A 53,561-nucleotide genomic window follows, 5' to 3' on the forward strand; every position below is an offset into this window, starting at 1 on the left:
CACGCTGCTCTGCGGTCGCATTTTCAGTGTCAGAAAGTATTTCTCAAACCTTCGTTCTGCTTAACGCTGCGTCCGTCACCAAAACGCTTCTGCCGTCGTGTCCGAAATAAAACCGGCAAAAAATCCAAACTTCCCACTCCAGAGATAATCTATGAATCAATCATTGCCCTCCCGCTGAATTCGCCCTGATTGCCGTGCCTAAACCCGTTCTCATCAAAGGCGCGGAGAGAAGATGCAGATCACATCAAAAGGGTTTATCTAGCGAGCTGATGCGGCCAAGATACAGGGAAAGCTCCAAGCAGCCACAAAACAAAGTCTTCTGCGGCTTCACGGCTTAGAGCCAAGCAACAGGGGGGGGGGGGGGGGGGGGGGGAACCGTTTATCGCAGAAAAAGTTTCACTTTTCAAGGTAAATGTGTTTTTATGAACTTCTGTTGACAGTAACAACCTACTTTTAAAGTCAAAGACAGAAAAAGTATTTCTTTTCACAATGATTTATCTGATTTCATCCTCTGTTTCAGAGGGCAGCGTGAAACTCCATCCAAGGTTTCATGGACTCAGCTGTGGCCAACTACTGAGCTTATACTGCCCCCCAGTGGACGTCTGTATATTAGACAGCTGCTCTAAATATTAAAGTTTGGATGATAAAATGAAAGCATGCAAGACATTTTAATAAAAAACACAGGTTCATGTCGTGCCTTCACACCTGCTGACGGCGTTCCTGTGTGCTGCTGAAGCTCCAGCGGCGGAGCCTCGGCGGAGCTCAATGACTGACGGTGTTTGAAAATGCCCGGACAACGTGTGACTGTGGATGATGGGGAGTCGGCCTTCACTCTGAGACGGGAGAGCAGTGCTCTCTGTGGAGCGGAGCTCTCAGAAAACACAGAAAGAAAAAAAACACGTCTTTGCAGTTTGTTCTCATTCCGATGGCTGAAGAAACAAACCCGAGAAGCACTTTTGTTTCACTAAAATGACCAGAAATGTTTTCATTTTGCTCCAAAAGCCGCAGCAGACAAGAATTATAAATCACAGACTTCATTTTTTCAAAGAGTTGCTGCTTAATTTTACTTGACTCTTTTTTGTTGTCGTTAATAAAATAACCCACACAAAAATGTGCACACATACAACAAAACACAACATTTTTACAATTTTACCAATTTGACTTCATTGTTCAGGTTCAATTTGTTTAAGAAAAGTTATAAACGGCAACAGTGCACTATTATTTTATAACCGTTTGTATATGTGTGCACAGTTTTGGCTTGAAGGTGTTGAAGACACACAAAGTTGATAACATTAGTGCATGAAATAAAAACATCGTAGCTAAATTTTCTAACACAAAATGTAAAAATCGAGAAAAACAAGCAATAATGAAGCATTGTCAAAATAAGGATGCAACAGTAAGTCAACAAGCTTGCTATGAAAATGTGTAAGATTAAAAAATGAAAGCAGGAATAAAAAACAGGACGGAAGTTAACTTCAGTTTTGTTTCTTCCATGCCTTATATGTGTTGCACTACTTGTTCGCCATTAGTTTGCGTACTTTTCTCCACTGTGGAGCTAGCAGCTTGTCGCTAACATGTTAGCATGATAATAGCAGCTTTTAGGAACATTTCAAACTTGTTTTATCTTCTATGAGCTGCTTGCATTCATACTCACAAACTATAAACAGTTTAATAAGAATATTAATCAACACACTTAGAGGACGCCCTGTGTTCTATAATTTTCCATTTAAAATCCTCTTTCTCTACATTTCAAATGTTTAGACAAAAAATGTTAACCTATACAAATGAGAAGTAATGTTTTTCTGATGATTTTTTACTGCCTAACCCTATAAGCTTCTTTCTAATTAGAACCTGCACTAAAAAAAATAAAGTTGTTTGTTAAAAAGGGGAAGATATTTGGCACAGAAACAAATCCCAACAGGTAAAAACACGTTCTATATACCACCTAAATAAAAAAACTGATTTAAAATGAAAGGTGATTTAAAATTTAAACATCTACACTTACGTAAAAGTCTGACATCTTCTCCGCTGACTCTTTTAAAACAATGTGGCTGAATTAGAACTAAAAAATACTTTTTTAAGAATTTTTTTTAAATGGAAAGTAAATCGAGACTTTTAAAGATAATTTTATAAAGGTCTTGTTACACAGCAATGCTTTGGATTGTAGAAAGGTTAGAAGAATATAAGTTGTTTTCCACATTTTTACTAAAAACTGCACAAAATAACTTTTTTTTGGAGAAAATAAAATTTGGCCAGGATGCTTCAGTCATTTCAAGTTGAATAAAAATTGTGAAATAATAAAAATTGTGAATCACTATTTTCAGAATTTTGACTTTACGTGGTCTAATGTTTCAGAACAAAGTTCAATCTAAATTTACAAAATAAAATAAAAACAATATTGGTGCACTTCAGTTTCTGTACATACACTGAAGTGAAAGTGAAGGTCATGACTTCACATTTCTTTAATGTCTGGAAAAAGTCCACATAAAACAGCAAATGTTTTTTTTAACTAGTTTGTTCAATTTATTTTTAACAAAAACCCTTTATGGAAACAAGATTTTAAAGGAAAATTGCATAAAAGATTTTTAAATTCTCGACTTGTTCGAGTCTCATGAAGCAAATCTAAACCAAAAAAACGATCTTTATGCTCCTGTTTGTGTTTTCTCCTCCTGTTTCTTTCAGATTGACTAAAAATAACTAGTAAACTAAAACTGAAAATGCTGTTTTAAATATGATGTTAAACTGTAACATGTCAAATGAACTCTTGCAATGCTTCTTCCCCTCCGGACAGAATGACAAAAGCCGCTCCACTTCACTGCAGAGCACTGCCCTTTTTATTTTTCTAAAGTTTTTACTCATGGAAAGATATAGACACCTCTTTAGAAATGAATAAAGCACATATTTTTACTTCATAGCTGCAGTTTAAAAAGGCTGACTTCCATCTTGAAAATTTCTGAATTGTTTTTTTTTTGGAGGATTATCAAACACAGAATGCTGATAAAGACTTTGCTAAACACAAATTGGTACAAGGATGAAAAACTTGAGAAGGCCTGTGCTAACCTCAGTTCGTGCCTCTTCCCTCTGGGAGTCTTTTCTTGGCAAACAGCGCTGTTTATTTTCCTAAAACGAGCCCTCACTTCAGCTGGTTTGTCTAATTAAAATGTTGAGAAAGCTTTGGGGAGCAGCCTTTTTATTTAACAGCTAATTGTGCCGACGCCAGGGACAGGGATGTTTTATGCATACACTTAGCAAGATCTTAGGGAAATAACATGAGTGTTTACACACACCAACGCACGTGCACGCTCACGTGCACAGGAGACGCTGCTGCTGCTGAGATGAATGTTAAACAGTCGCGAGTTTCAAGTTAATCAGTGAGAATTCTGCGGGGGAATCTCCAGTTTCTTTGAACACGGCAGGATGCATGTCTGATTAACGCGGCGCTCCCGCCGGACTCATGTTTACCGACAGGTGTTTCGAATCCGCGCGCCGAGGTCCCGCTGCTCGTTTGTGAGCACGAGGACGCCGGTTCTGAGCTGTAACAGCTGTTTTGCTACAGCTGAACCGCTGTAAATATTACAGGAATAAAACAGCAATGACGTCTCCGCTCATATGATGAAAGGTCGGTTTGTCCTTAAATAAGATCTATTTAGAGATTTTGATGTCTGATAACTCAACTTTTGTTTTTATTCTAAAGTGGAACGCCAACTTTAGTTTGATGATCTCAAACTCCTCCCAGACCTGCTGATTCACCGAGCTCCCGCAGTTCAAGCAAAGCGTTCTCGGCTAAACTCATCAACAAAACGCTTCCCGTCTGCTGATGCTGATCGTCCCTTATGCGAAGGATTCTCTGCAGAAGCTGATTTTATCTCCACCTCTGGTTTCAACGTTACTGCAGAAAGGATCTCTTTCAGTTCCGTTATTAATAAAAACAAAAGCCTCTATAGACAGACAGCGCTGTGTGAACTTTTTGAAACTTTTGCTTCCCTTCACTCACAACTATTTGTCCTCCCATGTCTTTAAAGTGAGTAAAAAGCTTTAGCTGCAACAGCTACTGCATGCTTTTATGTTTGGTTTGTAATGACTTTAATTGGCCACCAGGTGTCCTCGTTTTGTTTGACATTGACCATCGACTGTATCTGACAACTGGACCTAGTGAGCGTGACATCACCCATAGAAAATTGTTTACTAGCTCCAACCAAATGAGGTCAATTCAGTCGCCATTTTTCACAACACAAACGCTGCCATATTGGAACCAGACAACCTCGGTAAGCCGTCATTGGTCGGAGTCGTCTGAGTCAACCACTGTTTTGGCAACCACTCTGGATAAATCATGCATGAGCTTGTTGGAAGTCCACACCCCTACTACGTGAAATCTGTCAACCCAATGTTTCCAACTTTTGATGTGAGACCACATACTTTTATTGAAGCATCTGATTGGTCAGTTAATACATTGAATAGCTTTCACTACAGAAAAAATACACATGCGTTAAAAAAGGTATCAGCAAGAATAGTTATCCTGACAAATAGAATGAACTTCTCTATAGAAGTCAATGGGATTTTGGGAACACAGGCGAGTGACTTAGTCCAGTACTAATATACAGGCAGTGGTCATTGCCTCAAAGCTTTGAAGTGTTTTTGATCAAATATGAGTCTCACTCTTTTTAAAGGAAAACAGTCCTTAATCAGTATTCTGTATTAGACAGTTCAACAAAACACCTCGTCTTCTTCTTCTTAACGTCCAGCTGCACCACTCCTTGCATAACACAGACTCTTTAAATTTCTCCTAAAGTTCTCGTCCCTGTTATGCAACAAAGTAGATTGAAGGGCAGAGGTTTGTCAAAAAAATTGTTTAAACATTTTTTTAAGTTTAGGAAAGATTGAAATCTCAAAGGCTTTTTGACAACAACCAATCATTTTCATTAATTATTTTAATAAAAAACATGTTGGTTGGCATGGAAGTTTAGTATTGATATATAGGACAAAGATGATACAATATAAAAGGAAAAAGTTCTAGTATTTAGTTGCTAGCATATGCACAGCTGGTAATAGAATTTGGTTGGAATATCGCAAGACGCTACCGTCAGTTAACAGCAGGAGATGGTCTGAACAAAGCAGAGAGGTTTGGGCAGAACCTCAGAGGACCGTCACCGATGCCAGTGGGAAATAAATGTATCACTTTTTCCTGCAAGCTTTTTGCATAGAACGTCCTTCTGGGAACAGGACAGATAAGATTCACTTTACCTGAGTGTGAATACTTTTATCGTCTGTCGTTCCTAACGAGGTGTTGGAGGACCCGGCTCACGCCATTCATTGGTTTGAGGATAGTTTGGAGGAACGGTGTGAATTCGGTGCAGTCTGGGAAAAAAAGGGATAGGGTTATTCAGAGGAGGCTTCACCAGAATTACCTTTTCACACATCAGACTGAAGCTGACAGGTTGTGAAAGCAAAGGTATTTTAACATCCAATTTCAACAGTTTTGTGGTGCCATCATGCAAGTCTCCAGGCGAAAATAGACTGATTTAGTCAGGGAAGGGCGGGACATCTTTCTCTGTCCAATCCCTTTTGGAAAAAAGACAGAAAACAAAAAAACGGTATTCTGCAAAAGCAGACCAGACAATAAAATGACATTTTCCAAATAACAAGTTTTCTGTGTTTGAGATAAAACTGCAGTTTTGCGGCTGACATTGTGCACAGAGGCCTTATAACCGGGTTAAGATGTCGTATCAACAGCAATCGGCTGTTCAGCTTCAAGCTGAAGTAATCTGCTTTACATCAAGCTCAAAGTGCTTTTATATAATTAAAAAGCAAAACATTTTAAAAACAAAGATGGACTAAAAAATAATACATGATGATTTTGACAGTCAAATTTTACAAACTAATGAACTTATTGATGAAAGCTAGTGTGTGCGTAGTTGCTGTAACTCTAAATAAAGCAGCTTTAAAAAGTTAGAGGATGATAAAAAAAAAGTGTAACAAGAATAAGGGCCTATTTAAAGTCTGAGTTTGAAGGCTTTCCAGTGGTCTTTTAATTGTGACGATGCCGTTTTTAGCCAAAAATTGAAAAAACTTGTGTCGTTTTCTAGGACATAGTTTCTGTAAAGCAGCAGGAATTCTTTAGAAATTCACCTTTGAGTTGTGGGCCGAAGGAGCGGAGCAACCTCGCCCCCCCTTTCCCCTCTCCATCACTGAGAACCCAGAGCAGGGAGCTTGTTGCCCACCCAGCTTTTTCCAGATGCATTTTTGCATCTGCTCCTAAATTACAACATTTTGAATTTAGAAAAACTCAGAAATATAATTTTAAGCTTCATTTTCTTTCTATATGTCCTCCATCATCAGAAAAAGGCCACAAGAACAGGTTTCAACACCCAAAACATGGTTTTTATCTTTAAGCAGCTGCAGTTTCTAACTAAGACAAACAATAATAGATTCAAAAATTTCTGAAAAGTGTTTAAGAAAAATGAAAAGTAAATATCTACATGCCTTGATAAATTTATTCAAATCCAAGATCCAGATCCAATCCAGACAAACATTGAAATTCTATAAATTCCAAGGATTCAAAGTTGTTTGACATTATTCTGCCTCTCTATTGGGATTCTGAATCTATGCTGCTCATTTAGTTTGTGAGGTTTGTGACCCGGAGATCAAAGTTGGAATAAATTTGTTTAGTTTTATGGTTTTCACATTTTTCCGTTAAGGGGAAATAGCAGTTCAAAACACCTACTACTCTTCACAAAAACGACTCAAAATGTACAATTCATGAAACAACGTTTGAATAAAAGTTTGATTCCTCTACATGTGTATTTTTTGGATATATACTACTACTGCACTTCAGGCATCAAGTCTGCTGCTCAACTCTTGTCCAAAAATGTGTTAATAAACCTGATGCTCATGATGTGACTTAGTGTTTGGAAGGAGCTGCTGATAACTAGTATTTTCCTGGTTTTCTATGTTATGGATGACATGGATGATGCTGAGAGAGTAGCTTGGGTTTGTTTATAATGCAGAACTCTAAAAAGAGTGTTAGCAAGAACGCCACCATGTCTGGGATCATTCAGTGACCCTCCCAGTTCGGTGAGGGTCACCATCTGTAGCAGGAGCTGCGTCTGAATGACGGCTGCATTCAACAGTACTTCTGTCTCTTTGTGTGGCGACTCACATTGGTCCTCAATGTAAAATACTAAAATAAATAAAAGTAGCAACCAAAGCTGTGTTCCTAATTGGTTGACAAGAAGTGACGCTTCGCCTAAGTTTAGACATTGAGAACCATATGGAGTCCATCAAAAGGTTTGATGCGTGTCAGAATTTCTGACGCACTGTACCCAAAACACACTGAGAATCCCGCCAACCCTGACGCTCAAAATGGATCATTTGATTGGATGTAAGACACATCAATGAGTTCATGCTACTTGACTAAAACAGTAAATGTAATTTTGGGGTATCAATGGACGTTTACGTACTTTTAATTTTTCCTTCTCTCTATTTTCTGCTTTTTCATTTCACAGGACTAGAAAGGACAAACGATCCATTTAAAGCAGAGGATAGAAGTTGGTTCTGACCCTCTAAACTCCAACGTTTGAACCCTAGCTCACACAGGCGTGTCCTCACCGTGGCATGAATGCATCTCCATCAGCGACTCCCCATCAAAGGGGAGGCTGCCCCCTCTTTGGTAAGTGATGCCAAATGTCCAACCTGGTCAGGTCCTGCCTGTTCTTTGCAGGCGAACTCGGGGCCGGGACTTGCTGCTCGGGCCCTCGCCTGCACAAACAGAAGAAATTCAAGAGCGAGATTGAATCGGGCTGGCTGATCAGCGGCGGGTTTGTTTACAGACGGGATACGCTGTTCATGTGGGATCTGTCATGAACAATTGTGCGTGTTTAGACCTTTGGAAGGGTGCAGAGGAGTAATCAGCAAACCAAATCTAAAACCAAATTCTGACATCGACTAATAAAGAAAACTCTTAAATCGATGGGTGTTCGTTCAGTCTGTTGGGCTACACAGAGGCAGTTTTTAGTGGTTTGAAGACAAATAAGCAGAATAATGGACCAAACAAGACAAAATGACCCCCGCCGCCCCCCAGGCTGCTGGTCCTTTAACAGGACTGTACATCATACCATCGGATGAGTCCTAATTCCATGTGACGGCTCTGTGTTTATCAAAGAGGCTGTGTCTCAGTGTGTGGGGTGGAGGTTTCTCTGTGGGGGAAAAGGCTCGTGTTTGCTGTGGATTCTTAAGGAAATTGCCGTTGAACGTGCGGAGACCGGAGCCGAGGCCGGCGACAGGGTAGTCTGGCCCTCCCGAACCATTACTGCGCCTGCCGGGGCCACGAGGGGCCAGGCTGTCTGCAAGGGGGGGGCAAAAATGTGGATCTAAAACAGTAAAACCGCATATAATCCACATGACTTTCCCATAATCTCAGTTTTTCACAGTCCAGATTTAGATTAGCTCAAGTGTTTAGACCCGATTAGCTGCGATTTGACATGAGCTGCGTGTTTTGAAAGAACCCTGAAGGTCCAAAGCCGAAGAGGCAGAGCTATAAATCAACATGAAGGCCGTGTTCTGTTCCCCACTTAAGAGAAACCCACAGACTAAACACGGATGACCCCAGCACTGACCTCTAACACACTTTTCAAAACAAAGGAAGAAATTACCCTTTATGTAACCATTTCAATAAGACATGATATTATACTAAAAAAAAAAAAAAAAATGTAATATTCAATTTATCAGGTGGATTATTTCATTTTCAAGTTTGCTCATTTAAGGCTGTTTAACATTAAGATGTTTGTTACAGTTTTAACAAAAAGAAAAAAGAAGAAGACGACTGACAAACAACAGTTATTACTAAACACTGGAGACAAAAGCCACGCCCACTTTTAATGACCCTAAAATTCAGCAGTTTTATAATGTTTTGCACTGTTTTGATGCACATTTAAAATCATGGTTTGGGTGTTTTTAACATTTTCTTGTGGCATTTTTCTGATAATGGAGGACAAGTAGAAAGAAAACTAAGTTTAAAATTGCATTTCTGAGTATAATTTAGTTTGAAACATGAATCAGAAGCAGAGAGAAAAAATGCCACTTAAAAAGAGCTTTTTTTTTTTTACACAAAAAATACGCTGGGCGAACCACAACAAATCAGAATCATGAATTCCTGCTGGTTTAAGTCTAAATGATCTAGAATATTTGCTTAACTTCTTCACTCTTAAAAAGCACAAGTTGGGTTTTGAAGGTTTTGAAGACTTTATGTAAAACTTAAAACAGCAGAAAACAGTAATAATTTAAAAACCAGTAAAAAAGGACAATTGAAAGAACAAGCAGGAATGTTGGGACAAAGACAGACTGACTCTTGACTGAGAAATTAAAAACCAGAATGACTGAATCATCTGAGGGGGTCGAGGGGTTTAAACCTAGTCTAAAAGTTCAGAAGAACCAGAAAAGAACCTCTAATAATCCTCTGGGCAGTGGATAGCCTTCATAGTATTATAGTATCAAAAATCAAAAATTCAATGCGGGATTTACAAAGAAAAAAAACAGCCAGAAGAACGTCAGAAATATGAAATATGTTACTCCAAAAAAAAAAAATCGGAGACAGTTGTGACGTGAGGTTATGTCTCCCTCTGCTGGACAAAAGAAGTATTGTTTAAAATGTGCTTCTTCGTCAGGTTGGGTTCTGTCCTGATTGCATATACTGAGTTGACCTCATCACACTTAATACGTAGGCAGGTGGTAAACCAGGGGGGCTGTATGATTGCTTTAGGGTCATTAGTAAAAGTGTAAATTTTATGTTGATTATTTCTATGATGTATTGTGATTTTAATGCATTCTTCTGTTTTGTGAAGCACCTTGAATTACTTTGTGTATGAATTGTGCTATACAAATAAACTTGCCTTGCCTTGCCTTGCCTTAGTGTCCACAGCAGGAGAGGCGGGGAGCATGCCTGAAGGGGTCAAATAAGGTGTTTATGTTTTTACTCCAAAGTTACAGACTGGTAGACGCCATCTGCTTCGTTCTTTTAGAATGAAGGAAAACTAAACTGGTCAGAGAGTGAAGAACGTCCTGCTGGACGTCCAAACATGAGAAGCCATTCAAAATATCTTTCTGTATTTCAGTTCTTTTCTCATGTAAATATTTACATTGTCAAAATTAAGATTCTTTATCCATTTTGTCTCTTCTGCCAGTTTTGACTGCATTAAAATATCACGGGAAAATAAGGAAGATGACCTATATAGACGAGGGTCATTTGGAGTATAATTTAAGTTATGTTGACTCTTAAGTTAAACTGGTGCAGTGAAATGGAAATTGTGTTTTTGGTTGTTTTGCTATTTTTTTCATGTATCGCAAGTTGTACCATCATGGCATCACTAAGCGCGAGTTTTCCTCACAGCATAATGTCTTAACCCATTCTGATGAAAATTGTGTTCTTTGTGTTTTATCATGTTTCATTTTTCTGATGAGGGAGGACATATATACATGAAATTAAGCCTAAATTGCATTTCTGAGTATTTCTTCACTTGTTTTTTTGTAAATCAAGAGCAGGCGAGAAAAATACATTTGAAAAAGAGCTTATTTGGGATTTTGAAAATATGCTGGGTGGGCCACAAGCTTCCTGCTCCTTGCTATTAGCAACGGGGAGGAAAAGGGGGGGCGGGGTTGCTCTTGTCAACAGTCCTGCCCACAACTCAGTGGGGAATTATGTTGGAGCCAAAAGGTATGTTTGTAACATTTGAGTGTGTTGACCAACTCCAATTTGGTCCAGAATTCAGCTTCCCGCATCATCACCAGAACTCCCTCCTTCCATCACATCACTGCCGTTCTCCAGCAGCTGCACTGGCTTCCAGCAGCTTTCAGGATTAAATTCAAACTTCTTCTCTACATGTTCAAACTCCTCCATAACCTGGCTCGCTCTCATCTTTCTAATCTTCTCCCCATTAACACTCCCTCTTGCTCTCTCCGGTATTCTTCTTCCCTTCAGCTTTCCGTCCCTCCGGCCCGTATGGTCACCATGGGGAGCCATGCCTTCAGCCGCTCGGCTCCCCAACTCTGGAACTCTCTCCCCCCAGACCTCCGTAACATTGGCTCCTTTTCAATTTTTAAATCCAGACTCAAAACGTATTTGTTTAAATTTTCTTTTCCAGATCACAATTTTTCCTATTCTGCTATCTGATTTGATTTATGATTTCAAATTATTTATTGTTTTTAACATTTTGTGATTTTATTGTGTTTTACTTCTGAATCTGTAGTGTCCTTGAGTGTTTCGAAAGGCACTTTTAAAATAGATGCATTATTATTATTTATATTATTTTATTTGTAACCGTTTTTGTTGGACCGGACGGAAAAGAAAAGGAGGGAAGAAGAGAGAGGGATGTTGGAGAGGGGGGGGTAGGAGGGTGATTATAGAAGGGGGGGGGGATCATAAAGCATCATAAAGCAACAAGTTACTGGATGTTTATAATCGTTACTGTCAGGTTTAGATGTTTAACAAATCTAAAACGCCAGTCCACACACAGACGCACACACTCAAATGTTACAAACATACCTTTTGGCTTCAACATTAAACCAACAGGTCAACATGTACACAATACAACTAACATTCACACACATGTGCCTTCAGACCAACACATGTGTAACATTTCAGTCAGTCACACAAACTAACAAAGGTGAGATAAATGAGTGTTTCTGTTCTACTAAGGTGGATGAGGGAATGTAAAAAGAAGGAGGGAGAGTGTCCAGTCATCCCCACACCAAGACCCCCACTGCAGCAGCAGCATCATCAGCAGCAGCAGCATCAGCCAGGACAACAACCGCCCGCCAGGCAATCACACACGCCACACCAGGCCAGGACCGCCACAGTGCTACCCCAGATGAGCATTCACCCACCACCCAAGAGTTATGAACATCCCCCCACCCCAGCCATGAGCCAGGGCCCTCCAAGGGAGACTCGCCCCACGCTCCAGGGAGCCACCCACCCAGCCCATGGTTGGTCCAGGAGAGAGCAAGGCAGGGGCTGGCCACCCCTGTCCAGAAGGAGGACGCCCAAGTGTGGTGGGGGTCCACAAGGAGTGTTGTAAACATGGCCCAACCAGGCTCACCCACAGTTGAATTTTGGAGAAGGTCGGTGCTCAAAGGCTTCTTGGTCTTGCCAGAGGGGACCCCTCTCCCTCAGTGGTGAATTTCTAATGAACTACAGCCATTCTATAGATATATGTCCTAGAAAAAGACACGGACAACTGTTGACAGCCTCAAAATGTTCACATAAATCAGATGCTGTAGACATATTTGTAACCAACTTCACGGCCACATCCTCAGATTTTACATTGTGTCTCTGTTTAAGGAAACTTATTCTAAAAATGTAGCAGTTTATTTTGTTTGTGTGTACATTCCTTAAAAACTACAGCCCATTTTTTGACATAAATGCAAATTATGCACTTACGTGCAAATTCTCTCTTTTTTGTTGTTTTGTTGTAGTATCAGGACTCCGTTTACTACTTTCCATTTATTTTCTAAGACAGCTTTGGAGGAAAAAAAATGGTTTTTAATGTCAACCAGATGTATAGATGGGGGAGATTGTAAATATTACAAAGGTAGTTTATATTTTCCCTTTAAAAATCGACCTGCTTTTCAGTCAATTTATAATTATTAATCAAACTGAAAATAGAAATTAAAAAAACATGAACTTACCTCTAAGTTCTTGTTTACTAATGGTGACCTCATTGGGGATTCTTGAAATAAAGAAAAATAATTCGTTTTAATTAAAAGAAAAAATGCAGGGAATGATTACTTTTGTTTGTTAAGTCATGTCGTGCACGTGCCTAAACTAAACCATCTTGTTCTAACTGATGTCAGCTTAAGTTCCTCCGACAAATTCCCCCACAAAAGTCAATTTTTCCAAGTCTGTCGTGTTCCTCTTTTTCTTCTAAAGTGAATATTTTTGAAATATATTTTTTTAGTCAGATAAAAGAATAAAACCGAAGCAGCTCAATCCCAGAACAGCTCGTCATCGCCGTGATTATCACAGGTCTCTGTTCCCCCAGCGTGCGCCCCCTACAGGCCACACGCGGACCTACAGATTGTGTGGGTGTGGCTAAGGAAATCTGCCTAAGAGGAAGTCAGGACAAAACAAAATGTAAAGAAAAGAGATAAACATGAGAATTAAAATAAAAGAAACAAAAAATTAAATTGTTTAGTACAAATAAAAAAATAGAAGAGATCCATGCAGTATTTAAATTGAAGACCTTCAGAGTAAAGGGACTTTTTATTTCTCAAAACTTTTTTATTTTAGAATTAAAGACAAATAAATTGATTTAATTTTGGTATTGTTGTTGCTCAAATAAAAATCGGATTCATGACTTAATGTCAGTAAAATCCAAAACAACACGTTTGAAAGGAAAAAGCTTGTTTGGATCCAATTAAATTGCGTAAAACGTGTCATCTAGAATGAGTTAGCTATGGTTTTAAAAAGCTGGATGCTCAGGAAAACTAGAATATTTATTGTTTATAGTTTATAGAGTGGGACAGAGTATGGAAATAGCCTAGACTACAATCCTGCATATTTACAGTGTCTTACTATTTTTGGGCACTCCACACTGTTCATTGTATGCACTGTCCCTTAAATAAATGAATACAAATAGTGTTAATTTCTCTTTGTAGATATAGATTTAGTTGAACTATTTCATGGTTTCTGTGGACCATTTTCCCTAAAAAAAAATCTCTATTAAGTACAACAAGACACATCTTTAAAATCTTTTTTAACAGTATCCAGAAAAAGCACTTTGAATAAAGTTTCATAAAAATCAGAAAATTATGAAAAACACAAAAACATTTGGTTTTCAGAGCCAGAAAACTGAGGCTCAAACCTGACTGTTTACCCAACGGATGATGTGCGTGTCTGAACGTGCGTGTGAATGGACTCAGTTACTGTTTATGTACACAAGGCAGCTGTGAATCAATGAACCCTCAATCCTCTGAGGCGGCCCTTCGTTGAATGAAGTGCATTCAGAAACGGGGAGCAAATATTAGCACAGGATAAGGACACAAAAACAACACACAGGGACAGAGACCAGACATAGTAACGAGCAGTGGAGCTCATGCATGCTGCTGCTGTTGGACATTTCATGTGACACCAGGAGATCTTTACACAAAAACAAACTTCATGTAATGGGACGGCATTTTTAATTGTCAAAAACCAGGTATTGATGTGGTGATAAGTGTGTTTTTTTATTATCATTTAATTATGTTTAAAATAACTTAATAGACAATAGCTTAATAAAATAAATAGATCTGTTCAATAGTAGTTTGCAGGGTCACCATTTCAATAATGCTGCATTGCTTTGATGCAGGTTTGACTGTTGAGCCGTTTACGTTCTCACCACACGATGACAGCACTGACTCCTGGGTTTGTTCCATTGACTGTCTGTGACAACCAGACTGTGTGACGTCACCCATAGAAACTGACTTGCTTCCAACTCCAACCAAAAGAAGACATTTGAGTTGCCATTTTTTTTGTGATATATGAACGTTGCCACATTGGAGCCAGGAGACATTACAAAGCAATAATGATTGGTCCATGTCGGTCTGAGTCAGCATTTTTTCACCAATCAGGAGTGAGTTTGTTGGAAGGCTACACCCCCAGCACTTGAAAGGGGGCTACATGAAATCTGTCAATCAAATTTTTTGAAGGTTCGGCGTAAAACCACCTACTTTCATTGAGGCATCTGATTGTTCAGTTTATAACTTGAATAACTTGAACTGCAGAAAGAAAATATCATGAAAGAATTATCAAGAACATGTAAAAAAAGTCATCAGAGCAAGAACGGTTACTCTGACAAACGGAATGACTAAGTAACAGCTGTGTACTTCTCTACAGAAGGATTTTGGCTTCTTCGGGCTGGTGGATACTTCCTGTTTGGAATGCCAGGGGGAGGGGTCACTCAGTCCAGTTCTCTTGTACAGTCAATGGTTTGTTCTAATTCTGTGTTTCTTTTCCAGTTGTTGCCCATGTTGTCATCAAAAAGTACAGTGGTGTTTGTGGTGAAGCACGGAAAGTAAATGAAACAGAGAAAGGTGGATGGGCAGATCGAAACAGCATGGAGTCATAAAAGATTTATGGATCAGTTGGAAATCAGATTTCAAATAAATAGAAATCAAATCATAAAGACTTTTTTGAATAAGGTAAAACCAAAGCCAAATCAATCAAATTAAATAAAAAAACAAATTCATACAGCACTTTCCTGACTAAAGTGGCTCAGAGTGCTTCGCAAAACAACTTTGTGCAGAACTTTTTATACCTGATTGTTATTGGCCCAGGATTTGGGCTACCGTTGATGGAAATGGAGTAGTGGTGTTCCTAAACAGGATGAGAAAAGGAAAGGCAAGTATGAAGGAGCTTGGAATGTAGGGACTTGGACATGAAAAACTGGATAGTTGATGATGGAAAGAATAAAGGTGAATATTCTGTGTTCAAGAGACCAGATGGAAAAAGAGCACAGTTTTTGATATATATATATTTTTTGACTGGAAGCAGGTTCAAACTTTTTTATCATAGTGTATGTGGAAGGAGGAGAAGGAAGGTTAGTTGTTGAATGTTGTCAGTGGTTATGACCCCCAGGTAAGCTAGAAAATATGGGTGAGGTGATCCAGCATATCTCCAGAGGGGAGAAAGTGGTAATTGGAGTCAACTTTAATGGACATGTGGGTGGAGGAAACAGAAGAGTTGAAGAAGTGACGGGTACATTTGGTGTTCAGGACAGAAATACTGAAGGACAGGGCACATTTCTCCAGAGAAAGGAAGAGCATAGGAAGTAGGAACCCATGTTTGATTCGATTTTGTGCAGACACTGTAATCTGAACGAGATCCACAATCTGTAAAATTGTAGCTGGAAGAGTGTGGCCTGATACCATAAGATGGTGGTGTGAGGATGACTATGAGAGCTGGAAAACAGTGGTGAGATATGCAACTGGTGTGACAGAGGAGTGCAAGGTGGAGGTGGGACGTCACCAAGAATCAGCCTTGAGCTTTTTGCTGTTCTGATAGGCAAACCGAGGTTAGAGAGGAATCTGTGGATAATAATGTTCGCAGATGACACTGTGTTCTATACTGAAAGCAGGGGAGGGGTCTAAAAAGAAGAAGAATGAATGGCAGCCAGGATATCTGTGTGAAAATATGAGGGATTCAAGTGGAACGGTGAGGTTACAGGGAGCAGAGGTGAAGAAGGTGGAGGTCACTAAAAGACTAATACAAACGTTAAAATGGAAATATTGGGGTTTTGGATTCAAATATCAACAACTAACACATTTATTCCATTTATTCATTAACTTATAGGCAGTGAATGTTACATATGGCCATAAAAATGCAGATATTTATTTCAATATCTGAATACTAGAAATGACTAATTACTTTTTCATCACACACATTTTAGCTGTTAATCAGTACTTGAATATTTTCTATCCATTTACTTTTTTTTTTAACTCTTACACAATTCATTATTCAGATGATTATTTTTACTTCTAATTTAGCAGCATGATTTGGAACACATTTTGACAAAGGTGGATAAAGGTGGAGAGGATTTCATGTCATCCATGGACACGAGTGAAGATCACATATTGAAGGAAAAAGGTTCAGAGCACTGTCTTGGGTCTAGATGACCCAACTCCCAATGTTAAAGTGCCTAGGATAGCACAAGGGTTACAGATAAAAAGGCAACACAAATTTGATCAAATGTCATTTTACAAAAACATTTGTGATAAGTAAAGTAATTAAAGTAATCTCATGTTATAACATAAAAGCAGCACCTTTTCTACAGCTCTGAAAGTATCCCAAAATGTAGATCAGTGCACAAAACATGCTTTTTCTTTGAAAAAAAATTCAATCTTCAATTAATTTATTTAATTTAATTTAACTAAAAGCTGTCCAGGTCAAAATGTCTATCATCACACAAATGCATATTCAAGGTGAACATAAACAGATTTTCTGGTTTATTAGATTAATGACTCAAAAATGTATTAAAGAAGAAAGAAAATCCAAATGTCATCATTTTCGATGTTTTTTACCCATTAATTGAAATTGTCTTATTATTATTTGGATCTAAATTATTATTAATAATTATGGTTATTATTTATTATTATTTAGATGTAAATTTAGGTTAAGATCACTGTTATTATTATTATTATACAGACATTAATGCATGCTTCGTGCTTACACACGTGACAACTGACCACTCATTCAGCTGTAGGAACCTGAAGTCACCAGCAGAGGGCAATGTACCATAAACAATCCAACCTTAGTCCCCCCCCCTCTCTCCCCCCCCAGTCATGATCCTGAAAACAATGCTGGCAGCTGTCGGGGGGGGGCGGGGGGACGCAGATCTGGCAGCACTCAAACAAAAGCGGCTAATCATCTAACTTCCCGGCTATTGAGCGGATCAATATGTGCTAAAGAGCTCTGAGTTGTGGATTAACGGAAGCCCGCACTGATACGGATGGAAAAAGTTAACAAGATCTGATAGAATTTAAACAATAAATGTGTTTTTTTCCCCTCTGTTTTCATCAGATACTTTTGGGAAAAGGCAGTTAGTTAAATAGCAAAAAGTCACCCAAACTGATTTTCTGCTTCGCTCTTTAACGTGAACGTGGAGGATTTCACGTGAGGTCAAAGCTGACACGATCGAGGAAAGTCAGCGCGCGGGCTTGTGTGTGTGAGTGTTGTGGTGGTGGGGGGTTCTTTTTAGGGGCCAGAGAGGCTCACAGCCATCGTGGGCCCTCCACCAAAATGAAGATCGACGTCACCGCTTCCGCCCAACACCCTCCTCCCCTCTCCCTCCCTCCCTCCCTCCCTCCTCCCTCCCACGGAGTCGTTGGAGCTGCTCGGTCGTCTGCGATCCAACATGGAGTAGTGAGAGATGGGGCTCTAGCGGGGCCACCCCCCTTCAGCAACAGCAGCGACCACGGACGCGCTTTTCTTCTTTTCTACGCACAACTCGGCGCGGAGAAAACACGCGCCTTTGGACTTAAAAAAAAAATAAATATATATAAATACAAGTGGGGCGCGTGCGTGCGTGCACGAGGAGAGTGGAAATCGCCAGCCTAAAACTGTCAGTATAAGCTATCTGCTGATGGGGGAGTTGAAGTCATCATAGGACGGAGGCGATCCACGCGTGGAGGAGCCGAGCAGCGAGGAGGCGGAGAGCGCCGACGCGCACAAAGGCACAGGCGGCGGCGGCGGCTGGAGCGGCGGCGTAGGGAGATTTATGCGGAATCGGAGACGGAGCCGCGGAGAAAGAATGACGAGTAAAAAGTATGCCGCCGCCGCGCTCCGGTACCTGAGGTGAAAAGGAAAAATGATAGAAGAAACGCACCCAAACGAGTGAGTACACCGTTCTCTGTCCATAAGTTGGAGCTGATTGCGTGCGTTTGGGGGGAGGGGGGGGGGGCTTGGTGGAATGTGCTGCCTATAAGTCCGCTTTGCAACTTGATGCTGCTGTGGAGAAATGCACTGACACAGCTAGGAGACCTGGGGGTGTATATAAATATTATTATTTTTTGGTTTTTGGAGCCCCCACCTCGGTGCAGTCGTGAGACAACAGAAGAAGAAAAAAAGAGGAGTGGGAGGAGGAGGGGAATACGCGTGGGTGGATCGGAAACATTTTCTGAAAGGATCTGAGAGCAGGCCCTGTTGCAGCAGCAGTAGGCTCGAATCAGACATGCGCGCAAGTTCCACCTTCCACAAACAGCCGCGCACGCGGCGCGTGAGGGGTCCGCCAGGGCCAGAAGGAATAAGGAGAAGCGCGCGCGCGCGGTTTTTGCGCCTCGGATGTTTGGACACATCTGCGTGTTTGCCTCCAACCGAAGGGGGAAGTCTCACAGGATATGAGATATCCGATATGCCTCATCCGCCATCTCTTTCTCAATCGCCGTCATTTGCATAACCTGTCGCGCTCCATTCATAAAAAACAACACGAAGACTGGAAGCGACCCTTTTTCTTGAATCCTATTTGCGCCAAAGACTGCGCGCAACTACTAGGAGGTCTGGCGCAAAGGCGGGCCTGCGTGTTTCAGGATCCAATTCGCCTTAAAAAGCACGAATTAGTGCGTCTAAAGTGGAGGCAACCGGAGCTGCTGCACGGCGGCCGGAAGCGCCAGCCCTGCAGGAAGGTTGAGGGGCGAATGGCAACAGCAGGGGGCGGAGGGAAGGAGGGAGGGTGGTGTTTGTGCTGCGGTGGCGTGACGCCGGCTCATTCATAAAAGCCCTCGAACCCTCAGCGCGTCTCCATTCATGCCTGCTGGGCCGGTTTGGCGTCTTCCCGCCGGCTGTCCAGCGGGCGCGCACAGCCGACGGCCGGAAGCAGGAGTCCCCCCTGGATGAGGCCCTTTTCTGTTCTTAAATAGAAACACCCTCCCACACTGGATCCTGCTGCTGGTGGTTCCTCACAGCTTCACAGGGAAAGAGAGTATCCACGCAGGCCTCTGAACCAGAAAGTCCCAATGAGAGGTTCCCAAACCGTCATCAGAGGACCACACAGGAGACAGCTAGAGATCAAAGCTTCACGCTTAAACTCCCATGAAAAATGGTGTTTTGGGTGTTTTTAACATGTTCGTTCAGCATGATGGAGGACATTTATAAAGTCATTTTAGTTTCTGATTATTTCGTGATTTAAATTCTAAAATCAAGAAAAGACTTTTTTTTTGAAAAATATCGTATTTGTGACGTAGAAAATGCGCGGGGGTGGGGGGCACACGCTCTCTGCTGTGGCCCATTCTGATGCATCCACTTGTAAACGCGTGTGTCTCTGTTTTCCTTGTCTGAGCTGGAATCTGGATCAAAACGGCGGGATAGCTCCATTATTACTCACCGTTTTTGTTGCACCGGTAATGTTATGTTGAGGGTGTAAACAGAGAGCTCTCAGCAATGGGACAGGGGGCGGAGTTGCTCCATGCCAATGGTCCCGCCCACAAATCAAGCTACATTTACACCGCATTTGGCAATGCACGTTTTAGCAGCCTCTTCCAAGGAATAGTCTAAGTTAATGTAAGTAAACACATTTAAAACTAGGGGTGTGACAATAACCGCATTACCGCTGGGGTGATGAGGTAACCGCGACAGCACGCCCCCTACTATTTCATCACCGCTGTTTAAAAATTCCACACTGCCACAGCTCTATTTTGCAGCATCAGCAAATTTCTAATGACCTCCTGCCGCTCTGCAGAAACTATGTCCTAGAAAATGGCACAAGTTTTTGCATGAACCCCGATCAAACCTCAAACCACAGTAAACATCACAGAAATTGAGAGAATTAAGAGAAAGCCATGTGCAACTTTTAACCTCTAAACAAAGTTTGTGGTTTTATGGATGTGTTAACCTGTCATTGTGACAGATAAGAAACCATCTTTGTCTTTAACTCAGTGTTTTCTGTTAAACAGTTCACCAAAACCCAGAGATCTCCGGGGTTCCATTATCACTAGTTCCTGCGATCACTTTATGATAGCATCTAACCCTTTTGAATGAAGAGTTTCCCCAGTGAAAGTGAATGCATCCTCCAAGTGTCGTACTGCGGTGTTACCGGATGGAAATAGTCATCGTTTGTGTGACGGGGTTTTCTTATCAAAAATAAAACCGGTTGTAGGATTAGTCAAGCAAAGGACATAGGAGACACACCTTTCCAGTGTCACGTTTTTTGTTCAAAAGGTGGCGTGTCACATTCCTCTGTTCTTCTGTCAGCTCATTGAAATGGAATCCCTTTTTTTCTGGTTTGTTTTTGTTCTGAACGTAAAGGTGAACTAAGAGCAATCCAACATTTAACAGTAGGGGCACCTCTTTGTTGAGATTGTTTTTGAGAAGGACGGGTAAGGATGCATTGATCCGCTGGGTCCTGCTGCACGGTCAGCATGTGCACACTCAGTATTGGACAGGAGATCCCGCTGACATTCAGCTAAGGTCGGCATAGCGGCGAAATACAATCTGGGTTGAACCAAAAAAAAAGCTGTATTCACAAAAGCAGCAGAGTGGCGTTTGCATTTTTCTTTGGTTCCAGTGTTCCAAATTTCAGCAGGAAATCACAAAGCAGTTCCAAAAAAGGAAAAAAAAATGTTAAGCTACAGATTTTTTTTCTTTTCGTTTTTTAAAGTTGTTTTTAAAAAGTTCTGATTTTGTTGGGTAAATTTTTGCCTTCCGACCCATTTTTGATCTATTGTAAGAGTGTTCCCAGTGGTCTTTTAATTATGATTATTTGACTTTAATTATCTTTCTAGGAGTTTGCATTCCAGTCCCCTACTGTTTCCGGCCCCCAAAGACTGACTGGGCTATGTGTGCCCAAACCATCAGACGTCCACCGCCATGCTTGACTGTTGGCATCTTTGTGTTGTCCAATACTTTCCTCTCTGAGTTTTGCAAGTCTTGTGGGCTTTGATGAAAGACGGTGTATGGACGCTGATTTAAAAAAAAAAGTTTTATGAAAACAAACGTAACAAAAATGAAGGACAAACTTCTTGGACGATTTTTACTGCCTCTGATGGAGCTTAAGCTCTTCCTAAACTTCTGTCAAATTGTCAGTCAAGAGCAAATGAAATCGGCTTTAGAAAGAAGATTTCTTTTTGTTTATTTATACTCGTTCTCACATCGCCAAAAAACATTTTTCTTTATGCTTTCAAAGGAATGGACAGGAACACTGCTGGTGATAGATAGCAACCTTTTTTCACTTTTAAACCATTCAGAATCATAAGTATATATTTTTTCCCTTCATTATTATTGGTATACATTCTCATTCCTTGAACTCAGTTTATATTTTTTCTGCTTGGCACACTGCTAACTATACAATTTATTGGCAAAAACCAGATTTACAGTATTTTTTAATTTTTTTTTCTGGTTTCCTATTTTACCCTGAGCTGTCCCAGGGTCCAGTTGTTCTTCTGCGTCATTTATTCTGATATTAACTTTCCGAAAAGTTTTGTTTTGCACTTGGTTCCACTGTTTTATGAACAGAATCGTCCCGAAACACAAAGGGCAGGCGTAAACAGAAACACTTAGTTGGACTACACTAGGACTGCACGATATGAGGAAAACTTTCGACGTGCGATACCAGTGTTCAATATCGCGATGACAATTTGATTTACGACACATGAACAAATGGCAAAACAATCATATTCATTTCACCGCAACCATCGTATTCAAATAAAAGTCAACATAACCTAAATAATACTCTAAAAAAACACTTGTCTAATAAAGAAGGGCTCCATTTGATTAGTCAATGACCTGGCGAGGTTCATCCGAATGCATAAACAGCTTTATTAAACACTTCAAGCTGCCATGAGATTATTTTAGCATGCGTGCAAACATATCGCAGTGTACGCCATCTTTGGGCTGATATCGCGATTTATTCTGCAGGCCTTAAGAACACTGATACGCAGTTTGTTCAGGCACATTTGAAGTGAAAGCAAAAAGTATGTTTCAGACCACATTTACAAACTTACTTTGTGTCTACAGATGAACATCACAGACCTTTATACCCCCCCCCCCCCCCCCCCCGTGTACTCCCCCCCTCCACACACATCATGTGGAACAGATGCTTTTCCACAGTGTTTCCTGTGTTTTACAGAGGCTCATCACTGCTCGCTATCCGGAGCCTCCGGGCCAAATAATGGCCCGAGCTGTTTATATCGGGATGACAAACAATGGAAGCAGCTTGTTTGTCGTTTCTTCTTCTTTTTTTCCCCTCCTCCCTACTAATCTCTGCTCATCAGCTGACTCGATGACCAAGATTATAATAGCTGAAGTTTTCATTCACTGGCCTGCGCGGTCGTCCAACCTCAGAAGCTCGTCTCAGGGAATGAACTCCATGAACCTTCTTGGGGGAATTGGTTCAGGTTTCAGCTCAGTGTCCCACCGTGTTTCCTGACTTAATTGACTAAAATCTGCACATTCGGGGCATGAGCATGCATCAGAGGCTTGGTCTGTGCATTCTAACCGTCTATAAAGAAAGGGCACCCCCACCCACAAAGCCTCCTTTTTTTTTTTTAGCGTTCATGTGCGGAAATGGAAAACTGGATCATTTACTTATAAAAAAAGTAAAGTAATGTCTCACTGAGACTGCCTGTAAATCGTTGGAAATTCTGATTTGACAGATAAGATAGCAATTTGGAACATTTTCAGCATCAAGGATACTTTTGCAGCTTATTGACTCACATTTCCCTTTTTTTAATAAATGAAAACTAAACTGAGAACAGTTTGTGACAACTCTGGGACTACTTTGACACATCGTTTGATATGCAGATTTATAAACACATTGAAGGGAAGCCTCAAGACTTTCAACTTAACAACACCCCAATACATATTTTGAGACCTATTTTATGTTTTAAAATGAGAGATTGTCATTAAACTTGGTCATTGAATGTATATAAGAACTGAATAGGCTTTCCATAGAAAGTGGTTTAATTCCAGCTCCGACCAAATGAAGTCAATTCATTTGCCATTTTTTTCATATGTATGTCACATGTTGGAACCAGACAGCGTCAAGAAGTATTGATCAGTTTGAGTTTGTCTGAGTCTATATTTCTATGGCAACCACTCTCACCAATCAGGAGTGAGTTTGTTGGAAGTCCAACCCCCTAACAAATGAAAGCAGGTTTGGGAGAATTTGTCAATCTAGCGTTTCAAACGTTGAACATGGCACAACATACTTTTATTAAGGCATCTGATTGGTCAGTTTGTAATTGAAATAACTTGCACTACAGGAAAAAATATGATAAGAAATTTGGATTAGCTGCCATCAATATCAGACAAAATGAGAGCAACTAAATATTTTTACAATCTTTTGTGGTTTACTTGCATCTGATGGTTGGATTTATGTTAAGATACAACATAAAAATGATAAACGTCTGTCCTTATTGTGTAGAGATGAACAAAAAACATTTTTTTTGTTCAAGTTATTAGTTACCGGTATATATTAGAAATATGGTAACTTTTTGCTTAAAGACCCATTCTGATAAAAAAGTGTGTTTTTAACATGTTCTTGTGGCATTTTGGAGGATACATGGAAAGCAAAGTAGGCATAAAAGTGCATTTCTAAGTATTTCTTTATTCAAATTTTTGTGAATTAGGAGCAGACGAAAAAAAATTCAGTTTAAAAAAAGAGTGTATTTGTGACATACGAAATACGCTAGGCGGGCCCCAAGCTTCCCGCTCCACGTTCTCAGCAACGTGTAGGGCAAGGGGGGGCGGAGTTGCTCCGCACCAACGGTCGCGGCTACAACAGCATAATCAAGGTTAAAAGACCACTGAGGATGCTGTGAAAATAACTCGGGGATGATCTGAGAAGGATTTTAAGTGTTACGCACAGCGTTGTGTAAAGAATAATGCTTTAAGACACAGAATTGCCCAAATCAGAGAGGTTTTAAGATGAGATTTGGTTAAAACTGAGGATATTTTTTGGTGTTGTTAGCTTAGTTAGTGTGTCTGTAGCTGTCAGCCACCACTTGACGTCAAAATTGTCTTCATAACTTGTGAAATGACACTTTTGTGTTGGCACCTTTTGCTGTCACTTCTATCCGGTCAAAAAAGTTCACGCAGCTGACAGTTTAAACTTTTTTACCACCATACAGAAGTTTATTGGTTCAAGAACCTTGAGGAAGCTTTGCGTTATCATGTGGAAATACCAACTCCCTTCAGAAACGGTAATGGCTGTCATGTGTAGCTGTAAATAATGTATATTTAGACCAGAGAAGCCCTTTGAGAACAGACTTCCTAGTGTTTGATGATGCAAATGATTTTCAATTGGGTTGGTGCCCTGGAGCTGCACCACCGTCTGCCAAACACAAGATAAACCATTGACATCTGATAGTTTATTTAACCCAAGTCCACCTGATCAAACACACAGAGCAACGGCGGTGGATGCAGATTCTAGAAGTCCTTTTCAGTTGACCCTAAGTGTCGACCTGAGCTAAGAATAAGCTGGCGTGAGGCGCTCTGATGGTTTTTCAGCTTCCTGTGAGAAACCTTCAGCCAATCAGCTTCATTTCTGTCGGGTTCGTCTATACAAGGTATTTGCTGCATGTCACAGGGACGTCATCTCATGATTTCATGCACAGTCTGGCCTTGAACATTTGCAGCGAACTGCCTGTGGAGGGAACATTTAAAAAGTTTAGTGGCTGTGAAATAAACTTCTCAGGGAGCAGCACATCAGTGCAGGAAAAATGAGGTTCTAACACTAAAACACAGAGGTGGAACCGTCATGTTGGTTGTTGTGCTACATTAAAACAGAGAAAATTGAATTCAGAGAAAAAATATCTCCCTTTGAGGCACAAAGAGGCTTTCTTAAAGCAACTTTGAATGCACATTGACTTTATTGAAAACCCCTTAACACTTTCAAGCAGGAGATGTCACCGACAATAATGTACTGTTTTGTCATACCGTAATTTTGTAATTATTGTGATTTTCATGTTTAACGTGAATCAGCTGGTGATTCTGATGCGTAGAAATGCAGCTTTTCTTTTTGGCAAAACTTCACATTGTCATGTCGAGCTGGTTGGGGCTTCGCATTTAAATGATAATGAAGAAAAAAATGAAACCTTTCATCACTCTTCAGTAATTTACACATTTAACATAATTCCTGTGGAATCTGCAGCGGAGAAAAGCAGCTGCGTAGAGGCATCATAGTGCAAAGCCGAAATGAAGAGCCGCCTTTCTCCGCGACAGAATCAGCTCATTTGTGTTACACTTGCATAAACATTTCAACTGTTCAACAATTTGTATGGGCAGGTTTTTTAATGTATACCGACCAAATGTAGATTACTTTGTACTTTGTTCCTGAATGGTTTGGGATGTTCTTTTGTTGATAAAGTAATTGTAATCAGCGCTGACCACTTTCAGAGTGAATTTCAGACAATAATGACCCGTGCCTGATTGATCTGACCTCAACTCGCAGAAGTCGCGCCGTGATTGGTGGGCCGTCCGTGGCGTGTTATCCTTTACCGCTGCTCTCATGTCAGTTGACTCACCCATTCACACCCGCAGCCGGAGCCTCGCGCTGCCCAAACATGTGAGCGTTCCACATCGCTCCAGTGATGGACAGAAAGCCGATCACACTTCCCCTCTGGAGCCTCCCCCGTCAATAGTTGTGAATGAACTCACTTCACCTCCCTGAGTTCCTCCCCCTGCTTTCCTGTCTGTGAGGGAGGCGGTAATGAAAACAACATCACAAAGAAGCAGATTTATCTCCTTCCATGCTGTTTTTTGTCCTCATCTGTTCATACTAATGGCTGCACGCACCACTCTGGGGTTACAACCTTTAAACTCATTAGATCAGATTAGATTAGATGACTTTATTAATCCCACAATGGGGAAATTCATTTATCTGTCGCAGCAGCAACGACATTCAGAAATAATCAGCTAATAATAATCGAAATAACATCAAAAAAGGACATCAAAAATGACATTCATATTAAATAAATAAATAAATATTAAATAAATAAATAAATAAATACAGCTGCGAAAGTGTGATCCACTGCAAACATGTGATCAACTGTAAAAAAAACATGTAAAACGTTTTTTCTTTTTTTTTTTAAATACAAAAATAAGTCAGTAATAAAGTACACACCAAAACAAACAGCCGGTCAGGAACAAAAATAATTGAAAACAGCAACAACTGCAACAAAAGTAAATGAATAAATGAGTGAAAGAAAGAAAAAACACCCGTGGGACCGTGGAGTGTCACTTGGACACGGTGTTGTACAGTCTGATGGCTGTGGGGAGGAATGACCTGCGGTAGCGCTCCTTCTTACACTGAGGGTGCAACAGTCTCGTATTGAAGGAGCTAGTCATCGCCTCTACAGTTTGGTGTAGGGGGTGGGAAGGGTTATCCATGATGGATGTTAGCTTAGCCAACATCCTCCTGTCCGCCACCCCCTCGATGGACTCAACTGTGCAGCCCAGGACAGAGCCGGCCTTCCTAACCAGTTTGTTAAGCCTCCTCCTGTCTCTGTCTGTACTGCCCCCCGCCCAGCACACAACTCCATAAAGGACCACTGAGGCCACCACAGTGTCGTAAAAGGTCCTCAGCAGCTGTCTGCACACGCCAAACGACCTCAGTCTCCTCAGCAGGTGAAGGCGACTCTGGCCGTTCCTGTACAGAGCATCCGTGTTATTGGACCAGTCCAGTCTGTTGTTCAGGTGAACACCCAGGTATTTAAAAGTGTCCACAAAACTCAATCTCTGAACCCTGGATGTTCACCGGTGAGTGTGGTGTGACCTCCTGAAGATGCAGTAGGTCACACACACACCTCATGCAGTTTCTTTCCTCAATTTCAAGATTGAATGTTCATAAAGTTTGATTCAAACAGAGTTTCTTTTTCCTGAGGTCATCTCTGCCGCCCTCTCCTTGTGTTTGCACCAGCAGATCCTGCTGTGGGCTCAGTCATCGCAATGATTGTAAAGCGCCCCTCATGCACATCCTGTGTGCAGAGGGAGGTGTTCTGTCCATGAGCTCGGGGCGTGGCCAATCCTTTTTTTTTATCGCAGGAAGTGAGGCCGGTCTTATCGCACATGGCTGGGTTGCCCTCACTGGCCCATTTATCTGTCACACATGAGCTGGATTCCAGTCCTCAACCAGCCCGCTTCTCCTTTTTATTGCAATCTTGTTACACATGAAGCACATCAGGTATTTTCAGGGTCAGTGTACTGTGGAGTGCGTCTAATAGCTTATTGTTTCGTGTGTGCAAGTGCTTTAGATTATTATTCCCACAAAGTAGATGCAGAAAAATGTAAAGTAAAGTTCATTTAAAATAAAACAACAACAAATAAGCCTAAAAGTTGCAGAAATTTCAGTTGGTGGTGTGACTGTGTTTACTCCACCCATAACCCAATTTCCCTTCCTGAGCACCTGCTTACCTGCAAAGGCCTAAAACTTATAATATGTTTTAAAGCTAAGATGAATGAAAAAAGACCAACAGAATTATGGAACATCAAAAAAATGAATTAATAAACTGTTAAAAACAGTTTTAGGTTTCAAAAAGCAAACACTTTTTAACATGTTTTAAACACTGCTAAAATGTTCCAGGCTAATTATTTAATTACCAAGGATATTTATTTAAACAAGTCAAAGTTCCTGAAACACTACAAAACCGTACTTGATACACGTATTCTCCAAATAGTTACCATATTTAGCATTTTTAGGACATGGAATATTATCAGCAAAATTCTAAAGGTTCCATGTGTTTTTATTTTTACAATTCAAGAATAAATTTGCTTTAATGACATTTGAATGATCGATTTTTGCAGCATTTCAATTAGCATTCAAAAGGAAAAACTGTCTAAAGTATGTAAATTCTGATTTATCATATTTATAACATTTCTCACCTTTTGTTAATTTTTTTTAACATTTTGAGTAAGTTAGTTTTCTTTTTTTGGTATCTTTTTGCTTCCTCCAGATAATTATCCTATGAAGCACCCATAAGAGTATATCCCGTCTTCTGCTTCTGTATATCCCTATTTACGCTCACAAAATTGTTTAAAAGACCTATATCATGATTTTCTTAAGCTTTTCAGAGTAAACTATATTCATGTATATGATAATATATTTCCTTTGGCACACAGAAAAATGTTTTTTTTTTATGAAATATGAGTTACTATCGCAGCTAGTTTTCCTACCCGGAAGTAAGACGACTCGATCTCTGAGGCACCGTCCATTTCATGACGTCATCATAGAGCCGGCCTCAGCAGTGTGTCTGTGTTTCACCCATGAAAACAAACAACATCCAAACTTTTGCAAAGATGGATGTGCAGATAAAATGAAAGCGTTTTAGCTGATTACCGCTAGCTCAGTGGAGAAAGTGTGTGTGTTAGCCCGGGGGCGGTGCTGGCAGTGCAGACTCTTCCTGGAAGGGGCTGTTCTCACTTTCATAAGTATAATTATGTGAGAACCTGATCGTGTTTATGGATTGGTAGGGGCTGGTGCTCAGAGCGCAGGTTTTTAGAGGAATACTCAGAAATAAATAAATGGATCAAAATACAGCTCTGGAGATGTTTTTTGTGAGGAATAAACATTAGAATCCATTTAAAAACTCCCAAAAAAGTTATTTTTGCATGATATTGACCCTTTAAATGTTAGGACCTAATTTCAAATCTTGGGGACGTCATCTTGTATTATGGTGTTTTTTTTACAGCTCTGCTGATAACACACGACTCTACATTGCTGTGTCTCGTAATGACAGAGTCAGTCAACATACTTTTAAATTGCATTTTAGACATTAAGTCATGGATGGCCGAGAACGTCTTACAGCTGAACCAGGACAAAACAGAAGTTTAAGTGGTTGGCACTGAAGACAAGTGAGAGATTGTTTTATCTAAACTAAAAAAGTATAAAACTTCTTAGTAGTGTTTGAGAAACCTGGGCATTATTTTTGACCCTGAGATGAATGTTACTCCACAAACACCCTCCCAGGGAGCCTCCGGGCCGTAGAGACTGTTCATGTTTTTAAAGGGACCTACCTTTTTTGTTTAAGCTTTTAGTTGAAATTTAGGAATTTATTTGATGTTTTAATTATTTTATGTTCTCTTTTTACTAATTTGATGTATTTTTTATTCACTGATTTATATCTGTCTATTAAGGTTTATTTATCTGGTTCTTTATCTGTTTTAACTGTTACCGGTATTTATTTTCTTCCTATTGCATTTTATCTAACTCCAGTGTTTTCCTCAGAGGGATCCGACACATCAGTGGCTGACCCTTCTCAGTGAGCGGGGTCGGTGCAATGGGATCTCCCGGGTCTGGCTTGTTGCTTAGATCTGGGGGGGGTCCTGTGGTAGAGTATTCAGTGAACTTGGGTGGGGGGTCACTGATGTGGACAGGTCCCCAAAAAAATGTTTCCCCTCTTCAGTACAACGCCAGACTACACAAATAAAGTTTAATTTGATTTGATTAGCTGTGAGATCCAGGACTGATGTTAAATAAACACTTTTTTCCAAACCAAAAGAAAGCCATGCCTAAAATTAAAAAGTAGTAATATCTGTTGTTGACCAGTTTCTAGGTAATTTTACTGATCAGTAATTATCATTTCTGATGTGTTTTCATCTCCATCTGCATGTGCTGCCCTCTAGTAGTCAGTAATTAGATGGATATTTGTTAATAAAAGCACAGATTGTTCTTTATTTTAGCTATTTTGTCAATGTCGCTTAATAAATCCACAGATTTCCATACCTGGTTAGATTTTTTTCAGACTTATGGGAGGGAATCTTGCAAGAAGCCTAAAGAACCTTCTGGTAACGGCATAGAACTGTGATTCCTAAGATGTGCATGCAGGACACTCCTTTGTACCTTTGTCCCCATGGTTGACAATAAATTACTAAAGGCCATGAATCATGAGTATCCTGCACTATTCTCATCAGTGAAGTGAGTTATGGCTTCAAATATGATTTTGTTTTCTTGCCCCACCTGAAATATTTCTTCTGGATCTTAAAATCAGGTGCCCGTTTTCTGTTGTTCTGAACGTAGCAGCTGCACCGTTGCTGTGTTATGGTTGATTCCACACAAATAGCTGCTATAAATAAAGTTTGAACGAGTCCTTCTTCAGTCCTTCTCCAGCATCGTTCAACACTCGCATGGACAGTATTAGATCCTAAATGTATGCGTGTTGTATATTTGTGTCAGAATGTGCAGTCACTTCCAAGTGTATTAAAGTAGCACTTTGCTGCTGGCTGTGACTGTCTGTGTGTTCCAACCACAGATTACAGGGCCTGTCGGCAGACAAGGCTCTAAACACGGGTCACAAGACAGACCAAAATGTGACGGGTTCTTCTCAGAGAGCTGATCGTCTGGATTGTGTTTCTTGGAGCACATGTGCTTATTTAGCCCAGGATTTGGTGTTTTATTTCTGTATGTGGGCGGTTGGGGTGTGTGTGGTTCCATATCTGGATGTGTCATACATGTGTTTGAGTCAAGTTGACCTGCTGTAGTGGTTTGATATAACAGCAGTAGCAGTGTGGCTTTCCAAATCAAACATTTCTCAGTTTCGGAGTTGCAACGGAATCAGAAATGATGATGTTGAACTGAGAAACTGCAAAGCCAAAGCGGGAGGTCTGTCTACTAACGCCGTGCTTCGGGGTTGCTCCGCCATTTTATTCGGACTTTATCACAATTCTGCTGAATTGTGATAGGGAACAATTGTTCTCCTGGTTCGACTTCTCCATTTCCAGTACTTGCCCCACCTGAGCTCAGATATTGCTATTCCACCTTCATGCAGTAGTTGGCGCTGTTTTCATTGCATTACTATCCACCAATAAAGGGAAAATCAGAGTAGGCCCCGAGACATTAGTTCTTGTTCATATTTCCACTTTTACCCAACACAAGGCAAAAGAATTTTATTTTATTTCCATGGAAAATTCCAAAAAAAATGTTTACGTTCACACTTCTGGAAAGAAAACAAGATGATCCAACTGCCTGGAAACATTTGACAGTTGCAACATTTGCTGGTTTGAGGATAATATTAGCATGAGCTTTGACCAGGAAACACCTTTCACCCCTTACAAAACCTTGTTTATAGACCAGAAATTCTCAAACTTACTGGTATTGGTGCTGCTTTGGCTTTTCTAACATTTGGATTACTTGTGCTCTTTGGTTTGCTGAAGTAGAACTCACAGTGCTTTTGAATCGCACCAGGGTTCACTTGCAATTGAATCAAGACCATGATTGATTTTCAAAACTAAAGTTCTTCCTACCTGTCAAACGAAGCAAACTAAATGAACCCTGGTCTGGATCTTAGACATCTAAAACTAGACAGATCATCTCTGATAGATGGATTCTGAACAGCCAAAGAAAATGAAATGAGATGAGCTTGGGGTGGAGTTCACCCCCTGAACAATTTCTTAAAAGATTAAAAAGAGTTCTCCATCTATCTGCCAATCAAAAAGCAAAACACACTGGAGATGTCAGCGGTGACTCCTTAATAACACACCTTCTTTGGTACGTATACCGTAAAACTTCAACCGTTTAGAGATCAGTGTGAACAAAGCTGCTTCAGAATACGCTGAACCTACATTAATTGCGTACACGGTTCAATAGGTACAGTAGTCAAAGTAATGTCAACACTGGAGCTAAGTTCTGCTGTTAACCCTTGTGCTATCTTAGATGACCCCACCCTTGCATTGATGTGTTCTCCCTACCATGACAAAGGTGGATAAAGGTGGAAAGAGTTCATGTAATCCATGGACACCAGTGAAGATCACAAATCATTGAAGAAAAAGGTTCAGAGCACTGTCTAGTGGGTCTAGATGAACCAACTCCCAATGTTAAAGTGCTTAGGATAGCACAAGGGTTACAGGGTTAAGTTTGACCTCTAATATAACTGCTGATGTAAAAACAATATGCCCCTCTCAGACTTGTAATGGATACAATAAAAATGTAAACAGTGTTAACAGTAAAATGTGTTAATGATTGTGAATGGGCTGAAATACCATCTTGGTTCAACTATGCAAAACCAAACCAAACTAAAAGCAACCTGGTTTCCTGTTGATGTTACGTAATAAGTTGACTTTATTTTTGTGGAAAATGTGAGCCTCTTTCTTTTTCACTGAAATGGAAGTGAGTCGTGGAAACCTCTTTGTTTGAATTTCTGCTATTGCTGCTTTTGAAGTTTCCCACGTGTAAGAGCAGATCCCGCATGACTGTGCTCACACCCCGTGCGGTTTGACGGAACAAATGAAATTATATCTGCCTTCAAACTGTCTGTCTGCTGGCGACAACAGCAAGCCTCCACATTTAGTTGAACTAAAAGCGCCCTGTCATATTTTAAAAACCTGTGCTACTCAGACGCCACAAACCTTTAATCGGAATGGAAAAGTCTTGTTTTACATATTGTGTGTGTGTGTGTGTGTGTGTGTGGGAGACACACAAAAGCTTGTGGGTGAATCTGTGGTTTCTTTTCTGTGCACTTTGTTTGTCTGATATCACCCAGTCAGTCTGTCATTCAGTCACTTTTATGAATGTGTGTGGGTGGGAGCTGGTGAACCAGTTTTGCCAGCTGTGTGTGTGTGTGTGTGCGTGCGTGTGTGTGTGTGCGTGCGTGTGACTGCCTGTAAGCTAATTATATAACACCTCTCTTATTCAATCCCACTCTGCTCTCTCCCTCCATGTTTTTTCGTGTGTCTTCCTTCAGTTGTCACACACGTGCAGAACGGCATCAATAGAACACGCAGAGGTACATCCTGTTATTGTCAGACGAGGATTGGGACCGTTTGCTCTCTGTCCCTGCGAGGGGTGGCGGCTGTCGTGCAAAGGCCACAGGACGCCTCGTGTTTTTAGCGTCCGACCTCCGCTGCAGGGCCTGCCTCCTCCGAGTTTCTGCTGCGCATTGTTCTCCTTTAGCCTAGACTAAACTGGAGCTGTTTTATCTGCCTGTTTGTGTCTGATTGTGGCTCCAGGCTGCATCTCAATTGCTGCATTTTGGATAAGAGTTCCTCGTTCTGAAAAGCTTTTGCTATGGTTCCATTTTGCTTAAAGACCCACTCCAATGAAAACTGTGCTTTAGGTGTTTCAACTTGTTCTTGTGCCATTTTTCTGTTGATGAAGGACATCTATAAAGAAAAGTAGGCTTAAAATGGCATTTCTGTGTATTTTTGTTATTTAAACTGTTGTGAATCAGGAGGTGTTTGAAAAAGAGCTTATTTATGACTAGGGTTTGTAGATTTTTTTCAGCAATGGTTTTTCATAATTTTTCTAAAACAGTTTTTCAAAACCTTTCACAGAATTTCAAAACTATGAATAAACATATTTCAATCAAACTATTGTAGTCTGTGCCACTAAATAAAACTATTTTTTTGCCACTAACCTCATCTGCTCATGAAAAATATTAGATGAGCTGCAAAAAGTAGAAAAGCCACAAAGTCTCCATGTCATAGACATGATCTGGGTTGTTTATGTGCTCATCACGATATCACCAGTTCCTTCTTCCTACTGACTTTATCCACAAACATTTCAGAGCAAAACATTGGAAGTAGTTCTATTGACCAGTATGAACTGTTTCTTTCTGTCTGTGGTGAAGCAGAAAACGAGTTACAGCCGGGGTTTGCCTTGATGTGAAGCTGCAGAGGCAGGCAGAGACCGTCAATAAAGTACATCAAAACACCCCAGACAAACAATAGCAGTTTTTCAGTAACTCACCATAAATAATCTCAAAAACATCACAAGTTCTTATTATTGTCAAAACAAAATCCACAGAAATCCCTAATAATATTACCCCTTTTCTTAGAGTGAACCAGCGTGTTCGAGTGCTGCAAGTTCTTATCACCAAAATATTATAGTAAATTTAAAAAATCCTATTTAATTATAAAAAAAATTAAAGCGAAGTTGACAAAGATGAACACACCCACAACGTAGCTACAGTAGCTTTATAAAAAAAAAAACTATGAACAGAGTAAACAGAAAATACTGTCTTTAAAAGAATATTCCATTTATCAGGGGGGAAAAATCTGACAAAACTTGTTTGATGGTGTAGGAAATAGTATTTGCTCCTATTTTAAGTTATAAAAAAGTACTGGTATTTGTTAGAATTAGTTTCTTGGAAAAATCAGTCGTGGGTTAAGAGGAACAGCTTTACTTTTTAAAAAGAGACACATTATGCTGCCATGTAAAACAAAATTAAATATGCGCCTCGTCCTTTAAAAACATCCAAAATAAAAATATAGGGGGTAAACAAGTTATTTATTTATGCACAACTCAACATTCAAAACATAATCTAAAGAAGACAGGGGACTGTGGAGCTTTCCTTTGTTCGAGTGCACCATGTGTTTGGATGGAACTCCAGTTTGTCTTTCCTATTAAAGTTTTGATGCAGGTGAGTTTCTGTGGAAATGATCAACATGAAGACGCCTTTCTATGAAAGTTTGTGTGTGTGTGTGTGTGTGTGTGCGTGTGTGTATTTAATGCTGACTTGTCTCGGTCCAACACCTCCCACTTCAGCACAGTGGGGATCAGGCAAAGTCGTGACTCGAGACGCCCTTAAACAGTCTGGCACGGTGTGAATCCAGGTCTAAAATAAACCGCTGTGGCTTAGGAACATGTCGAATTCACAGCTTTGTTGGTTTTTACAGGTTAAAATTTTGATGTTGGCTGCGGACGAAAGCTTTTTGGTGTTTGTGGTCACAGTTTGAAGCTTTTGTTCTCGTTTTCTGTCCAGTGACAGCTACATCGTGCGTGTGAAAGCGGTGGTGATGACGCGGGACGACTCGAGCGGCGGCTGGCTGGCTCAGGATGGAGGGGCCCTGACCAGGGTGGGGGTGTGCCGCCTCCTGCCGTCAGAGCTGGCACCCGTTTCGGCTTCCAATGGCTCCCAGTTTCTAATCCGTGGTGAGCGGCTACGGGACAAACAGGTAAAACTGGTGAGCCGCTGTCTTTGGGGTCTGTCGGACCAAACATGCTGAAATGAGCTACGGTTGCCTGCAGGTAATCCTGGACTGTCCACTGCGGAAGGACCTGGTTTACACCATAGCCATGCCCACATTTCATCACTGGAAGGTGGAGGACAGAAGGTGTGGCCTATCCTTCCAGAGTCCAGCAGACGCCAGAGCTTTTGACAGGGGCGTACGGAAAGCCATTGAGGACTTGGCTGAAGGTGAGTAATTGATTCGAGGGTCTGGTCATCATTAAATCTTTTTTTATATCTTATGAAGAGTTTTGGAGTGAAGGATATTTAAATGATGGTTAGTTTTCAGGATCCAAATATTTTTATGAGCAAAGAAAAGTAATAAATGTGTCTTAAAATTGTTTAGTTAGGATGTATACTTGTATAGTGCTTTACTACAGTCACAGTCCCATTTACCCATGCACACACACACATTCACACACTGATAGCAGCTCCGCTGCTGAACACTGGCACCAACCTGTAACCACCAGAAGCAATGGAAGGGTAGCTAAAGGACACTTTGACACAAGGGGGCGCAGAGCAGGAACCAAATCTTCCATTCAGAGGTCGACCGCTCTACATCTGCACCACGGCTGACCCACAACTTAGTTAGTTGCCAAGATTCAATATCTCTATTAACGAAAAACATTGGGCCATTTTATGCACAGGAAAAGAAAAGAGAAACGATTACGATTTTGTTAAAGAGGCTTCAGGCACTTTTTATGACATTAACACTTAAGCTGGATTTATGTTTCTGCATCAGGTTTATATGAGGATGTTTGTGCTCCAGGTTAATGCAAGATAACATCCGTAAGAACCCAATCTGTCATCCGCGTGTCCTGTAGTCACCCTCTTCTACGTTTTTTAAAAGAAGCATGTTGAGACTCCATACCAGATCCTGAACTGATCCTGAAGACTTTAGGGTCAAACACAATGGTTACATTCTGGATTGTTGGGTGTGTGCACCCTAAGACACAGAAAGTTAGACCCAACACACCCACTCTGTAATTACGTAAGAGAATTATGGAACCCTCGTAGATGCAGGATACAAGCATGGAACAAACCAGAAACATTTTTGTGTACTGGTGTCCTTAAGACCAACACGAACATGAATTGAAACTCAGGCGAGTCGGACACAGGATCATGTTCCGTCCTAGAAAATAATCCCAAAATCAGAAGCACACCAGAATCACTAAAGAAAACCACCAAGAAGACCTAAAAAAAATCCAGATTTCACCGTGGATACGCACGAACCCTTAAGGAGGACATGAGAGCACACTTTCCTTTTTCGGGCGACAGGAAGTAGGCGGGTGAATTTGAAGGAATAGCATCCACAGGTAAAACCTGTCAGTCCGGATGAGAACATGAAAGATCTTGAGTATTTAAAGGAACCCATGGTCTTAAACTTTAAGACACTCTGTCTAACCCACTGAAACCCAGAGAAAGTGCCTAAAGAGATGCAGTCTAAACATTGTTGTGTTATTGACTGGGCTGTTTTCCTCCCGTAGGCTCAACCACCTCGTCCACAGCGCTCCAGAACGAGGGCGAGCTGGGGGACGATGACGTCTTTACTGTAAGCACGTTTCCTGCCTTTCATTACCTCTGCGCCCCCTCCTCACTTGCTATATAACCCTTGAAAACTGGCTCGGTGGAAAAAGGGGTTGATAGCTTGAATGAGGGAAAAGTGAAGAATGTGCACCTAGTTGTTTATCTTGAATGACATTCAGAGAGGTCAATATATTGGAAATTCTTGAGAGGAACTCCACCTTATTGGCTTGAATTCAAAGTAACCTGATGATTGATGATTGATGTTTACTGTTGTTTTCTCTGAAATGCAGTTCATAGAAATGGCAATCACTGGATTAATGGTTGTACATAAAGATGGAATTATTTCAGGATTAGTTGTTTTATGGTGCAAGAACACAGTAGTTTCTATTATTATTGTTCTAGCTTTCAAAATAAGGTTGAAAGACTATATTTTTGAAGCTGTTTCTACTTTTCTTTGTTTATGTGAGAAAAAAACTCCCCTCATTGGTGATACATAAAAGGCTTGATAGAAAAAAGGTTTTCTATGCTGTTGTGAATGTTGTACTTTTGCCGATAGCTGCAAAAAAAAATAATTTTTGTCAAATCAAAACCAAAAATACTACGTAATGTTTAAATTCTTAAATGACAGAAAGGGTCTTTAAAAACAGGGGCCTGCTGTTGTTGTACATATTAGTTCTAGAGCCAGATTGCTTCCCTAACTTGAAGTGGGTTAGGTGTCACTTTAGAAAATCCTCTTCATATTTTTCACCAGTTCTACTGAATTTGGGCTTTGGTAACTTATTTCTTGATGTTTGTTTTTTTGACAGAAGAATCGGTTAATGCATTTATGAACGTTTGGCCTTATTGAGCACAAAAACATGACTAGATTTTGGGTTTGATTCCTCTTAAATTCCTTTTTTTTGTTGTGAAAGAAAAGGAATGTGTCTGTTGTTTACAATATACTGCTACCAAAGATGAAAGTGGCTGCGGTGAAATCATCCCACCATCACAGAGTCTTTATAAACTGCAGTGTTTCAGCATCTGATAAGCCTTTGAGCTCTCATACTGGCCTTGTTAGATCAGATTTAATGTCTTTCTAGTATTTTCAACAACAATCAACCTCTACAGCGCAGCCTTCAGACCGGTTCTGAGAGGACCTGCTGAGGTGAAGCTCACGTATTCTGGCAACATATTTAGTCAGACGCTGCAGTTAAACACAGAAATCCTCATTGAAACTGCTCCTAAAGCTCTTGAGTGTTTTTCTTTTTCCAGAACTAAAGTTTGCTTCAGTTATTATGAGCTCGCTGTCATGTAGAGCTGCCACCAGAAGACGAAGAGCGTGTGCGCCGTTTGTGTGTCAGGGCCTCTCTACCTTAAGTTAGCATGAAGAGCCTCGCTCTGTGACTGTAATCTGACACCAGAGCCAGCAGGCAGGGTCACAAAGGTCACTTCCTGTATCCCACCAACTTCCTCTCCCCTTGCGACCTTCTCTCCCCCCATATACACACACCTATACACACACTCACACACACACACAAACGCACACACAGCCACCAAAGCAGCAGCTAGCAGCTGTTTCCCAGCTTAGTTCAGGGTGGGTGATTTACGAGAGGAAGTGCCTCGTGGTTCATCTTTGACTCGAGCTGTCTGCAAGGGCCAAGACTAATAGGTGCTCTGCTGGGAGTGTACAGCCACCACAGAGAGGCACACAAACACTTGAGGGGGGGGGTGGGGGTGGAGACTGCGCCGGAGGGTGGAGCAATCCCTAAAGCAAGGCTGCAGAAAAGCATTTCAGTGCAACAAATCCAAAACCCCTTCCTCTTAAAAAGCTACTTGAAATGTACATGTAGTAAAAGAAAGAGATAATGACAAATGTTACTTCTCCAAAACAAAAGGTTTTCTGCACAGACTAAAGAAATAAACAACCAAATACAAAAGATTACCCCTATTAAATTCACCTGTAAATACATCTCGCTTTGCTTTTTTTGAGCCTGTTCAACTCCCAAGAATGCAGCTTATGTGCATTTCCATAGATAGAAAGATTGTTTAACTTGTGGCCATAAATAGCGCTGTTATTCAGCAGCCAGCCACAACATTAAACCATCTGCAGGATTTGGCAGCATTCGTGCTCCCGTCCCGGTCCCGTTTGCTGGTGAGAAACCTCAAGTTGTGGCTTTCATCTGGATGTTTTTTTACACGCCACCCTCCGAAACATTTCTGCAGATCAGTCATTACCGCAACCGGGCACACCCTTGAGGGGTTGGACACATTTGTGACAGACGTTGGTTGCTGTGATGTTTGAGGCCATCTGTGTTGCCGAGCTGGTTCTTACAACAACCTTGGTGTGAGCTCTTGGCCAAAAAAGCCTTCTAAAGATCCAAATATTGGCCTGGTGTTAGAAACTGGCAACCAAATGGACCAGGAGCCATGTACGGTATATACAGAAAAACAGTCGATGCTTTCATGTAGCAATGAGGCTTAAAACTTTTAAAAGTAGCTTCTGCCATACGTGTGAGTTGCAGCAAGTTTCTGAACACATTTTTGGACACGTGACAAAGCAGGGAATTTGACGGGTGTTAAAACAGAGGCAGAGGGCATGAGTTTGAAGAGCAAGTTGTGTTAGGTGTGAACGCAGCATAAGTGACTACAAATATATACCAAGTTTATGTCTAATGACCACATAGAAGATGAAAACTGTGCTGCTGAAACTTTAAGGCTTGTAGACTAAGCAGATGGTACCTCAGTTCTTGAATGGATGTCATCTGGGTTTAGTTGAGTCTTGAAATGATACACATTGGTTTTTTTGTTTTAGTGCTTGTGTAAGATTTGTGTAGTTAGTCCTTGTAGCTCCAACTGAAGCTCTGCTTGTGTGCGTCCTTCAATTTACGTAAGAGTTGAGCTCTGCTGATGCTCTTGCACTGGTGAGTCTTCTGAAACGCGCTTGTGGCAGCAGCAGAGTTTCAAAGCGGGGCTGGTTGTGGAAAAAAGGAAATGTAAAGTCTGATTTACTGCCGTTTCATGGCGGGAGGAGGCCACACTTCCCTTACTTACTTACTTACTTAACCCAAACATTACCCAGGCGGCTCTCTTCGCATCCTTCTCTCTGTGTGTCTATTTTGGCTTCTTCACAGTGGGGTGGGGGGTGGGGGGGGTCTGTAGAAGCCATTCTGGGCTCTTCCCAGGAGAGAGCCAAGCCGAATCCTCTGGAGCTCCCGCTCAGGGCGTGTTTTGTGTCAGAAAATCATTTGAAAGTCTTCCTGTCCAGCTTTGATTCCGATTAAAAGAAGAGATGAAATCCAGAACTTGTCTCTGGAGAAGTTTTGGTTGTTATGTTGAACTCGTTGCAGCCATGAAGGCCTGAATGGTTTTGTGCTACAGTGGGGGGGGGGGGGGGGGGGGGGGGGCGCGCTGAAGCAAAGGCAGTACCGGTATGTTGTTATTTTTGGCTGGCTGCTCTAAAGGCTTTGTAATAAAGCTGGGGGAAATTGTCAGCATGGCAGTGTCCATGTGGGGAACAGGCCTCTGCAACCAGACAGACATACATGACCATTTAAACATTCATCCAAGATCTGTTTAGGCCCATTTTTAGTGTGCTTGTTTGAAGCTGGGCTTTACTTGTTCTGATGAAACTTTAAGAATCCAACTCTCGTTCTTTGACAACAGATTCTGGTTTGATCCCCTGAATTCATGAAAACTCACCAAATTTAGAAAACACATCCACTCTAGTGACAACTTTTTAGGAATGAACTTATTTACTCCATCTAATCTAATTTTGCTGCCATTGCGACACAGTATTTTCAAACTTCTGTTTAATTTAATGCTTATATTGTGTCTGGGTCAAAATTCACATGGGTCAATTCTGACCCAAACACAATAACACAATATAAAGGTTAAAGTACTTTTCCATACAGTAACAAACACCAGACTCAATAAAACACAAAAACCCATTTGAAAACATTCTAAACATGATAGGACGTTTCAGTCTTGTGTCACAGTGGGACATAAGCACGTAGAGGTACTGTTCTGCCCTCAGAGTATAGCAAATGTCTTAAGTGCTCCTGAAGACAGGTGCTTTGGTTAACCCAATCAATACACATTGGTCAGTAAATGTTGAAAACTTTCATATTATTTAAAGAGGTTTTGTGTGAGATGATGCAAAGAAGACACCATCTGAGGCTCGACATACTTTGTCTGATCAATAGAAGTGTGATCACTTGTTGAGTCGATACGGTCTGCCAAATGTTTGCATTGCCTACCTAGGAAATATATGCATTCGGATCGGTAAACATGTAAACAAAAGGTCCTAGTGTTAGACGTAGTAAAAAGTCTGCCCCCCTGAAGGTCATACTTTGAACTCTGCTGGATATAGTTTGTTCACGAAGGCTTTTTCAGTCATAACCCTTGTGCTATCTGACCCCACCCTGACTTTGACGTGTTCTCCCTACCATGACAAAGGTGGATAAAGGTGGAAAGATTTCAAGTAATCCATGGACACCAGTGAAGATCACAAATCATTGAAGAAAAAGGGATCAACGCACTGTCTAGTGGGTCTAGATGACCCAACTCCCAACGTTAAAGTGCCCCAGATTAGCACAAGGGTTAAAGGCTGTCATGGGTTTATGGGTGATTGTAAATTTCCCCTTAGGTGCGAGCCTGGATCTGAGGTTTGTTTGTCTTCGTGTGTGGCCCCAAACTGTGCTGGTGACCTGCTCAGGCAGATGTAATTGAGGGATAGGCTCAACAAACTTCTGTTCCCCACTCAGGAAGGGGGTTTAAAATAATTGGAGGAACCCCACCTACTCAAGAGATATCTTATGGTTTTCTCAACAGAGGCTCAAACTGCTGGTTAAGGCTGTTTGGCACAGCCTACATCTCCATCCATTTTCTTAACCCGCTTTATCCCTTCCTGGGTCACAGGGTTGCCAGAACCCATCCCAGCTCCTTTGGGGCCAAGGCGGGGTACATCCTGGACAGGTTGCCAGTCTGTCGAAGAGCCTACAGCTTAAATTAGGAAATTAAGGATAGGTCTTTTGGTCTTCTCCTGTCCTAATCCGCACGATGGGAAGTTCATCCCATCAAATGGAAGTTTCTGTTTCTTCTATTTTTAAATAGGAACATCCCTTTGTCTTCAACTCACAGCGTCTTTTAAATCTCCTAGCCTTGTTTCCAGTGACAATCTAAGAGTACCTCTGCTGGCCATTGGGGCACCCTAACTGACCCCAACAAAAACAAGCTGCTATTTCTTTACACCAGCATGACCTGGTGCCTCATGCATGGCGCATATTTCATTTGACTGTCAGCTGGTTCCCACATAGGATGAGCCCCTGTGTTTGAAAACCGTCTGATCGTCACATGGCTGCAACGCGATTGTCTGTCCTCTGTCCAGCCAAGGTTTGAGTTGGAGCAGAACCCTGATGGGCTTTATCTTCGAGGGGACCGGATGCTTTTGACTCACATGTGGGGTGATGAAAAGGGAGAAGTAAGGATTAAATGTGGAAGAAGTCTGATTGAGCAAAGGATGTTTCTGGGGAAAATATAAGGCTATGATACGATGTTTTTGTTGCCAAAGGACATTGGAGTGTAGCACATCAGACTCTAAAGTCAGAAAGTCTTTTAGAATTCTTCGTGCAATAAACCTTTGCACCCATCAATTCAAATACAGAACTCTGCTGTTTTTCCAATCAGCACAGGGAGTCTTCCTGTTTTTGTTTGGCCAATCCTTGTGTGCTTGCTGTTTGTTTGAGAACTCCAATCAGAAATGTTCAGGCCTCATCCTGTGTTTGTTTGTCCCCCTCAGAACACCACAGACAGCTCGTCCAACTCCTCCCAGAGACTGGACAGCTCTCTACAGCCACTCGAGTCCTCGCCCCTTCCGCAGAGACACAAGTGTGTGCCGAGACATCGCCATGACCCGCATGACCCCCATCCACTCATAGACCACTTCTACTTGGACCAGGTAGGAGAAATTATTTTGGGTGACATCACATAAACACGTGCTCGGCCAGTCCATTTAAAGGCGCTGTGGTAAGGCGTCGTGCAGTTTAGTTAGAGTGTAATGTTTTTCAGAAAAAAAGCAACAGTCTCTTCCTTCCAAAACCGAGCAAAGGATCTCTTTTGAGGTTTCCCAGCCTAGTTCTTCGAGGTCTACTGCTGTCCCTGATCCTGATAAACAGGATTGGGTTTGTTGAGTTAATCCGAACAATTAACTTTAACAACGGAGATGTTGCCAGTGACATAACACACGCTTTTTTAAGTACCGTAAATCTTTGACCATTTATGTGATCACAGTGAATCTGGTGATTGTTAACAGTTACATAAGGGTTGCGGTTGCAAAGGAATGTCAACATTGGAACCGAAGTGCTGGTGTCAAGGGCAGTGGCGGACTGTGCATTACACACCTGGGCCTTCAGTAGTGCTACGTCTGAATCACTCAACACCTCATTAAGCATTTTATGCCACTAAATAATCTTAATAAACAAAACAGTAAACAACCACAAACATTTGGAATATTATTTTATTATATTTATCATTTCACTATTCAAAAAAATCGGATTGTTCGAAGACAAAATCCATCCTCCTCTCTTTCTTCAAAAACAGTTCGATTACCCTGTCATGTAGATTGTCGCACTTTAGTCCGTCAAGAAGTCCTTTTATATTGCCATCAAGGCCAGTGCTGAGAGCCGAGTCTGTCCAGTTGTATTTTTGTGAAGGTTTTAACTTGCTTTACAGCCCAAAATGTTCACTCGACAGACGCAGTGGACACAGGGATGGTCAGCGCCAAACACACAAATTTCATGTTCGGTTACATCTTCTCATTCATATTTTTTTGATTAAGGAGATTAGTGGGAGATTTCCCTGCAAAATCCTGCATGATGTACATTATAGTCAGCTCTGTTTTTAACCGAGACAGATCAAAAAGTGCTCCGTGGCTCTGTGTCAAACTGGAGAAGGCTGCATGTGATTTCCTGAAACTTCTGTCCAATCAGAAGGTCTGAATACTGTGACGTTGCCTAAGCCTGCTAGAATGCCCTGCTGGCACCAACTCAAAATCTGATTGGTTGAAAGAAATGAATGACCAACATTGATTTCACATCACAGGACCTTCACAACTCTTGCTGAAGGCCCTTATCTTGCCTGGCAACAAAGGACAGCTGAAATGCGATAGGTTAAATGCTCCTATATGAAAAGACGTATGTCTGGAAGCAGCATCATGAATACAATAAAATTGAATGGACAAGCCATTTGGAATAATGTAATGAGTATCCATGGACAATATATAATTAACACATGATAGAGATATTTTTTAGGCCTTCAGAGAAGGCCTTGAAGGCCCCGAGGCCCACCACTGGTCAAAGGGTTGACCATCTGCTAATAAAGCAGTGGAAAGCAGGCAAACAAGCAGGATGGTAGACTATGGCTGAGCACCCTTGGACTGAAATATACAACATCCACTCTCTGGATGCTGGCTCAAACACCAGAACCTTCTTTTTGTTTCCCAGAGCAGTGCATCTGACCCTTTTTCAACATGCCATAGCACCTTGTTACCAGGAAACATTAAATAGTGTGGGGAAAAAAGGAAAATTATTGACATTGTCTTAGAAAGAGACTGAATTATTATTTTTATTTTTTCAATATATTGCACTAAAGTGTGACTAGCTGCTGAATAACCACAGGTTCAAGTTCGCTTGGATTTTAGATCTATGTTTAAAGCAAAAGTTCAATCAAACATATGCTAGGTTAGACACTTTTTTCCTGATTAGGAAATTATTCAGCGTATGTGTTAACTATAACTTTGGTTCAATTTTGTCTTTCTGTTCAGCATTTGTCCCGTATTCCCCGCCGCGTGAAGTTTGAAGATGAGGAAATTGTCCGCATCAACCCCCGGGAACGCAGCTGGGAGCAAAGCACAGAGCGTCACTTTGGGCGCCAGTCAGACCGCCCCTGGCTGACTGGCTATGAGGACTACCGCCACGCCACCATGCGGGACAAATACATCCACACAGACGAATCCGAGTCTTACGTCCAGTTTGACGATATAGACGCAAAGAAGCACGACTACACCTACCCGCTGGCTCCAGCTCTGTCGCCTTCAGACTCTGATGCCCCCTTTGGACCCTTTGCCAATAAGGGCCACAGTGGCTCCTGCCGCTCAGACTTCTCTGCGGTTTCCACACAGCCTAGCTCTATCCTGTTGAGCTCCTCTGCTTCTTTCAGTGCCGCGAAAGGACGTAAAGGTGGAGGCACGGAGCGTGCTCAGTGCGAGCACTGCGGGGAATCCTTTTTTATCTCTAACAACCGAAGAGGCCGGTGCCAGGACGCCCCAGATCCCGTGCGTGCGTGCATCCAGCGGATCAGCTGCATGTGGCTGGCAGACACCATGCTCTACCACTGCATGTCGGACCCCGAGGGAGACTACTCGGACCCCTGTTCCTGTGATGGCGGGGAGAGCGGCGGAGGGGGTCGCGTCGGCACGCGCTGGTTAGCTCTGCTCGGCCTGTCGCTCGTGGCGCCCTGCCTCTGCCTCTACCCGCCTTTGCATGCCTGCCACCACGTGGGGCTGGTGTGCGGCTGCTGCGGAGGGCGACACAAAGCCATGAGCTGAGTCCGCCGCAAAGACTTCAAACCAGGCACAGGGAAAGGGAAGGATGGGGGGGACCCACACAGGCAGGAGAAGGGGGAACTAACGGCCGCTTGATCTTTTGCCTTAGTTCTCTGGGTTTTCTACAAATTCCAGACACTGAAATAAGCCAAAAAGAAAAAAAGAAAACATTTGGTGCATTTTATGAACCGCCTGGGAAGATAAGCTCCCCCTCACGGCAGACAGTTCTCTCCACGTGGCCATTTCATACTCTGTTTCTAATGAGAGCAGTCTTTTTTCAGGGGGCCTTTTTTATAGCTAACCTATATGTATCACATATGCAGGTACTTTATACTGATATATTTGTACACTGACTCAAAGAACTTGAATTGTTTCTTTGTCGTATTTCTTCTATTCTTTATGTTTTTGTTTCTATTTTATCCAGTATCGGCCCCGTTCGGTTCAGCTACAGCTACAAAAGAAATCCGACACTACACCTCTTTGTATGTGTGTGTGTGTGTGCGCGTGGATGCTCGCAGTTTAGGTGTGCTGCAGCTTCTAGTAAAGCCTGTGTATTTAGCTCTTCCTCTACGACATCTTTGTAACTGAAAGAAGAGTGGTACTCGTCTTCTAATATTCCAAAGATTCGTGTTTTTTATCCTATTTATTGATCTCGATCGCTCCCTCAAGCACCGTAAATCATCCCTATGACTCCAAACAGTGCCTAGAGATATACCTTAACCCTGAACCCAATAAGTCTCGTTTGACTTGACGAACACTTAATTTCAAAGCTCTTGATTTTTTTATTTTTTGATCCTTGCAAAACTTCCGCCAACTAGTTTGCTGTGTCATGTCAAAAACAACAACAACAACAACAACAACAAAAATCAATCAGCTACCATAAAAGTTGGTGCCACATGCCTTAAAATGTGAACTGGCTCCCAGCTTCACCAGTCTTTCTAAAGATGTCTGCTACAATGAAAAGTAGGAGCACAGTTACAGCTCCAAGCAATCAAGCATCACCCCAATGTTTCTTGGTTTTATAATAAAAAACTTTGAAAAAGATTGAGTGTGTGGAATTGAGTTTGCCTGCGATGGACAATCACCCCCACTTTAGTAACGAATACAGACATTAAAAAATTGATGAAATAAACATCATTAAGGATTAATGGGAGGGTTGTTATGACAGTGATATCTTTAAATAAAATAATTAACAGTGTTTGGGAAAAGTTAAGGTTAATTAAATGAAGTACAGGTTTGTTAGAAATGAGTTAAAATGTTGGATTTATAGTTCTGCCGTGGACTCTGTGAACCTTTACATAACTGTATTAATGTTGACATTGACCTTAACACCTTCTACACCTCATTGACATGCACCTGTGCATATGACTGGAGCTGTAAAACTCAATTTTCTTTTAATTGTAACTAATTTAAAAAAAATATAAGTGTAACATGATCTGTGCGCCATATACACAATGTAAAAATTACACATAGGTGGTACACGCGTGACAAGAGCGCAAGAAATACATGGAACGGTCGTAGAAAGCCACAAATTTGCGTGTGCATCTCGCAAAAATCATGCACAATTGGGTAAGAGTTACGTAATTGCATTTAAACCATGTAAAATATAAATAGACTGCATAATTCTCAACCGACCAAATATTTTGGACAGCTCAAAACCCAGTTTACGTAAAGACCCATTGGTCAAAACCGTTGACAGACATCTGTGCACATTGACGAAAGATGAACACAAGAAACACTTATAAATTCCATCATAGTAGTAGGTTTAGGGGTTGTCATCTGGACTTAGTTTTTAAAGTTGGAAGACGTTTCACCTCCTATCCAAAAGGCTTTGTCAATTCTGAATTAGCTGGTAAAAGAGCTGGTATGTATGTGCTCTACACAAGAGGCTTTACTAACATCGCAGAGCCAACTCAAGTGGACCTGAGTCTGCAGTGCACCTCCACCTTAAGGCCACAAACCACTCGGTCGAGGACAGTGAAGTCCGAATTCTAGCCAGAGAGAAAGGATGGTTTGAGCGAGGAGTGAAGGAAGCCATCTTTGTCAAGAAGGATAAACCATCTCTTAATAAGAATGGTGGTCTCAGGTTTATTCTTCTATCCATCTACGGCAGTGTTCTGAAACACAAACAAACCGAACCAGTTCCACCTGGGTCGTTACAGCTGAAAGAGGTGACCAGTTTGGGGAGGGAGTCACTGGCCTCCCCAACCCCCAGCTGAGGACAAAGGACTCTTAACGACCCGAAATCATGTAGGCTAAGTTGACAAAACCACCCAGTTTCAGGTCTGACTCATCCTCCATGAGCGCATATATACCAGCTCTTTTACCAGCTAATTCAGAATTGACAAAGCCTTTAGGATAAGAGGTGAAACGTCTTCCAACTTTAAAAACTAAGTCCAGATGACAGCCCCTAAACCTACTACTATGATGGAATCAACCTGGATGAATGACAGTCTTCATAGACTTATAAATTACATTTATCAGGCATGTCTCACAAAAGACCAAAATTTCATTTGTGCAATATGCGGAAAATGTACAAAGGGGCTGACACAGCTTTAATATGGCAAGCCTGAAGGAGTTTGACTTTGAATGAGATAATGTTGAGCGTGAAATGTTAACTATTTGGGACAAAAACACAATTTAACCCTTGTGCTATCTTAGAGAAACCCCACCCTTACATTGACGTGTTCTCCCTACCATGACAAAGGTGGATAAAGGTGGAAAGATTTCATGTAATCCATGGACACCAGTGAAGATCACAAATCATTGAAGAAAAAAAGGTTCAGAGCACTGTCTAGTGGGTCTAGATGACCCAACTCCCAACATTAAAGTGCCTAGGATAGCACAAGGGTTAAATATATGAGAAGCATGGGTAATGCTGGTTCTTATTAGCTTTTTATCAATGTGAATTGAGTTTGAACTAGCAGCACGTCTGCTGAATTGTAAAGACGTGTCATGCAATTAACCCATAAAGGGAGAAGAAAAATATGAGAAATGGGTTCTGTGGTCCACATGGTTTGTGGTAAAGTACACATCATTTTATGTTTAAGAAAAATGGGTCAGGGTTCTTATGGGTTGATTAAAATTTAAAAATAAGCACAACTGTTAGCCATGGCTATATAAACTTGTCAACATTGGCTGTTGAATCTAAGGTTGTGTCCAAATGTTCTCACCACCCGCTAACCTCTGAAAAACGATATAGTGCGGGACCACCTAGTGCCCTGAATTTTAACACCATTTGGACATGTGCTTAGTAATATTTTTTAAACGGCAATATGGTTCACCCACTTGCAGAAGTAAAAACTTAATATGAATTAACATTTTACAAAGGCTATTTATGTTTCTGATAGCACATTTTTTTGACGCAATGCTTTGTAGTATTTTTGTCAATCTAGTTAGCATCGATGCCCTCTGCTTTTTTGCAGAGACCTCCGGAGAAAATTCCATGGCACCGAACTTTGGAATTGTACAATCGGAATTCCCTACAAAATGGTGAACACACAATATAGTGTGAAGTTGTGAGGGAATTCGGACACAACCCAAGGGAACCAAAACGCAGTCCTGTATGCCAGCTTTGGAAAAAAAATACCTCAACATTTCCAAAATATTTGAATACAGGAACTGATTCCAACAAACTTTTGAACAAGTCATACTAGAAGACATCAAACTGGGTCTGTGACAAACTACTGAATAGCGCACTATTTGAACTTTTTAACTTAATTTAATCAGTTTATTCTTTAAATTGCATCAATGTGTTGTGGTAGCCAATAAAATCTAGAATTCAAAGACACACCATTAAAAATGAAACGTTGTTGAGCTTTTCTGTAAATCTAGAGTTTAAGTTAGTTTTAAGATAACCTAATGGGTTTTACCTGCAGACATTATGTTAGCGTTAGCACGCTAACTTAGTCTTAACGCAGAACAATAAATCCTGCTTTACATCGTTTATCTTTCGTTTTTTTCAAGCACGGTGCTACATAACTAGGCTGTTTGTTGCTAAGAGGAATTTCCTTGACATAATTCAATAATAAAACAATTCCACATATAAGATTGAATGTGCAGTTATAGCGAGCATTTTGCTTTTGTTTCAATTTGATAAAAATTGAACCCCCTTTACATTTTCTTTTCTTCAGTTTAATTTATGTTAAAATCAGGAAACTTCTGCCATGTTATTCCTTTCTTTTGAAATGTCCCACTTGTAGCCAGATTTGGGGTTGGGGTGCGTTTGTGTCAAACTCGGGCAAAACAGCGGAAACACTGAAGTGGAAACTGCTTTTTGAACTGGGTCACGGCAGAGTCAAGAATGTGACAGGGAGTACAATGCACTATTTGAAGATGAAAAGAAAAACGTCAACCAAATCCCCCTTGGGAGAATATTCTGAAAGAATCCGTGAAATCCTGCAAACAAACTGTATTTTTATTGTTTTGCCAAGGAAATGTGCTTTACTGTAGTGGAAATGCAGAATGCCTGAGGATGTCCTTTTTCTTTTCCTGGCTGTATCCATTTCTTACATCCTGTCCCACGCCTGCATGTCCTTGGTGTGTGTGTGTGTGTATGTGTGTGTTTATGCTGCATCCTCTCTGCCCCAACTGCTGCTCCATGATCTTAGCGACCGGGATCAGTCAAACATGGCACCACAAACCCCGTCCTTCAATGATGCAATGTTTCGGAGACAGCGGTCATTGTGATTAAAAAAAAAAACACACAAAAAAACCATATTTCATCTCCATTCTTCTGGCGTTTGAGTGATCTCACATTTCAGAGCCATTTATAAGTGCCTGAACTCATCGCATGGATTGATATGTTAAATAAATAAATAAAACTCGACTGAATTGGAACCAGTTTCTAACATTTGGTATATTTACCTATGTAAAAAAAAGAGCAAATATATATTGTCTGTTGTACATTTTTATTATAATTTTTTAAAACTGTTTCCTACATGGACAATGTATGTAGCTCTTGCTTTTCGAGAAGGAAAAATGAAGTACTTTCTAGATCCAGAAGAGTGACCATGTCTGTGAGAAACTAAAGTGAAATGTGTGTCTTACCTTCCGCCTCCAATAAAAAATGAGAACACAGTGAAACCGCCTGCAAGGTCCTTTTTTTTGAGTCAGACTTTGATATGTCCCTACATCTGTTGGGGGAACCCAAAAGACTGGTGCTCAGCCTGTAGCAACATATTTATGCCTCATTTTATGGTAACAAGCAGTACATTATGTTTTATTAGTACATAAAAGGGATTGGTATTTGTTTCTGCTTAAAAAATTTTGTTTTGACCAAAGTTTGATACAAATTTGCCCCAAAATTATCAAACAGTTAGCTAATTTGGTTAGACTTGTCTAAAACCTCTTTTCTTTGTTTGTTTATATCAGTTTTATACAGTAGAAATTGATGTATTTTTGTTGTAGTTTAACATTAGTTGAGGTCTTCAAATTTAAATTTATGTTTTAATTATTAACAAATGTTGTCTAAGAAGCCCCAATCATGGTACAACCACCACAACACGACAATCGTTAACCCTCTACCATAGCTGTCGCCAGCAACTCCTAAATAACACGCTCTTTAACCTACCGTAAATTTGACTGGTTACACATTCCACACGACTCAGCTGATTTTTATGTGGAGAAAAGCAGTTTTTCATGTCCGGTTTGCACCGATTCTGCTTCGGAATTCGCTGGAATAACGTTAATTTCATAAAAGGTTGAAGAGTTATGTTTGTCAAAAGAGCTAAAGCTTCGGTGGTAAAACGTTACATTCATTTTTCTGTTATTAGCAAATGCCGTTCAAAAGCCCCAATCATGATACAACCACCACAATGGGACAATGATTTTTAAAAAATAGGTCAAACTATTTTCTCGATTTTCTTCCAAGTACAGACTTTGGACCAGTTTGATTTCCTTTTCTGTTCAAACCTAAAAAGTAGAGTCTTCCGATCAGAAGGTTGCTGGTTCTGACCCCATCTAAAAAGCAAGGCAGTGTCTTACTTGTGAAACAGATTTAAGAGTTTTGTGTAATCAGCTAAATGGTTGTGTAAACCTTTCAAAGGTCCATTTCTCACTATTTTATTTCATTTGTCTAAATCCAGATAGCACCTATCAAATTCAAAAATCTGCATGAATCAAGTGATATGATATTTCAATGGGAGAACTACAGAAAAGACCTGAATTGAAACAACGAAAACTAAGGCGAGTCCACCCGTCCTCCCCATCTGCCTCCCTCCTCCTCAGCGGGAACATGTGATAGCCATCGAGGAGCTGTTTCAATCAGGATGTCTCTGGAAAAGCATGTGGGCGATAATGGAGCACGAGAGAGCAGAAGAAGGGGGGGGGGGCAAGAGAGAAGAGGGTCCCCGAGGGCTATTGGGGGGCCTGCTAAGCAGCTCAACGGCTGCAAACAGCATCAGGATCCACATGTGCAAACATTTAAGATATCTGCCGGTGTAATGGGGTCGGCGTGGCCCCTCTCCGGGCGCGCAGAGCCCCGCCGTTTGCCTTCCAACACACTTTACTGGAAGGGAGGGCTTTGCTCGAGCTCCTGACGTTTGTCTTTGTGAGTTTTAAAGGAAATTCATTTCTGCAGCTTCTCTTTAAGAAGATCTAACTTCCCTGTCTGACCCAGGCTGAACTGGATGGTCGCCTCGGCAAACCTCTGCTTCTACACCCCCAGCCTGTAGGAAATCTCTGAGCTTGTAAGGATTTGTGAAAAAGCAGCTTGGAAACTAAAGTTTAGGTACTTCAAGGTAAAAGAAAATCATGCGATCTGAGACAAACTGTAGCATCAGCAGTACGTTTTAAAAAAGGCTAGCAGGCTTGAATTTTGCACAGAAAATCAAAAATTCCTTGACTGGTGAACCCGTCATTTCTCCAATTTGTCTTAGCAACCAGTTTTCTCAGCTTTGATTGCCGTATAATCTGCTTTAAGGAAGATTGCACCAAGATGAGGGTCTTTCCTAAAGGTCGGAGGTCATGTTTTTTGTGAACACGTGTGGCTGGTTGTGGGGGCAGCGGTCTCAGCGAGGATGCAAGGCTCATCCAGAACAGATGAAATATAATCTCTCCAGGGTGTCCTGGGTCTGCCGCTGGGCCTCCTCTTGCCTTTAATGCGCCCCCTAGGAGGCTGTCCAGGTGGGATTCCCTCCATATGTCAACGCTTCCTCTACCGTCTCCTCTCCACGTGGAGCAGCAGTTCTCCTCTGAGATGCTCCCAGATGGCCGAAGCTTGAGCCCATGCTGTGAGGGAAACTCATTTTTGCCACTTGTACTCATGATCCTCCCTGTTGAACAGTCACAGCTCCTAGGGATAGTCATTGACTGTATGAGAGAACTGGACTGAGTTACCCCTCCCCTTGGCGTTCCAAAACAGGAAGTATTAGTTCCAAAAAGCCAAAATTACTGTAAAAGTTACTCAGTCATTTTATTTCTCAGAAAAACCATGTGTGTTCTGCAACCTTTTTATTTTAACATGTTCTTCATCATCCTAATTTCATTTTTTTCCATCACATTTTTCTGTAGTTCAAGTAATTTGAGTTATAAACTGACCAATGAAATGCCTCAATAAACGTGTGGGAAACGTTTGACAGATTCTCCCGAGCCAGCTTACAACAAGCTCACTCTTGATTGGCCAGAGTGGTTGTCATAGAAACAATGACTCCTACAGACTCGTACCAATCACTGCTTGGCTCTGGCTCCAACACGACATCTGTATCGTGAAAAAACGGCGACTGAATTGATTGGAGCTGGAAGTAAACCATTTTTATAAGTATGACGTCACACCAAGTCCAGCTCTCTGATTCAGTCAATGGTTGTAGGTGGTGTTGGGGTGTAGATGCTACTTTAAGGTCTTCAGACTCAACTTTATTTACAACGCAACAGAACTGGGTTGCCATGGTAACATACAAGAGAAGTGCCACCAAGTTTTTTAGTCTTGAAATTTTACAGAGTTAAATCTGCATTTCAACATTTAGCTGTTCTTCGTCTTTTGTACGCTTCCTTTAGGAGTCACAGCGAATCATCAGCCTCCATCTAATCCCATCTTCTGTATCCTCACTCATGTCCTCCTCCTCTA

General features: G+C 41.1%; 1 protein-coding gene across 1 annotated transcript; it reads left to right on the plus strand.

Moving 5' to 3' along the window:
• The first annotated feature begins 17,831 nt into the window (after positions 1 to 17,831).
• spred2 (sprouty related EVH1 domain containing 2) lies at positions 17,832 to 46,540 on the plus strand. Its single transcript, XM_004077229.3, has 6 exons — positions 17,832 to 18,355; positions 35,146 to 35,338; positions 35,412 to 35,580; positions 36,879 to 36,943; positions 42,695 to 42,853; positions 44,717 to 46,540. Exons 1-6 carry the CDS (start codon positions 18,330 to 18,332, stop codon positions 45,497 to 45,499), a joined length of 1,395 nt encoding a protein of 464 aa, XP_004077277.1. The 5' UTR covers positions 17,832 to 18,329; the 3' UTR covers positions 45,500 to 46,540.
• Positions 46,541 to 53,561: the final 7,021 nt, after the last annotated feature.

This window comes from Oryzias latipes, chromosome 15, assembly GCF_002234675.1.
Source record: "Oryzias latipes chromosome 15, ASM223467v1".
NCBI lineage: Eukaryota > Metazoa > Chordata > Actinopteri > Beloniformes > Adrianichthyidae > Oryzias > Oryzias latipes.

Bases quoted from the DNA above. Each gene is read 5' to 3' on its own strand.
- spred2 (XM_004077229.3), top strand. From the start codon at position 18,330: ATGATAGAAGAAACGCACCCAAACGA. The intron at 35,339-35,411 runs GTAAAACTGGTG...GGTTGCCTGCAG, and splicing joins AGCGGCTACGGGACAAACAG to GTAATCCTGGACTGTCCACT. The intron at 36,944-42,694 runs GTAAGCACGTTT...TGTCCCCCTCAG, and splicing joins GGGACGATGACGTCTTTACT to AACACCACAGACAGCTCGTC.